The 72,089-nt window shown below is 38.3% G+C and overlaps 2 protein-coding genes across 2 annotated transcripts; one reads left to right on the forward strand and one right to left on the reverse strand.

Moving 5' to 3' along the window:
- Positions 1-18,548: 18,548 nt before the first annotated feature.
- Positions 18,549-20,246, reverse strand: kcna10a (potassium voltage-gated channel, shaker-related subfamily, member 10a). The gene has a single exon (XM_053482605.1). The coding sequence runs from the start codon at positions 20,244-20,246 to the stop codon at positions 18,549-18,551; it is 1,698 nt and encodes a 565-aa protein (XP_053338580.1).
- An 18,227-nt stretch (positions 20,247-38,473) lies between these two features.
- On the forward strand, positions 38,474-46,456 carry kcna2b (potassium voltage-gated channel, shaker-related subfamily, member 2b). The gene is made up of 2 exons (XM_053483367.1): positions 38,474-38,673; positions 44,431-46,456. The coding sequence occupies exon 2, from the start codon at positions 44,511-44,513 to the stop codon at positions 45,996-45,998; it is 1,488 nt and encodes a 495-aa protein (XP_053339342.1). The 5' UTR covers positions 38,474-38,673; positions 44,431-44,510; the 3' UTR covers positions 45,999-46,456.
- The last annotated feature ends 25,633 nt before the right edge of the window (positions 46,457-72,089 follow it).

Genomic DNA, 72,089 nt, shown 5'->3' on the forward strand with positions numbered 1-72,089 from the left:
TGATAATATCTCAGTGTTGGTTTAATAAAGATTACACTAACCATGACGGAGTGTGCTGATCCTCTGTGCTGGGATTTAAGCTCCTGGTGAGACTCCACAGCACAGGTGGGAGGAAGCTCACTGCAGAGGTCACAAACTGAGTGTCAATCACTCGCTCTAGAACCTCGGGGAAGGTCTGAGACAGGAGCCAATCACTGCCCTTGCAGGGTGTCACCTGATCCAGGTGAGTGAGCACACAGAGACATTGGGCTTGAGTGGTGTGTGTTCATAAGAGAAGTCAGTCAGTAGAGTGGTGCTGCTGATGGATATCACATCACTGGCTTGGAAATGTTCATGGCTGGCAACAGAGTTCAATGTGTGAGCTGGAGCTGCGTTCCAGAACCCAATTCAGACTACTCTCCTCCCACTTTTAGATTTTTATTTTCCCACAGAATATATTGAGCTTTTTATGTAACAATTCTATCTACATGGTTTTCTATCCAAAAGGGTTTTTTGTTGTTTAGACCATGTGTGTCGTTACAACGTAGGTTTAAAACCATGTGACGTTTACAGAAGATTTACAGAAGACACAGGACACTGTTGAGACTCTTAGAAAACATTTGAACCGTGTGAACATTTTAAAGATGACCACGTGTGTGGTTTATGATAATAAGTTTGGTGCGTGGGTATTTTCCCCCTGTCTCTGACTGGAGAGCAAAATAATGGGAAAATGTAAAGACAAGAATGTTATTGATTTGTTTTAAAGCAGGAAGGAACAAGTATAGTTAGTTAGGTAAATGTTTTAGTGTTTGTTGATACTTCCTTATACTGTTTGTTTGTTTGGCTTTAAGGCTTCCCCTCTTCCTCCTCATTCCTTATATGGCAATAGATATGAATAAATAATAGATATGACCAGATAGATATTAATGCAACTTCCTCTTCCTTTGTTGAACATTTGTTTAATTTTGATCTTTGATGTAACAGATGGACAAGACACAAGGAACTTAAAATTAAAATAATCCGTCTTTGCTGGTAATAAACATAGAAAATTCATGACAATGCTGTCCCCTGCTGGCAGTGGTGTCTTACAGCAGGATAATGTGCTCTGACACTCTGCATACACTCTTCCGGCGTGACTTGAGGAACATTATAAAGACTTCAAAGTGTTGAATTAGCCTTTAAATTCTTCAAATCTCTATTCAAGTGAACTTCTGTAGGAACCATGTGTGCAGTTATGATCTGCATGTTGTCCATGGCCTAGAACCTAGTACCTTGGGGTTTTTGCCCACCATATGACAAAACAAAAATGCAGATATTGGAGCATCCAACCCAATCGATAGTGTGTAAAAACAGCATGAAATCTGGCGCAGATTGGACTTAATAGCACGCAGGCTTTTTTTTCTGGTGCGTCAACGCTTGGGCTTTTGTGACATCGCGTGACAGTGACATCATCCTGTTTCTCAACCTATAAATAAGGATTATTAAGCATTAAGCGTACTCATACTTCAACTCTAGCTGGAAGCAACGAGTGATTTATATTTTGGTAATAAGACATAGTGATATACACTGTGACCATGTTGGATTATTCGGCATTGTTTACATTGTGTGCAGCCCTGATTGTAGCCCTGGCTGTTAGTGTTTACTTTAGCTGTCGCCGTGGACATGAGGATCGCAGTACCGAGGCCATCAAGGACAGATCGTTCCAAGACGTTGATTTTTTTCTATGAGGACTTCTTGTTTCTGGGGTAATTATGAATTGTTAAATGTACAGGATCTCACAAAAGCGAGTACACCCCTCACATTTCAGCAAGCCCTTTGTTATACAGTATGTTTTCAAAGGACACTACTATAGAAATGAAAATTGGATATATGTTAAAGTAGTCAGTGTGCAGCTTGTATAACAGTACAGATTTCCTATCCTCTAACAATAACTCAACATGCAGAGTTTATTGTCTAAATAACTGGCAATGAAAATGAGTACATCCTAAGTGAACATGTCAAAACTGTGTCCAAAGTGTCAGTAATTTGTATGAACATCATCGTTATCTAGCACGGCATTTTAATCCTCCTGGGCCTGGAAGTCACCAGAGTTGCACATGTTGTTGCTGGGATCCTCTTCCACTTCTCCATAATGATATCACGGCGCTGCTGGATGATGGACAGGTCATCAAACACATAGGAATATATGGACTAGACATGGCTGTATGTCGAGTTATTGTGAGAGGACAGTAAATCTGTACTGGTATACCAGCTGCACATTGACTACACTAAAATATATCTAAGTCTCATTTCTATAGTATTGTCTTTTGAGAAGATATAATAAAATATTTGCTAAAATTAGAGGGGTGTACTCACTTGTGTGAGTGTCTGGATGTATTTCTATTCTTTTTTAAGACAAAGATTTTGCAGTCAGTGTAAAGCCTTTGGACTAGTGTTTCCCCAATTTTTTTTTTTTTTAGGGACCTACTTTTTTTAAATTACAAACTATCGTGACTCAATTTACTCACTTACTCATCATCTGTACTACTTTATCCTGTATACTGTACAAGGTTGCGTGTGGTCTGGAGCCTTATCCCAGGAGATGAGGTGCCAATCCATCGCAGGAAACACACACACACACCCTCAGTCATACATACTCACACACTACGTGCATTTTTTGGGAACTCCAGTTAGCTTAATCTGCATGTGTTTGGACTGTGGGATGAAATGGAGTACCTGGGGGAAGAACGGGGAGACATGCAAACTCCACACAGAGACATTGGGCTTGGGAATCAAACCCAGACCCTAGAGGTGCAATTCAAACGTGCCACTGATTCAATTAAGATCTAACTTAAGCAAAAAGTTTGGAAATAAATGTTAATGATAAACTTACACATCACTTTATTATATGCGATGGTCAACCAACTTCATATGCAGGTATTATTGAAACCATGTTTGCGAAGATTCCCAGTGAGTTTATCTGAAAGTTGAATCATGTCAACTTGATCTCTTGTTAGGTAGATACGTTTCACTATGATACAAAGACATCATGATCTTGACGATGTGTGAAGGGGTTCTGATCTTCCTCAGAATGGACTTTTCAAGCTGCTCTTTCATCCATCCCGAGGAAGATCAGGACATCTTCACAGGTCCACCAAGTAATCCTCACTTAAGGACTTCCCTCTAACGACTCTCTCTGGTCGTCACACCTCAGTGACTCTCCCTAATCTCTCTTTATTGTCTTCTTAACAGCTTTCTCCCCCACCACTCTATAACGACCCTCCCTCCGACCCTCCTTAACCTTCTCCATTGTTCACGTAACAAGCCATTTAAGACTGAAGAGACACCAGGGTCAACAATAAAACTAGACTTTACAAATGATCCCAAATAAATGCATTTTAGATGGACAAACTATATAGGTTTTTTTTATATATATTTTACTCCCAATCTAAGTGCAGGCTGAATTATGAGAGAATCTGTGACGGTGATTGAAAATACACCTTGTGACTGAAAGGAGTGCTGCAGTCACAAATCACGACACCGGCAACACAGATAAAATCTCCTGCAACCCAACTGTGGGTCGTAAAATAAGGTTTGGAACCCAGTGTTTTAGGTGGCAATCTAAAAGGCAAAAAAAAAATATCATTATCTAAGGTTATAGAAAATCACATCATGTCTTTTTAGCCCTGTCTGATTACCCCCATGCTAAATCATGATTCGCTCAGAATATGAATTTCAAATGAAAGCCAAAGGAAATCTTTTAAAAGTGATGGACACTGACCCATACAGACTTTAACCAATGCATACTTACATGATGTCTTTGCTTTTGCATGTAGGTTGTTTCTCGCCTGCCATGCGGAAGGCCCGGGTTCAATTTCCACCTAATGCCTCCCAAACCCCAGCCACTGGATGCAGTGCTGGTCCCAAGTCTGGATAAAATGAAAGGGTTCCATCAGGAAGAGCGAAAGTGAGTTGGCCCACTGCAGATGTGAATGTTAAATCCTCAAGTTTAGACACTTGTTTCCTAAATTGTAGAAGCAGGTACAAGAACAATATGGTTACAATTCAATTATGTCCCAATATGAAGACATTAACCTGAACTTTTCTCTTCCTTAAGCTACAACTGAGGAGAGAGCTCAAGGGGGTGAGAAGAAAGTTTGAGGAGCCAATGAAAGAGCTCATGGAGCTGATGAGAGAGGGTTGGGAGATGATGAGATAGTGTAGGGAGATGATGATAGAGTACAGGAAGTCAATGAGAAGGCTCGGGGAGGTGATGAGAGAGTTCAGGGAGCTGAGGACAGAGCTTGAGGTGCTGAGGAGGCCAAAGTAGAGCAGGAGATTTCAAACCAAGTCAATAAACTGCACGCTTTGTTGCTGAAGATGCAGAGAGAACACATGTGAAGGAGATGGATGTTTTAACCTATAGTCACGATCTTGCTCCATCAGACTTTCTGTTTGGTCCCCTGAAAGCAGTCCTACAATGATGAAGATATACTTTTGAAGAAGAAGAAGAAGTGAAGACAGCGAAGCACTTGTGGAATGTGGAAAGTGTATTGAAAAGAAAAGAGATTATGTCACAAAATGATGTATTGTTTTTTTTATAAACATTATTTAAAATAAATTCTACAGACAGAATGCAGATCATTTTTTGACTCCGCTCACATTCACATATCCTGAACACTTATTGTCTATCACATCAGCATACTGTAACCGGCACCAATGACTCTATCGATTACATCATGGTCTACAGTACAGTGTAAAGTAAAACATATTCTTAATGTTCTAAGGAATTTATTTGCTGAGAGTAATGAATTGATCTAACTTGTTTAGTGCAATTCAAAGCATTCCTGTGCATGGTTAGGTCATTTCTCCTCAGGTTTACTAGCTACATGAATATTTCAAAAAGAAACTGGAGACAGGTTTGGTGTTTCCAGGCCATCTATGAGCCATATTGCTGAAGCTGCAACGCATAAGGAATTCTCACTCCATCACAGCTTAGTTAAATATAGTTGGACCAATAGATTGGAGACACTTAGCCTTAAAGCCAGGATTTTAAACAGTGTAAGTGTTGTGGTTGTGTGTATACCGTATGTATGCATATATTTGGAAGTACTCCTGACCACGGGTTTGCAATAAAAGTGCAGTTGCAGGTAGTTGTCCATAAACACAGAAAAGCAAATCAGTGACACTGACCCAAATGGCCAATGAGTCCTATTAGTCCTAAACTCGGTTCACGTAACTGGCTGTGTTGCATTTAGTTGATGTAAAGTGCGCCACATAATAATAATAATAATAATAATAATAATAATGATGATGATAATGATGAATAACAACAAATTAAAATTAAAATTAAAATTTTATTTGTCACGTACACAGTCATACACAGTACGATATGCAGTGAAAGGCTTTTTCGACTACCAGTGACCTTAAAATAAAAACTTAAACATAAGAATAAATATAAATAAAAGGTAATATGGTAGAAAATAAAGTTAACTGGTAAAATATACTGTACAAGTAAAAATAAAGACATATTGCAGTAAAAGAAATATTGCAGAAAAATGAAATTAACTAGTAAAAGTAAAAATATACTGTGCTACCTAAAATAAAATAAGAATAAAAATATACTGTACAAATAAGAACAAATTATATATAATATAGAAATATGAAAGAAAAAAATAGAAAAAATAGAAAATAGAAATTAGAAAATACAACTCTTGTAATTGTTTGGGAATCAGTGAACATATGCACAAAAGATATAAACAGATGAACTCTTGTCCACAGTTAAAAAAACAACAACTAATAATCGAGATAATAGAGTATGTTAAATTTTAAATTTGTGTCTATTATCATAATTAGAATGTTATGGCACTAACTTTCTTTAATTCCCCTTTTTTTCTCTGTAGTACAATAAAAGTATTTTTTATTCCAGTTTTGAAGTATCCCTCAGCACATTATGATAATGAGTTGGGTGCATGGGTATTTTGTCCTTGATGGCCTCGGTACTGCGATCCTCATGTCCACGGCAACAGCTAAAGTAAACACTGACAGCCAGGGCTACAATCAGGGCTGCACACAATGTAAACAATGCCGAATAATCCAACATGGTCACAGTGTACATCACTATGTCTTATTACCAAAATATAAATCACTCGTTGCTTCCAGCTACAGTTGAAGTATGAGTACGCTTAATGCTTAATAATCCTTATTTATAGGTGGAGAAACAGGATGATGTCACTGTCACGCGATGTCACAAAAGCCCAAGCGTTGACGCACCAGAAAAAAAACCCTGCGTGCTATTAAGTCCAATCTGCGCCAGATTTCATGCTGTTTTTACACACTATCGATTGGGTTGGATGCTCCAATATCTGCATTTTTGTTTTGTCATATGGTGGGCAAGAACCCCAAGGTACTAGGTTCTAGGCCATGGACAACATGCAGATCATAACTGCACACATGGTTCCTACAGAAGTTCACTTGAATAGAGATTTGAAGAATTCAACACTTTGAAGTCTTTATAATGTTCCTCAAGTCACTCCGGAAGAGTGTATGCAGAGTGTCAGAGCACTTTATCCTGCTGTAAGACACCACTGCCAGCAGGGGACAGCATTGTCATGAATTTTCTATGTTTATTACCAGCAAAGACGGATTATTTTAATTTTAAGTTCCTTGTGTCTTGTCCATCTGTTACATCAAAGATCAAAATTAAACAAATGTTCAACAAAGGAAAAGGAAATTGCATTAATATCTATCTGGTCATATCTATTATTTATTCATATCTATTGCCATATAAGGAATGAAGAGGAAGAGGGGAAGCCTTAAAGCCAAACAAACAAACAGTATCAGGAAGTATCAGCAAACACTGAAATATTTACCTAACTAACTATACTTGTTCCTTCCTGCTTCAAAACAAATTGTCTTTACATTTTCCTATTATTTTGCTCTCCAGTCAGAGACAGGGGGAAAATACCCACGCACCAAACTTATTATCATAAACCACACACATGGTCATCTTTAAAATGTTTACACGGTTCAAATGTTTTCTAAGAGTCTCAACAGTGTTCTGTGTCTTCTGTAAATCTTCTGTAAACGTCACATGGTTTTAAACCTACAATCCTGAGGGATTTCATCTCAAGTCCCAGTTTGACTTGAACGCCATTTGTAGTTAATTTGTTGTCTAGAATAATTATGTACATGTAAACAGAAGTTTATTCGGGGCAATACGACTAATATGTCACTGACATCATGCAGATAGTGACGACACACATGGTCTTAACAACTGACTATGGATAGAAAACCATGTAGATAGAATGGTTCCATCCAAAGTCCCAACAACTCAATATATTCTGTGGGAAAATCAACATCTAAAAGTGGGAGGAGAGTAGTCTGAATTGGGTTCTGGAACACAGCTCCAGCTCACACATTGAACTCTGTTGCCAGCCATGAACATTTCCAAGCCAGTGATGTGATATCCATCAGCAGCACCACTCTACTGACTGACTTCTCTTATGAACACACACCACTCAAGCCCAATGTCTCTGTGTGCTCACTCACCTGGATCAGGTGACACCCTGCAAGGGCAGTGATTGGCTCCTGTCTCAGACCTTCCCCGAGGTTCTAGAGCGAGTGATTGACACTCAGTTTGTGACCTCTGCAGTGAGCTTCCTCCCACCTGTGCTGTGGAGTCTCACCAGGAGCTTAAATCCCAGCACAGAGGATCAGCACACTCCGTCATGGTTAGTGTAATCTTTATTAAACCAACACTGAGATATTATTAACAACAAATGTGAGAAGTTCACAACTTTCAAAGCTAAATGAAGCCAATGGGGGTTACATAAGTGTTATTAGTTATTAGACAAATCCAGTGAAATCCTTGTAAATCTGTTCTAGTGGGTGTGGTTTATGATAATGAGTTGGGTGCATGGGTATTTTGTTCTTGTATCTAACAAGAGAGAGAAACAGAAATACAGGGTGTAAATGCGAGTAACTTCAGGTTGTAAATAAATTGTTTGATTTTAACTATTGCCATACAGTTTGTATAGTTATTTAAACAAACAAACAAAAAGTACTTGTGTGAGAGGGGCGTTCGGGTCAAACCGAGACATGTGATGAGATCTCTGGTGAATGAAGGTGTAAAAATGATGGACATTTACAGAAGACTTCAACACAGTACAGTAAGGAGCTGTGCAGCTGTTTTGATCCCTTGGAAAGTGTGAAAAGCAGTAATTCAACTTCATATACACATATTTGTCTGTAATATTAATTCTATTCAAATATAGAATGTACAGCACAGGTGAGTGTATATATGTGCACCTATTGTTTATTCTGTGTTGTGCAGAATAGAGACTAAAAGTGGAAGCAGAGTAGTCTGAATTTCTTCCTGTCTCAGACCTTCCCCAACATGCAGATTATAACTGCACACATGGTTCCTACAGATGTTTACTTGAATAGAGATTTGAAGAATTTAAAGACTAATTCAACACTTTGAAGTCTTCATAATGTTCCTCAAGCCACGCGGGAAGAATGTATGCAGAGTGTCAGAGTGCATTATCCTGCTGTAAGACACCACTGCCAGCAGGGGACAGCATTGTCATTAAGGGCAATGTCCAGGTACAGTAGGTGCTACATGTCAAAGTTACATCCACATGAAAGCCAGAAGCCAAGATTATATAAGTTCAAAAGCATGTTGTTGACAGTCTACCACTCAGTCCAGGTTCAAGTCTTGTTTTAGGTCGGCATGAGGCTGATCCTAATTTAATGCCCCCCCCCCCCCCCCCCCCCACACACACACACACACACATTTAATGCCCCACACACACACACACACACACACACACACACACACGCAGCCATGATGTGTTGAATGTTTTGTTTATTAACAGCAAGGACAGATTATTTAAGTTTTTAGCAGAATACTTTGTGTCATGTCCATCTGTTACATCACAGACTAAATGTAATTTACATGTTCAACAAACGAAGAGGAAGTTAATATCTATCTGGTCATATCTATTATCTATTACTATCTATTGCCATATAAGGAATGAGGAGGAAGAGGGGAAGCTGTAGGATCAAAGAGAGACACAGACAGAGAAAAGAGGAGCGTTGGAGATTTAATATATTTTTAATTTTAAAAAGTATTAGGAAGCATCAGAAAACAGTAAAATATATACCTAGCTAAGTATATTTGCTTCTTCCTGCTTCAAAACAAATCAATAACATTCTTGTATTTACATTTTCTTACTGAATGCAACCAGGATGTTCTTCAACTACAGGAGATTCAATGCTTATTATTTTGCTCTCCAGTCAGAGACAGGGGGAAAATACCCACGCACCGAACTTATTATCATAAACCACACACATGGTCATCTTTAAAACGTTTACACAGTTCGAATGTTTTCTAAGAGTCTCAACAGTGTTCTGTGTCTTCTGTAAATCTTCTGTAAACGTCACATGGTTTTAAACCTACGTTCCTGAGGGATTTCATCTCAAGTCCCAGTTTGAATTGAACGCCACTTTTAGTTAATTTGTTGTCTAGAATAATTATGTACATGTAGATGTACACTCACAAACAGAAGTTTATTTGGGGCAATACGACTAATATGTCATGGACATCATGCAGATAGTGACGACACACATGGTCTAAACAACTGACTATGGATAGAAAACCATGTAGATAGAATTGTTCCATCCAAAGTCTCAAAAGCTCAATATATTCTGGGGTGCATGGGTATTTTGTTCTTGTAGTTAACAAGAGAGAGAAAAACAAAAATCGAAGGAAACACACCAATATGATTGGATTTGTAGAACAGCCATATTAAGCAATTTGAACTATATTTGTGGTGGGAATTTCATAAAGCATTTTCCTTTTTTTTTTTTTTTTTTTACCCCCCCGGCCTGTCAGTAACACAGATAACACATGACAATGTGTATGTGTAGTTATGCTATCATCATTCACAGCCTTTTTTAAAAATTAATTACAAATTAATATATTAATCATATTATATTTTATATAACCATTTATTTAACCATACTATGACAGACAAGACCAGGGGGAAACAGGAGAGAGAGAGAGAGAGAGAGAGAGAAAGAAAAGAGAGAAGAAAAAAAGTAATATGTATATATATAATAAATTAAATAAAATTAAAAAAAAGGGAAGAAGAAGACAAAAAAAGGGTTGTGGAGAAAGTCAACAGAGAAGGGGAGAGAGGGTGAAAAAAAAAAGAGGACACAACATCAGAGAAACTGCAGCAACAACTAACATCTGTATGAATCACGGTAAATACTAAATGGTAAATGTTATTGAGCAGCACACATAACTAATATTACAAAATAAGTTTTGAAGCAACAGCAGATCAAGTGTGTCTGTGAACTCCTGTTTTTACACCAATGTGAATGCTTGTGTGTACACCTGTGTGTATGAGCACGCTTGTGTTCATAAGGTTCCTCCATGTGTCATAGAGCATTTTCCAAACACAGCTTGAGTTGCACTATGTGTATGTTGTGTTATTGTCTTTTAATGCAGTTCAGACAGTGGAGTCTGCTCACCCGATCTACTGACAAACCAGTGAGAGAATCTCTGTGAAATTCTACCCTGACAGTAATCATGTTTGGGTGGATGATTAACAGATCATGGTGGCCTTAGCATTCAAATCAAAATACAGGATTGTGCCATATTCAGGTCATGAATCCATATCCATTTTATATATAATCTGGTTCAACATTGATTATTGAGGTTGAGATCTCCACCCATATAGGGGTATATGAGGTCAATGAGTCTGCCCCCCCCCCCCGCCCCCATTGCAAAATGTTTGACATCAATCTTGAACATAAATCATATAAACATCCCAAAACAAAATTGCTGTACGTATTACAACTATTGCAGTAAAATAGCATAAAATTACTAACTTTCATAAAAGAAAAGAAAAAACTGTATTATTATTTGTTCCAGTGATAGCATACCTCCACATGGGAAAAGATTTTTTTTTTTTTTCTCAAAATTAATAAAATCCAGTAAATGCTATTCTTTGATTGGCATTTTCATTAGATCTGGAAGGCCGGTGACTTTATCATGTTTTATAACAGATAGTCATTTTAATTCATCAATATAATATTATATTTTCGGCTGAATTATATATACTGGCTGGTTTTGGACGTTTTATTGGACGTTACAAATCCACGTCTTGCCATAAAGTCCGCCTATGTCTTGAACATTTTTTGAGTGGAACCTGATCCTGATCCGCCTGATCCTTGAAAATCAACAGATAACTTGTCAGCAACTTGCAGAAGAGACGCATCTTTCAGTGGGAACAATACAAACATTCACTAACACCACTTGCTCATTACAGGAACTCGCCACGATTCCTGACCTCACTCCAAGCCATTTCCACATATTTGGGGCATTAAAGGAGTTCCTGGGAGGCCAGCGTTTCAGATGTATACCAGGCAATTCGATCATCGCTCCAGTGTACTAAAAAAACTTGATGAGATCAAGAGAATAAAGAGTCAGTAGATATGTCTGATTCTGAAATTAAACAAATTTATCCAAAACATGATTAACTTAAAAAAAAAAAAATCATCACACCATTCTATCCTAATCTAAATACAATGTGATGCTTTAAGGGCAGACAACAGTGCTTTTAAACATTGATGCCTGCATGTCAGGAGCTACTTGACTGCTTGTGACTTACCCTTGCCGTAGACAACTCAAAGACCAAAAGGCCGTACAACCAGGTCTACAGTTTCAGCATCGCGTTACTTTAGCACAGCGTCCTCTGGAACACTCGAGTTAGTGGCTGCTGTGTGTGAGTGTGAACGAGAGACGATGGTGTTTATTTTGTGTGTGTGTGCGTGTGTGTGTGCACATACACCAATGAAATACACCTGTAGCAGGGCTTGCATTTCCTATACAGACTTTCACTTCACCATTCAGATCACTGAGACATGGATTACATTACACACAGTGACAGCAGTGGCTCTTAATGCAAAGTAGGAAATCATAGATGGTACAACCATTTGAAACCTGCTTACGGTCAGAATGTATATCCTCTCGAGACACAAATGTCCTCATATGAGGACATGACATTTTCTCCCAACTTCATCGTCTCTCTCTCTGTGTATATATGTACTGTATATCCTTGTACCATCCTTAGAAGTTGGGTGGTATTGCTGAAATCCTTTCTGGTTTGAAGACGTTAATAAAATTTATAGTCAGTTGTGAATAAATAAAAACAGTCAATAGAAATTTCAATGTACACACCAGTAGAGTCGGGGTCCCCGAAGGATATCTGAGAAATACATAAGGGTGACAAACTCGGTTTACGTAACTGGCCTTGTTGCATTTAGTTGATGTAAAGTGCGCCACATAATAATAATAATAATGATGATGATGATGATAAATAACAACAACTCTTGTAATCGTTTGGGGATCAGTGAACATATGCACAAAAGATATGAACAGATGAACTCTTGTCCACAGTTTAAAAAAATAAATAATAATCGAGATAATAGAGTATGTTAAATTTTAAATTTGTGTCTATTAACATCATTAGAATGTTATGGCACTAACTTTTTTTAATTTCCGTTTATTTTCACATTGCTTTGCATTAAAGTTGCATTTTTTTTTCTTTCCCCTTACTTCTGTAGTTACTTTTTCTATAGTTGCGGTTTGCCATAAATGTATAATGTGTAGCTTCATGTTAGTTGGGCTGGTTAATTGAATTTCTTTGCCTGTGCAACAATAACAACAACAACAACAACAACAAAAACCTTCTCATTTTTCAGATCAAGTAGAGCTAACAAATGACTAATTACTACTTTTTATTTAATTCATTAAGGTGTATGTTTCACACCTCTGCCCTGAAACATTTAAGTGCATTAATGATGATGTGCAATTTTAAATAGAACAATCGAAGCATTTTCTGTTACGCTGACCACAGGGAGGCAGGCCATGCCGAGAAATATTTATTCTGTATATTGTGAGTGTGGTTATAAATTTAAAAGAAATCATGTGCAGATACAATTTCTAGGCATCGCCTTCTCATGTCCTAGATGCATTCTGTAAGATAAGATGGTAATAATAATAATAATAATAATAATAATAATAATAATAGATCACACTGAAAAATATATTTGACATGACATAAAATATCTGAAAATGGACATCTAGAGTAGAGTTTCTCTTTTTACAGCTTGGGACCCCATTTACTTTAAAATCCATTCTGTAAAATTACAGAATTGTTTAATTTAAATAATCAGACTATTTAAATATCAAACTCATTCAAATGTGTATTAATATCTTGGCACTTTATTGATTGTTTTATTTCTGACTTTATAATAAGAAAATGATTACATTTAAGTTTATATTATTTCTTTTTTTTTTTTTATGTTTGGATAAACTTTTTTTTTTTCATTCATGTGATTGTGGGCTAATAACTACAAGAGGTCCATGATAATAACTTTTATAATGGTCACTGTAATTTTTGGGAAGTGGAAAAAGCAACCAAACAAATCACAGACTTTCTGGCTAAGCTTCACTCTGAAACGTTGAGAATCTAAACTTTGAATCTCACACTTAGGTTGAACTTTAGTGTCACCTAGTGTTCAAACAAAGAACAAATGTTTTTTAAAAAGTAGTACTGGTTCCCTTTTATTTCTCACTCACTCACTCACCCACCTTCTATACCGCTTTATCCTGTATTCAGGGTTGCGGAGACCTGGAGACTATCCCAGGAGACTTAGGGCACGAGGCGGGGTACACCCTGGACAGGGTGCCAATCCATCACAGGGCACACAGACATACACACACTCACATTCACACTCTGTGGGCAATTAGAGAATACCAATTAACCTAACCTACATATCTTTGGACTGTGGGAGGAAACCGGAGTACCCGGAGGAAACCCACCAGGCACAGGGAGAACATGCAAACTCCATGCACACATGGAGATGGGAATTGAACCCAGACCCTGGAGGTGCAAGGCGACAGTGCTAACCACTACACCTCCGTGCCGCCCCCCTTCCATTTCATTTCATATAGTTTCATATTTTAATGCTTGAGTGACTAAAATGTCTGAAAATGAGAGCCAAAAATAAGAAAAGAAACTGTTCTTTATTAATATTTTTATTTATTAAACAAATATTATAAATTGATTAATCATTATACCATGGTTATCTATTCTGTGTGAGCAAAATAAAAAAATAAAAAAATAAAAAACTAACCCTAAATAAATGTGACTTTATTCCTGGACATCCATCACTTTTATTTATTTAGTCATTTACTTACTTACAGTAAGTTTGTCAAGTGCAGGGATATAACATCTAATTAGACATCAATCAACTGGAGTTCAAAAAATCTTGATGAAGAACATGACTTGTTATCTCATGTATTTTGTATCCAAAGAGCTTGCAAGGCTCCTGAGTGTTGTAACATTATCTCTCTCCTTCATTTTCTTTCAAAATATAACTGTCATGAATATTGAAGGGCATCATGGCTCCCAAATGCGCTGAGGCTCAGAATGTCAGGTTTTTGTTACGACAGTTTCTAGAAACAAATCACGTCAGAGATGTTCATGGCAGCCTAAAAACAATTCTGTATCTTTACCAGGGTAAAAGTAGTTTTAAATTCTTGCCATGAACAGTCCTATATGCTTTATGTTGTTGTTTCTTAATGACATCACATTAGGACAAAACTAGCCTTGCTTCCAACCTTTATTGAAGAAAAAAAAAAATCCTAAAATTAAAATGAATTTCTAGAACCAAATCAAACCAACAGTTTTTCCAGTTCTGACCAACTGTGATAACATCGAACCGCTTTGACAATTTGATAACAGGAGCTGTCAGTCACAGAGGAACTCAATCTGCCTGGTGAAACTTAATCTTAACTTACACAATCCACCACTAAGGACAGATTCGTCCTAAACTACCTTAAGTGACCGTGAGACAGGAAAAAAAGTGGGCCTTATCGAAAAGATCCTGTGTCTTTCAGCTTCTTCCAGAAGGGGATATAGCTTAGGAAGCACCATGTCACCTTCAGGTCACCCAGGTGAATAATTCAGAGTTGAACCCAACTCCGGTGGGTTAATTATTAAGAAAGAAGGTGAAGACTAACTTTAAGATTTCAACAATTCTGTGAAGGGAAGAATTGGGACCCATTGGGACAATATAGGACCAACAGTGTGTAGTCACATTTCAGTCCAGTATTTACAGGGAGGAGGAGGATTCCCTTTATTTATTTATTTATTTATTTATTCATTCATTTATTTATATAACAGTTTAAAAGATTGGGCACCGGGCACGGTGGTGTAGTGGTTAGCACTGTCATCTTGCTTCTCCAGAGTTTGCGTGTTCCTCCGGGTGTTCTGGTTTCCTCCCACAGTCCGAAGACATGCCGATCAGGCTAATTGATGTTCCTAAATTGCCCGTAATGTGTCAATGTCAATGTGTGTGTGCCCTGCGATGGATTGGCACCCTAAGTCTCCTGCTGTTGTCTTTCAAATCCAAAAATATAATTGTTGACAAAGTAATGTCATATACAGTGAATATAACTACTGGGTGTGCTTTTCTAGAAGAATAATAAATGATCAACAATCGGTCTATATTCAAACATACAGTAAAATATGCATGTACAGTAAAATGTCTTGCTCAGCATATCCTTCGAAATTCTTATCAGCATTCTATACAGTTCAGGGTTTGTTTGTTTCTAATTAAAGTTACATGAATCGCAGTCTATTATTAAAAAGGACACTTTAAATGGAAACTTCTGTATCTGTGTGAATCTTTCTGTTATTTTTGGTGCTTGATTGGCACAGGAGAGGCTGGACGGCTCTCAGCAGCATCAATAATGCATAGGGGTTTCACGGCGCACATGTTGTAGCCGGTGCAACAGCAGGACGCGCTTGATTTTAATCAAGGTCTAACACTTGCAAGAGTACAAGAAATACTGTAGTATTTAATAACGTTTAATAATATAATGTTCAATATTACTTTATTGGTAAGTGAGTCAAAATAATTTCCACTTTTACATATATCTCAGTCCTAACCCTGAATATTTTGCACTCCCAGTTGTTTTGACCTTTTTTGGAGTTTTTTCGGAGTTTTGTAGTTAAATGCAAATGAGCTGTGCACTTCATGTATCTACAAAAGAGGATGTTGAAAATCTGGTAGTCTGGTTTGGCTTAGGCAATCATTTACATGCAATTTTATTAAAAGATCAATAAATTATTCTTTTTCTAACAAAATCTCCAACCCTTTTAAATCAAGAACAAAATGCACTGGCATTGAGAAGTTACATTTTTTAAATAGTTACAATAGTTAAAGTTTAGCTCAATACTTAAATCAAATACACAATATAAAGACTGTACAAGGCAAATATTGCAGCAGTGAATACACCATTAGACTTAATGTGTCTAAGAGTGTATCAGCGTGTCTCTCAGGGTGAGCCAGATCGTTTTGGGTGGACAGACAAAAAGAATGGAGTGATGGAGTAGGAAAAAGCCTGGATGTTCATGTTACAAAGAAATCTGAGACAGTTCTTATTGGTAATGTGTTTTATATAACAGACACACACACACACACACACATTTGGAGAAAGAGAGAGGGAGTTTCCTAAGGGGAGTTCTCCAAAGCTGTAATGGATCACTCTTACACTGACATCAGACCTGCCTGGATCACAATTACTGAATGACACCAGCATTGATGACAAGAAAGGAAATGAAAGCCTGCAGGTCGACTAGTTAAGTGCCACGTCTTTGATTTTCGTGTCACTCACAGGTTCAATAACATCCTAGAGGTCAATTTGACACTTCGCTGATGTAGGTTCAAATCCAAGGAATGACAGAGAGCTATCGTAAAACAAAGTGCACCGCTTTGCCTCTTGAGAGAAAGTGTGAGCCCGGAGTGTGCATCTGTTTTGTTTAGTTTTTTATTCAAAGTGAAAATTAAAAGCTTTCTTTCATCTGCTTATATCAAGGGGTCAGCACCATCACACGACATCGCACCTGTTTTAGACTGGATGCACATCCTGGCACAACCCTCCCATTGCACGCATGCAGTAGCTGGGTGGTATGGGGTGTGGCAACCCACAGACGGCGGGGCTTGATCCCAGATCCTCAGATTCCCAAATCAGTTGATGTCATTTCATCAGTTGCCATGTACAAATAGAGAAGTTGGATATATAAAACGCTTAGACAATCAAACATTAGATTTGAAGAACAACATATTTTATTGCACTTTTAATACAACTTAATATTTCTGTCATACTGTAGAAAGGTATTGTGGGTGAGTTGTTTTCCTGAAGTATACAGTTCACGTGCATAAAATCATGGACCAGCCCTTAAGATGGAATTCAGCTACATCTAAATGTTGATGGAAGTTAAGAAAGACATTTTTTACAGATGAAATCTATCAGGTTTGTTTCACATTGCTTAGATTGTGGTAAGTATACAGTCATATACAGTACATTGCAAAAGTCTTAGGCATCATATTATCATTAGTAAAAATATTGTTATTTTGTGTTTGCATGTCTGTATTCTTATGTACAAACCCATTTACAACTTCCAAACATAATGTAAAAATAAATAGCCTTACAGAAAAATATTTGCATGTATGTAGAGAGGACTGTGCAAATATCTTGGGCACATACAGTACAAAAGCTTTGAAAACATTTCTACATGAAAGAAACATTTAAAAAAGTCACCAAAGAGTAATAAAATGAAGGTGTCCAATATTTAGTGTGTTAATTCTTTACTTAAAAATAACCAGTAGTGTTAAAAATAGATTTGTGAACAGCTGTTAGGTTTTACTGAGTGTGCTGGAGAATATGCCAGAGTTCTTCCAGTAAATTTGTCATATTTAATTTGTCAACCCAGGAGCCTGCATTATAATTAATTTTTCTGCAAACTGATCTGTCATGTAATAAGTTGCTTTATTTTACATGCATGCAAATGTTCTTCTGTAATGTTCTTTATTTATTAAATTCTTGAGTTATGTTTAGAAATAATGAACAGTTTTATGCGTAATAGTACAGACATGGGAAGCATGTCAGGGGTAGCTCAGTGGTTAAGGCATTGGACTATGGTTCGGAAGATCCCAGGTTCAAACCCCACAACCACCAAGTTGCCACTGTTGGGCCCTTGAGCAAGGACCTTAACCCTCAACTGCTCAGATGTGTAATGAGATAAAAATGTAAGTCGCTCTGGATAAGAGCGTCTGCCAAATGACTAAATGTAAATGTATAACATAATTTGTACTAAAGATGCCTAAGACTTTTGCACAGAATAGTACATCAATCTTATGTTGCAATCTGACGAATTATATCTAATATGGTATGTTGTAAGGAATTGCAGAGATAGGCTTCATGAGGTAGCATCTTAATGGAATTATGATATGTTTGGTGTGTGAGCCTAACATCTGCCCCTACTGAAAAGCATATTTATGAAAAGCATAGTCATTAAGTCCCACTACAGATTATTCGAAATATTGCTACAGATTATTCAAAACTTCTCAGAGGCCAGTCAAAAATAATGCCAACAATTGTAACATTCTAGCACAAAATATAATACTAATACTAACACAAATTTTAGCATTATGTTTCAGTATCATGCTTTTCCACCTTCAGATTTCTCATTTATCTTATTCAGAGATGAGTTACTGCCATGATTTGTGGCATTCCCTAGTTTTTGAGAATCATCAGATATCTGCTTTTTGTCATCCTGCTCCGTCTCCCGGTGATAGAAGTAGTTGAAGTTGGACACAATGACAGGCACGGGCAAAGCAATGGTCAAAACCCCAGCAATGGCACACAGTGTGCCGACTATTTTTCCTCCGAGTGTAATGGGACACATGTCTCCATATCCCACTGTGGTCATGGTGACAACAGCCCACCAGAATCCATCAGGGATGCTACTGAATTGTGTGTTGGGGTCATCCACCTCAACGAAGTAGATGGCACTGGAGAAGAGTATAACTCCGATGAAGAGAAAAAAGATGAGCAAGCCCAGTTCCCTCATGCTGGCCTTGAGTGTCTGACCCAAAATCTGAAGACCTTTGGAATGACGCGATAGCTTGAAGATCCTGAACACTCTCACTAATCTGATTATTCGAAGAATGGCCAAAGACATGTTCTGTCCTCCAGTATTAGTATGGGTCACGGCTGCCAGTTCAGTTACAAAAGTGACAAAATATGGGATGATCGAGATAAGGTCAATCACATTCATAATGTTGTTGAAGAACTTGCGTTTGCTTGGACAAACCAGGAAGCGGACAACAATCTCAAAGACAAACCAGATGATGCAGGCTGTTTCAATAATAAAGAAAGGGTCAGTAAAAGTGGTGCTAATGGTTTTGGAAGTGGCACGTGGTGAAGGAAATCCAGCACTCGTTGTACGATTGATTGGGAGTCCAATAGCTTGAAAGACCTCAAAGTCATCACGGAACTCTGGAAGAGTTTCCATGCAAAAGATGATGATGGATACAATAATCACAATAAGTGAGACCAGAGCAACTCCACGAGCTGCATTTGAGCTCTCAGGGTACTCAAAGAGCAACCAGAACTGTCGATAGATCTCATTTGATGGTAGAGGAACCTCTGGTTCCTTAATAAAGCCTTCTTCTTCACGGAACTGCTCCATGGCTTCATTTCCCAGCTGATAGAAATGTATCTCATCTGCAAAAATATCTAAGGGAACGTTCGCAGGTCTGCGGATCTTTCCGCCTGACTGGTAATAGTACAAAATTCCATCAAAGCTTGGACGATTACGATCAAAGAAATATTCGTTTCTCATTGGATCAAAGTATTCCATTCTTTTTAAGGGATCGCCCAGCAAAGTATCAGGGAATTGGTCTAAGGTCTTGAGTCTTGTTTCAAAATGAAGACCAGCAATATTGATAATGACTTTCTGCTCACCATCCTCAATGTCTTTCTTGTACATAAATATATCCTCATAGGATTCTTTAGCCAGTTTGTTGAATGTACTATCACCCTGAGAGCCTTCCATGTTTAATAAGAGTTTCCAGTTGGATACCAGGCTAGCACAGCTAGGACGCCCTCTTGTGGTTGGGGGTGGTATGGAGGGGGACAGTGGCTCCCTCATAATCTGACTTTTCTCTTGGTTTGAAGACATATTTGGGGTACACATGACATGGTTGACATTGGAGCCCAGACCCATTTCTGGCATATCCCCAGTCAAAACTGCTTTGTCGTTGGAGTAATTTGGGCCATCCACATTACTTTTCATGTTTTCCAACTTCTCAAAGTCAACTAATGCCACTTCCATTCTCTCAGCTTGGACAGTCATCTGTGAACTTGATGTCGGATATCAGACCTCCAATGAAGCTAGATTATGGCTTAAGTTCTCAACTGGAACTTCACCACTGAGCTTCAAAGCAACATTTATCACATTGCAGGAAATTTGAAGGTTTGATTCCTGCAAATAAAGACAAAGAAGGAAAATAAATATATCTGTCTTGCCATATAGGACAATCAAAACATGATTTGGGCATGTTAGCATTCTAGGCAGACTGATAAGTGTGCTAAGAAAATTGTCCTTCCTCAAGTCTTGCCATGTGAAATTAAGAGATATCCATCAAACAAAAATAGCACAGTCAAAGAATCATGACCCATCTCCTATAGATTAGATTGCTGAAGGAGGTGAAGTGGAAAAGAATAGAGAGTTAGCTAAAGAGGAAACAGTAGAGAAAGTGATGTTTGCAGAGACCTTCCAACAATGTAGTCCTATAGTGTTTTGATGCAACGAATTTTGCAGCCATATTTCCCTAAAATCCCCAGGCTTTCTAACAAGATTCTGAATGACAAGAACTTCTGGTAGTTATCCAGGGATGATACAGGCCTCTTATGTTACTAGCATTCTGTTTCACCCGTCCGTACTGCCCGAGTCACCTTGACAATCACATCTTTGGATGAACACATGAAAGGAGACAAATGCCACACTCATACCACTTTACAGACGTCTTGAGGAGGGTCTAATTAATGTCTTGGAGAATGACCGACTCCTTATACAGTAGAGTGGAATCTCAGGGAACAAGCTGGGATTCTAGCCTATTCTACAGTATTGCACTTGGTGAGGATGCCCACCAGTGACCCAGCCTCCATATAGACAACAGACCACATGGTACCTTCATTTTTCTTTGGCAGATAGTTGGTCTAATACCTGAAGTTTAAATTCTCTTATAGGGCTCCTATTAAGCATAGCAAGAAACATAGAAACCTATAAACCTGCCTACACTGAACACTTACATTGGCTAATGGAGCTCTGCATGCGGGATGGGTGTTGCAAATCTCTTTTTGACCAATGCAGTTTGCACAGACTCATCTTTAGGTTTTAGGAAATTGTGTTAGATGCAGGTCCTTATATTCTCGTGGAAATAGTATTAATGTGCGCCCCCAGATGAATGCCATCCACAATACTGTGGTGCATATAACTTTATGCACATAGATGGGGGCATGTCACTGTCTAGCAGTCAAAGTATTTTGGAACCAGCCAGTGCACCAGATTCAGCTGATGGGGCTCAGCTTTTACTTAACCTCAGATCTCCTTTTGCAAATCGTTCAGAGACACTAAAACCACAGGCCTGGGTGATGAAGCTGCTGGTGTCAAATCTGTCCACTGCTTTTGGGACACCTGCCCCAGGAAGGAGTGTTTTAAATATCTATATTTTTAGGTGCACTCACTAGGAAATAATACATGAGGGGACAGGAGAACCAGCCATCCCAACATGCACTATACATGTAGCCACAAGTTATGAAGCAAGAAAAGGCAAAAATAAAAATGGCTGTATAGTAAAATTAATTGCAAAAACTGTATTATACAGTATGTCACCATGTGACTGTTGGAAGGTCTTGGTATGCCTGCTCATGTGCCGAATTGGGCAGTTACAACATGGAGCGAAAGAGTACTAAATATTGACTTTTACTAATCAACATAAACATTTACAAAACAACATTAAATTAACGCTACATCATAGAAGTAAATATTAACTTATACAAATTAATATTAGCATCACCTTATTATTACACCCAAGGAATAAGAGTATTGATAATCTGAAATACGGATAAACAGTCAAATTAAAGAGAAAAAAACAAATGGTTTTGATAAAGAAAGTAAACTTGTAACCGCAACTTTATCTCTCAATAAACCTGTAGCCCCAGTATCATTTCCCAAACTCAATTTTTCACCAGCCGACCCACAGGTTATCCACAGTACAGGCCAAAAGTTTGGACACACCTTCTCATCTATCTGTCAATGTGTTTTCTTTATTTTCATGACCATATACATTGGTAGATTCTCACTGAAGGCATCAAAACTATGAAGAAACACATGTGGAGTTATGTACTTAACAAAAAAAAGGTCTCCACAGTCACCGGACCTGAACCCAATCGAGATGGTTTGGGGTGAGCTGAACCGCAAAGTGAAGGCAAAGGGCCCAACAAGTGCTAAACACCTCTGTGAACTCCTTCAAGACTGTTGGAAACCATTTCAGGTGACTACCTCTTGAAGCTCATCGAGAGAATGCCAAGAGTGTGCAAAGCAGTAATCAGAGCAAAGGGTGGCTGTTTTGAAGAAACTAGAATATAAAACATGTTTTCATTTATTTCACCTTTTTTTTTGTTAAGTATATAACTCCACATGTGTTCATTATAGCTTTGATGCCTTCAGTGAACATCTACCAATGTAAATGGTCATAAAAATAAAAAAAACACATTAAATGAGTGAAGGTGTGTCCAAACTTTTGGTCTGTAGTGTATATCCACCCTTCAAATTGTCTTGTGAATTCAACTTTACCTTCCAACAGTCCTGCGGTCCCAGCCTTACTTCCCAGTTGCTAGTACTGTATCTACTCTGTTGTCTTTACTCCTACGCCCCAAGATTGCCCACCCAAAGTTCTTGATGTCCCAGTCAACGATCTTTTCTCCGAAGCCTTGCCATCCAATGACCCGCTGTTCCCAGCATTTATTCCCTGTGAGCTCCATTCTAGCATTACCCTCCAAGTGTCTCTAAAATCCCAATCGAAGTTCCTATGGCGTCAGTCTTTGCTACTAAAGTCTCAGTTCTCCAAGGCTCCTGCTAAATGTGTTGAAAAGCCAGTGTTGCAGCAACATTGCAAGCCTTCAACAATACATGTCTATCGCTGTACAGTACTTCTACCTGTTTTTGTTCCATCTCACTACTGCCCCAGTCGCTGCTCCTGCCCTGCAGTCTGCATCTCTGCCCCTGACCCTATCTGATTCAGATCATCAGACTTACCCACACCCGTGTCACTCCTAATCCAATCCCTGTCAGTCTCTTGTTGTGCGTGTTCTAGATCCTGTCACTTTCCGTTTGTCATAGACTAACTACATTACCGTGATCCTTGTCCTAGCTCCTTGTCATGTTCATGCTTCTTGTTTTAGTTTCTGGTTTACAGTTTCAATGGGTCTGGTTTTCTAGTGTATTTTTTTGCCTGATTTTAGCCAGCACTTTGAATTTAGCTCCAGTATTTGCACAGCTGTAAGCAGCTGTAAATGTTTATATAAGCTATTTATATAAGCTATGAACTAATTAATTCAGTGATGAGGTTCTTACAATATGTCACTAATTAAGAGAGATGTTCTTATACAGAAAAAAATATGATATGTCTCAGTTCTTATTCTTATATATAATATTAAATAGTTAAATTCATAGCTACAAATGAAAAAACAAAATGCAATGCTACATCCATATGTAAATTTACCTATTAAAGTCAGTAAACATTCTCACTGTTTCTTTTTTAAATAAAAGCAGCAGAAAAAAAAAAAACTAAAATACAGTTTTCTTCATTGTGACTGGCCAAAATGTCTCCACAAGGTCAACAAAGATATTTCTATTCTTGTAGGGGACATCTGCTCTCTCTCTCTCTCTCTCTCACACACACACACACACACATGCACACACACACCTTATTCAGATTAAATAACATCAAGCTAGAATTGCTCACAGTTCGCTTACATCCAAATACACACACACCCATTTGCACTCTTTCATACATCCTCCTAGCTCACCTGAATGAAGGTCTACAAGTGTGTGCCAGTGTTTAGTGTGTGACGAGTCGATGTTTCTGACCTCGTCTCCATTTGGGCTCAGACTGGCTTTAATCTATTAAAGCCACTATTGAGTAACCTTACGCTAGGGAGAAACTAGAGATGACGTATAGGGTAGAGAATGCGCGTGCGCGCGCACACACACACACACACACACACACACACATCACAAACCCAATCTGTAGCCTGTAGACTTAACTTTAACCACTCATCACAAAGTGATGATCATTCAGTGCCAATCCTCACCTGTTGGTTTAAAAAGAATCGGCATCATGAGGTCAGAGCTCTGTGTCTGGGATAGTCTGTGCCTAGTTTTTCCACTCATCAAACCATCATGTCTTTGTAGTCCTTGCTTTGTGCACTGGGGTACAGTCATGTTACAGTAGAGAAGGATCTTTCCCAAAAAGTTGGAAGTTTAGCATTGTCCAAGATGCCTTGGTATGCTGAAGCATTAAGGTTGTCCTTCACTGGGGATAAGGGGCCTGATTGAAACACCTGAACTCAATAATTGGGCAAATAGTGTATTTATAACTGTCTTTAATAGTTATAAATACTGTCTTTATAACTGACTAAATTTATAACATTTAAGTACCCTGGCAGAAATATGTAGCTTTTCAAAAAACGTTTTTTCGGCACATCCGACAATGGATACTCTCCACCCTGGAGATATATCTGTTGTTTCTGTGGCAGTTACTTAAGGGGTCGGGTTGCCAGCTCGACACCTGATTGTCATCCAGTCACTACGAGCAATTTGATAAAACCAATGAGCCTAAACTGTATGTTCTTTGACTGTCGGAGGAAACTGGAGTACCCAGAGGAAGCCCACCAACCATGGGGAGAACATGCAAACTCCACACACATAGACCCTGAGGCAGGAATCGATCCCTGACCCTTAAGGTGCAAGGTGAATCATTTTGACTTCAAGGGTTAATTGGTGGACGGACGTTTAGGGAAGAAGAGCTGAAATATTAGAAATCAACGTTAAGGCAAAGCGAGGCATCATGGTCCATCACCCAACACCAGCACTGATCAGATCAGTTACACTCCACTAAAGAAACCTCTGAGTGGAAACATTTACTTACATGCCTGAGAAACGCTGAGACAGGACACACGTTAGCTAAAGAGGACAATACAGAGTGGAAGACGGAAATGTGTTCCTGAACATTCTGAAGTCTCACACACAATTAGTTTTTTTTTTTATTTATCCTAATTAAAAATCATCTATTCATCATTCTTATACCTTCCGTCTTATTTGGAGTCATTTTTTATTCATTTAAGTTAATTTATTAACTACTATATATATTTTTAATGTATGATAGAGACAAATCATTTAATTCAATTTTATTTGAATAGCGCTTTTAACAATGGTCATTGTCGCAAGGCAGCTTTACAGAACCAAAAGAAAAAAGATTATCGAAATGGGAATGAAATGTGATAAAATATGTATGAATCAAAATGATCAGATTGTCCCTCATGAGCAACTCGAGGGTTCTGGTGACATGGAAAAAGTCACTGAGATGGTAATTTAAAGAAACCTTGAGAGGAACCAGACTCAACAGGAAACCCATGCTCATTTTTTTATTTATATATGACTAGCAATGATTTTATTATTTATTTACATTTTATTTATTTTCTTTTAAGTGAAAGTGTTAGATCTCAGGCCTCACTTTCAGTGAAGGAGACGTGGCCTCTTAAATCTGTCAGGCTCTGGAAAGGGGTGATGTTTATACCTTTCAGTTTCAGTTGAGGAGGTGTGGCCTCTGCAGCTGTCAGTTCAAATGAAGGAGGTGTGGCTTCTGTGTGTTTTAGTTCAAATGAAGGAGGTGTGGCCTCTGCACCTGTCAGTTCAAATGAAGGAGGTGTGGCCTCTGCACCTGTCAGTTCAAATGAAGGAGGTGTGGCTTCTGTGTGTTTTAGTTCAAATGAAGGAGGTGTGGCCTCTGCACCTGTCAGTTCAAATGAAGGAGGTGTGGCCTCTGCACCTGTCAGTTCAAATGAAGGAGGTGTGGCTTCTGCACCTGTCAGTTCAAATGAAGGAGGTGTGGCCTCTGCACCTGTCAGTTCAAATGAAGGAGGTGTGGCTTCTGTGCCTTTAAGTTCAAATGAAGGAGGTGTGGCCTCTGCACCTGTCAGTTCAAATGGAGGGAGGTGTGGCCTCTGCAGCTGTCAGTTCAAATGAAGGAGGTGTGGCCTCTGCACCTGTCAGTTCAAATAAAGGAGGTGTGGCCTCTGCACCTGTCTGTTTAAATGAAGGAGGTGTGGCCTCTGCACCTGTCAGTTTAAATGAAGGAGGTGTGGCCTCTGCACCTGTCAGTTCAAATGAAGGAGGTGTTGCTTCTGTTCCTTTCAGTTCAAATAAAGGAGGTGTGGCCTCTGCACCTGTCAGTTCAAATGAAGGAGGTGTGGCTTCTGTGCCTTTAAGTTTAAATAAAGGAGGTGTGGCTTCTGTGCCTTTTAGTTCAAATAAAGGAGGTGTGGCCTCTGCACCTGTCAGTTCAAATTAAGGAGGTGTGGCCTCTGCACCTGTCAGTTCAAAAAAAGGAGGTGTGGCCTCTGCAGCTGTCAGTTCAAATGAAGGAGGTGTGGCCTCTGCAGCTGTCAGTTCAAATGAAGGAGGTGTGGCCTCTGCACCTGTCAGTTCAAATGAGGGAGGTGTGGCCTCTGCACCTGTCAGTTCAAATGAAGGAGGTGTTGCTTCTGTTCCTTTCAGTTCAAATAAAGGAGGTGTGGCCTCTGCACCTGTCAGTTCAAATGAAGGAGGTGTGGCTTCTGTGCCTTTAAGTTTAAATAAAGGAGGTGTGGCTTCTGTGCCTTTTAGTTCAAATAAAGGAGGTGTGGCCTCTGCACCTGTCAGTTCAAATTAAGGAGGTGTGGCCTCTGCACCTGTCAGTTCAAAAAAAGGAGGTGTGGCCTCTGCAGCTGTCAGTTCAAATGAAGGAGGTGTGGCCTCTGCAGCTGTCAGTTCAAATGAAGGAGGTGTGGCCTCTGCACCTGTCAGTTCAAATGAAGGAGGTGTGGCCTCTGCACCTGTCAGTTCAAATGAAGGAGGTGTGGCCTCTGCACCTGTCAGTTCAAATGAAGGAGGTGTGGCTTCTGTGTGTTTTAGTTCAAATGAAGGAGGTGTGGCCTCTGCACCTGTCAGTTCAAATGAAGGAGGTGTGGCCTCTGCACCTTTGATTGTGTAAATCTGCTTTGCGACAATGACAATTGTTAAAAGCGTTATGCAAATAAAATTGAATTGAATAAATCTTTTGTGTGTCCATGTGTGTGTTTATGTCTCAGAGCATTTCTAGCTCCTTCCAGTTCTACTGTGCTTTTCACGGGTGAACGGCAGGCGAGGCTATTAAGAATAGATCAGTGACATAACTTATCACATATCACTTTCTCTCTCTATACACACACATACACAATTAAAGGCGCTGGAACTGTTAATGATGCGAACGGCACAGCACGGCAGGTGAAATTCAGGTGAACGACCTTCACTGCTGTCCCTGTCAGACACACCGTTAAGCACACAGTGGATGTATTCTGGCTCCCTGCAAACAAAGTGTGATTCCAAACATCACACTAATCAGAAAACAGCAGGCGACAAGTAATACAATCTGTTACTGTGTCTTACACGTGGGGACTGGTGACTGCTGCTGCTGACCACAAAAAATGGCACTAATCAGACATTAGTTTACGATATTATTAAGTCTGTGTATTATTATTATTATTATTATTATTATTATTATTCATTTCAGTGTGCATGTAACAGTGTGGCATGTTAATAAAATAATTATATAATTAATTAATCTTTGGCATAAATTACAGGTACTGTAGAATCATGTCTTTTGTTTTAGTCAACAGTTTTTAAACACCCTTTTTTTAAGCTTTATTTTAGCATTTACATATTTGAAAATCGAATCAAAGGAAAGATCAAACAAATAGACCTTAGCAAATTCATATATCTTGAATCTAGTTTAATGTATCAACTATTTTCTTTCTATAAGATTACAATAAACCAAATATAAATGTATTAAATCTATTTTTGGACGAATACTCATTTTACCCATTTTAAGCTTTAAATCTGCTTGTTCTATTGACAGATTGTTTTGTTGTTGTTAATTTTTATCCAGGAATAATAAATGGTGGATAAATTTAACTGGACTCAAGATATGTACACGTCTTATGATGTCATTTTTGCAGTGTTTAAGAGACAGCAAAATGCTTGAAAGTATTTTAATTTCATGGAATAATCTAGGTTTTCTATTCGCATTAGAGAATGATAAAACCACTAAGAATCTGATTAGGCACTTTAGAAACCCCAGCTTGATTTTTTTTTTCTAATTAGTACTGTCTATAATTTTTTTTATTTCAAATTCAAAGGACATACACAACAATTGTATATACTTTTATTAAAGCACTTCTTTAGAGTAAGATCAGGATCTGAGCATGATCAGTTGATAAATCCTTATTTTACTTTTAGATATACTTATATACAGTACATATATACTATATATACTGTATATTAGGACACACAATTAAAGTTCAAGTTTGAGTTATATACAGGTGAAACTCAAAAAAGAATATCGTGCAAAAGTTTATTCATTTCAGTAATGCAACTTAAAAGGCGAACTAATACATGAGATAGACTCATTTCATGCAAAGCAAGATAGTTCAAGATGTGATTTGTCATAATTGAGATGATTATGGCTTACAGCTCATGACAAATCCACAATCTCAGAAAATTTGAATATTGTGAAAAGGTTCAATATACTAGGCTCAAAGTATCCCACTCTAATCAGCGAATTAAGCCATAACACCTTAAAAGGGTTCCTGAGCCTTTAAATGATCTCTCAGTCTGGTTTAGTAGGAAGCACAATCATGGGAAAGACTGCTGACCTGACAGTTGTGCAGAAAACCATCATTGAAGTTGGCTGTTCCCAAAGTGCTGTATCAAAGCACATTAATAGAAGGTTATGTGGAAGGGAAAAGTGTGGAAGAAAAAGGTGCACAAGCAGCAGGGACGACTGCAGCCTGGAGAGGATCGTCAGAAAAAGGCCATTCAAAAGTGTAGGGGACTTTCACAAGGAGTGGACTGAGGCTGGAGTCAGTGCATCAAGAGCCACCACATAAGGATGGATCCTTGACATGAGCTACAAATGTCCTATTCCTCTTGTCAATCTGCTCCTGAACAACAAACAACGTCAAAAGCGTCTTACTAAAGAAAAACAAATCTTGTCTGTTGCTCAGTGGTCCAATGTCCTCTTTTTTGATGAGAGCAACTTTTGCATCTCATTTGGAAACAAAGGACCCAGAGTCTGGAGGAAGAATGGAGAGGCACACCCTGCAAGATGCTTGATGTCATCTGCTGGTGTTGGTCCACTGTGCTTCATTTAGTCCAGGGTCAACGCAGCCGTCTACCAGGAGATTTTGGAGCACTCCATGCTCTGACTTCATTTACCACCTGGATTTGGCACCTGCCCACACTGCCAAAAGCACCAAAACCTGGTTCAATGACTGTAGGATTACTGTGCTTGATTGGCTGACCTGATCGCATTGCCAAGAGAAAGATGAGAGACATGAGACCGAACAATGCAGAAGAGCTGAAGGCCGCTATTGAAGCATCATGGTCTTCCATAACAGTGGCAGTGCCACAGGCTGATAGCCTTCATGCCACACATGGTGATTTCTGAGGTTGGTGACTCTAAATAACCTTCTCCTCTGCAGCAGAGGTATGTTTTGGCCTTGCTTTTCTGGTAAGGTCTTCATGAGAGCCAGTTTCATCATGGTGCCTTCATGTCTTGAAAATAACAACTGACTGTGGTTGTTATTTAATTACCTAATATCATATATGTTAATTATAATTATATTATATGATCTAATAGCTTTGAAATCTCTCAGTGTTATACAATGTGGAATATACATCACTAAACAGAAGCATTGAATTAGAAGGTGTGTCGAAACTTTCGTATGTATTGTAAGTGACAAACACAACATTTTCAGAGAAACAGGATGCCTGAGTGAGAAAAGTTTTTTTTTTTTTTTTGAAGATTTAGGAACAGAAACTATTACCGGCAGCACTGTGGCCCCAGACCTGCACGGTCAAGGGTTCGAGTCCTGCTTTGGGTCGGTGTGTATGGAGTTTCCATGTTCTCCCCATGCTTGGTGAGTTTCCTCCGGGTTCTCCGGTTTAATACCCCAGTCCAAAGACATGCAAATTATGTTAACTGGCATTGCCAAATAAGACTCTTTTTCTCTAGAAACTCCAAAGAACTTCAGTTAAACATTCATAATAAACATTGTAATCTAAAAATATGTGATTTCAGTGACTTTGCCAGTGTTTGTCCGGAAACTGCTGATCCCTGGGGGTTTTCACACACACAATGCACAGAATGGTGGGAGAAGTTAAATAAAAATAAATAAATAAAATAATTTTTTTTTTTTTTCTAGTAGTTCTGTTTGTTGATGCCCATGCTGATCAGAGAGGTCAGAGGAGATTGGCCAGACCACATAGCACTGACAGGACGGACGTAGAAACCCAGATAACAACCCCTTACAGCCACGGTGAGTAGAAAAGCGTCTCTGAACATCTTGGGGTAGACGGGACACGACAGCAGAAGCCTATAGTGTAGAGTGATACACACCTTTACACCAAGTAGTCAATATTTCTTTATTTTTGGTTTTTATTTTTTGTTGTAAAAAAATTGCACGTGTTTAAGTGCATTTGGAAAAGAGAGAAAGAGAGAGAGAGAGAGATGGATTTGTAAGGCCGCAGATGTCACAGGATGTGTGTGTGTATGTGTGTGTGTGTGGTGCATATGCCCATCATGCTGTTTACATATACTTGCCAAGCTGGTATCCCCTATGTTGAGGGAGACCTGGCCCGTTTTACATGCCAGAGTGAACACACACACACACACACACACACACACACAGTATTACAGATTGCCAAACAAGCTACTAATGTTCCTTCTGATATAAAACAATCATCTTGCCTCAATATGCAAGGCCATTTTTAATGATGAACCTTCATTTTAGTAAGAATGTTCTTTTTAAAAACATGAATATAGTTTTAACTGTTACTAATTGCATTATCAGTCCATTAGAGGACATTAGGCAAAGACTGCATTGTGGCTAAACTCGGATATCTTGTCAGCATACTGATTTCAAAGCGTAATATGAGTATGTCTGTGTAGATGCTTTGTACAGTATGATGTCACAGATCTGAAATAACATGTTAAAGCAAATTTATTTATTTATTTATTTATTTATTTATTTATTTATTTCTGCTTTCACAAGTTTATCAGAAAGTGGTTTTGTGTGGGTGTAGTATTCATTAGGTAACATCGTCACCTCGCACCTCCAGGATCACACCTAGAGTCTGTCTGCATGGAGTTACATGCTCTCCCTGTGCTTGGCAGGTTTCCTCCTGGTGCTCCGATTTCCTTCCACAGTCCCAAGATACACATTATAAGCTGGTTAGTGTTGTAAATTGCCAGTTGTAAATTGTAAACTCTGGCTTTCTGCCCTGAGCTCACTCACTGGGAACGGCTCCAGGCTCACTGAAACCCTATACAGGATAAGCCGGATGAAAAATGAGTTAGTAACAACAACTTTTACAAACATGTCATAACATTAGACTATTATACGTATACAGTAACATCAACATAATACACAACCATTGCGGGAAAACCGGTAATTTACGTGTATAGCTGTGTAAGTGCTTTCAAATGGTTAGGAGTAAATTTTAAATCTCTATATTAATCAAAAGGATTTACACTGTATGTGCACACAATAAAAGTAAAACTTGACTGCTGTGTATTTTTAGATGTCTTTTTTGGCTTTAAAATTGTTATTATTTGTTTTGTTGGCGACACCTACAGGTCACTTTAATTAGTGCATCACTACATTAATGCAGTACTATTAAACAAAACAACAAAACATACAAGAAAAACAGGTACAACTTTTACCATAAAGTGTAAAAACCTACTTATTCTGAAAACCTTAAAGAGAATTAAAAGTAAAAAAAAAAAAAAACAGCCTTACCTTTGAATGTTGCAAAGCACTGACACTGGAGACTCCTTCCTTAAATCTATATTTGAAAAATAAATAAAAAATTAAAATCACCATATCAGCAAAAACATCATACATTTATTTATATGTACATTTTGTTATATGTAACATAAAGGGCGACCAAGTGGTGTAGTGGTTAGCACTGCCTGCCCCATTGTACCTCCAGGTTCTGGGTTCAAATCTCTACTCAGGGTCTGGGGCATGGGGTTTACATGTTCTCCTCATGCTTGGTGGGTTTTCTCCTACAATCCAAATAAATGCAGATTAGGATTTATTAGTTTCCAAATGGCCTGTAGTGTGTGAATCTTAACCAGAGGTCCTACCACGGTCATAAAAGAGGAAAGAAATACAATGGTCCCCACTGGCCTCCACAGTACCATGTCTCAATACTAGAGATGTTCCTAGATGGATGAATGGAATAACATAAAGACAAGCACATTTATTACAACCAGAAACTCTTGCTACTGTTAAAAAGCAATAAATTAAATTAATTATAATAAATTAAATAAACTTATAATAAAAAAAAATCCACACCATCTGTTCAATGAGAATAGAGTTTGTTATGATCTTGTTATTAATTGGATACACAATTATGTTGTCTAAAGAGCACCAGCCATAGACGCACATGGTGTGTGACCTCCAGAGTATTTTCAGAGCCTTACTGCATTCCAGGATTTCAGTATTCAGGATAAAGGAGGCTTAATATATCTCTCTGCATGAATATTTCACAACGCACCGCTCCATCATCAGAGCTCCATTTTTCCCATTTTGTGTTCACACCGATTGGCAGGCCAGAGCAAAACCCCTCACTGTTACTCTAAAAGCAGTCTTTAAAATTTCTGAAATCGTAATCGTACATTTGAATCAATTTATATGATTATTTATTGATTATTTTATAAGATGTATTTTCAGCCATATTCCACATGAGATGCACAAGTGTACAGTACATAAAGAGGTGTCCAGTATTTCCCTTTTTTTTTTCCAGTGCAAAACTACAGAAGCTTTCCCTGATGGCCTTGGTGTTCTCCAACTCGGTCTTTTCCCTTCTCGTTTCTCTGTAACCTGATCTACATTTCTCCACTGATTTCCTTCTGATGGGTTGAAATCAGTCATTACTAATTTAATATGCGTTACTCCGAGCACTCTGCGCCCGGCTCCTCGTCCCACGGCTCTTAAACAATCCAGCATTGTTTTAAAAGAGTATTAGCAGTCAAGGACACTTCACACTAGTGCACACATTGTGAGCAGGGAAAGCCTGATTCATTCAACCGAACACTCGCACTTCTTCAAGTGGCATTTAAAGGTTCGTTTGCTGAACACACATTCTGAGCTTTCAGTAAATGAGTTCTACTATTTTTTTGGGAAGTTTTCCTGTTGGAGAAATACAGCAGTAGGGTTTTAGATAGAATATTTAATGACTTCTGAATTTTAGATCATGTTACATAACCAATAATAGGCTTTCTATAAATATAAAAAATAGATTCGCCTTACATGTAGGAAATCTGGTGGTGTAAGGACAAAAGACAGAAAAAGAAAGAAAAAAAGGATGAAAGAAAGAAAGCAAATGGGGGTATGGAATCAAATGCTACTAGTTTTTTTTAGATAATTGCTTCTTTATTTGTTTGTTTATTTGTTTATTTGTTTGTTTATTTGTGTTTAAACAATTAAGGAGATTTGAAACTAATGAAATTCTATCCAATGTATTATCAAAACCTGGGAATATATTGCAGATCCATCAATTTCACAGAAAAAATGTGGTAAAAAAATTATAAATGGAGATAACCTAAACTCCTGGTAAAGTTGCATCATAATACAGTAGAAATCAGAGCTGTGTTTATTATTGAAATAAGACCAATTCTATACAAACACAATGTGTGAGTGCACCCACAGGACTGGGACTAAACAGTTGTGTTTCCATGAGAAAACCCCTTGTTAGTGTGATTCATCAGAAAATTAATCAGCATACAGATCAGACTTTAGAGCAATGGGAAAAGGTCATGTGGTCGGATGAGTCCAGATTGGCCATATTTCAGAGCGATGTGTGCGTCAGAGTCATCTCATGCATAGTGTCCACTGAACAAGCCTCTGGAGACAATGTTATGATCTGGGGTTGCTTCAGTTGCTCAGGTCGAGACTCATGTCATGAGGCAATGTGGCAATAAAATGAACTTTCCTGATGGCATGTGTGTATTTCAGAACCCAAATTGTGAAAAAGTGAGAATCGTTTTTCCACATGTTTATTTCTATTGTAAAGTTGGGCATTTTAACATGGGAGTCTATGGGGATTTACCTAATTTTGGAGCCTAGTGGTCATTTTAGGAACTGCAAATTTTGGCACATATGTGGTCTATTCATTTTTCAGAAAACCAGGTTGCCCCTTGGTTTGACCCTAAAAGAAAGACATGCATTAAGGTTCTTTTCGGTTCTGGTGCCTATGTGGTGGAATGAATGTCCCCTAGTGGTTTCAAGTGACAAGCTTTTTTTTTTTTTTTTTTGTTATTTAATAATTTATAATGAAGGAAAGAGTTTTGCCAGATTTTTTCCCCGGCTTTCGAAGCATTTTCGGCATATGAGTGACTGAACTGGGCTGAGCCGAATGCTGGCTAAGTTGCGTGTATGTCCAGGAGCCGTTTAAAACTTGTTTGTGTCAGTGGAACTAAAAGTAAAGCGAGTTTACATATTTATGTGTGTTCTCGTTTTTTTTTTTGTTTGTTTTGTTTTTGCAAGATTTAGTGAAGATATAGCACCATGTGTCGCAAGAATGTTATTAAGGATAAAAAGGGAGAAACTTTTAGTTTCTTTTTTAAAGCAGTTGGTGCCAAGAGAAAAAACATAAATTAAAGGTAAGTAAGGTTTAATGTCTTTTTATTTAATATTTTACTTAATTTACATGTCTTTTCTACATTTTTTGATTCCCTATGGGAAAAAGTGTTTCACAATTCCAAATCTCGCCTTAAAAACTCGCCTACAGAACGGATTAAACTTGTAATCCCGAGGTCCCGTTGAAGTTGTTATAAGCAAATGTCATAAGAAGACTAAAAAGTTCAAAGGATAATAATATACTGATAAAGTGAGGGAATGAATGATCAGTTAGTACGAAGCTCCCAGCATGCTGACTCTGCCTCCGGCTACGTCTCACTTCGCAGAATGTGTTTTCATCTGGCAGTGAGCCTCTATGTCCACACACATACACATTCTGTGCAACATGACCAAAGAGTAAAAGCACCTTCAGATTTAAATCAGCTGAACTTGAGCTGGTGTGTGCCCTACATCTGCCCCTTACTGAGAGAGGATCGCAGGAGTAATGGGGATATTTATGGATTTGTTCACTGGAAGGGAGAAAGGCGGAATGAAAATACCATTCTAAATCAATCAGCTGCTTATTTAGTAGAGTCAGAGAGTGGGGGAGAGAGAGAGAGGGAAGGACTGTGGTAGAATAATAACATCGTAATGAGGATGGGCAATAAGACTGCTTTTGCTGATAAAAAATGAGACACACACACACATACACATGCACAAAGCCATGATCTCAGCAGCAATAAATCAGCCAGGTTCACTAATGCAGAACTGTGCGTGTGTGTGTGTGTGTATGTGTGTGTGTGTGCACCCATCATAATGGACTTCTCGCTTCATGAATAATTAGCAGTGCACCATTGCCAGACCTGCTGTATGGTTGTGTGTGTATATTAGGGTGTGTAGTCCTGAGTGCTTCCGCCATTAACCCTTAGGAATGATATTGTGTGTGTGTGTGTGTGTGTGTGTGTGTGTGTGTGTGTGTAAATTTTTTTTAAAGCAATAAATAAAGCCACAACCACATGTTAAAACCCTTCATACCTCAACATCATTTTTTTGTTGTTGTTGTTATTTTTTGTTTGTTTGTTTATTTGTTTGTTTGTTTTCAAATCATAAAGCTGGTCAGCAGAGGGAAGCATGAAGGGCTCACCAATCCACCACTGACTATGCAAACTTTACACTGGACCTGAAGTAGCTTGGATTCTGTGCCTCTTCTTTCTTCCTCCAGACTTTCTAAATGAAATGCAAAATAATGGCGCACTGAGCAACAATCCAGGCCTTTTTGTCCTTAGCCCAGGTAAGATGCCCCTGATGTTGTTTGGTTTAAAAGTGGCTTGACACAAGGAATGCGACAGTTGTAGCCCATGTCCTGGATACATCTGTATGTGGTGGCTCCTGAAGCACCGACTCCAGCTGCAGTCCACTCCTTGTGAATAACACAATCCTCTTAAGTCTGAGGTTATACCTGTTGCTGAAGTGCCCTTTTCGACCACATTTTTACTTCCATTCAACCTTTTATGTCTTACCCTCCATGTCCTGGGTGTCTTCTGGACAATTGTCAAGTCAGCAGTCTTCCCCATGATTGTGATTGTGCCTACTGAAGCTGAGAGAACATTTAAAGGCTCAGAAAACCTTTGCAGGTGTTTTGAGTTGATTCATTAATTAATTAAAAGAAATTATCGAAATGTATCAGCTTGTTTGTAATGAATGAATATAATAAAAAAAATTAATTTTTGAAATAAATCATCGTTTTAATAACATTCATGACATTCTAATTCATTGAGTTGCACCTGTATATACATATATAAAGAGAGAGAGAGAGAAAGAAATAATTATTATTTAAAAAAATAAATATTAATTATTATTATTTATTTATTTTTTATTAAATAAATATAATTTTTTGAAAAAGAAAAACAATATGATGCATACATGGATATAATATCAATAATATTATCATATATCAATATATAACATATAGCAATAAATACAAGTTTTTCTTAAGTGTGTAAACATTTTTTTTTGGTCGACTTTGTAAAGAAAGAATAAATAAAAGAGACAACTGGGGGAACTTATTTAATTATTTTTGTACTGTAGTTTTAATTTAAATGTTATATTGTAAAAATGTATAATGTAATATTTTTTTATTTATGCTATTTATATTAGAAACATTAACATAAAACATAACTTTTTAATTACATATTATTTCATTTCATTCATTTATTTTATTGGATGTTAGAGGCTTATTTTTTTTTAAACACCCTATATTCTATTGCTACAGTACTGTTTAACTCGTGCTCACCCTGCTGTTAGCCTTTATGTGACATATTTGGGGCTAATTAATACAAAAATAATTAAATGCATCTTATTTAAATTGTAATCAAAGCTTAAAGCAAGGGTAAATAAAATGCTCATTAATTGAATTCAATTCACTGTTAATGAGTAAACGTGCTCATTTATATCACGTGGTTTGTGAGTCGCTGTGATTCTGCTGGCGTTTAGGAAGGGCGGCAGGAGCGCGCTCCCGGGCGCGTGCGTGTGCGCGCGCTGTGGGTGCGGATGCGCACAGAAGGAGCGCGCACTGCGCCTGGGTGAAATCCTTCCTTCTCTCCTTCCTTCCTTCCTGTGCGTGCGTGCGAGTGTGTGTGTGTGTGTGTGAGTGTATGAAGCTGGTTGCTTGTGCGCGTACAGTATGTATAAATTTAAGTGTGTGTGAGCGCGTGTGTGTGTGGCATCGCCCATCTGCAGCATGGAGCTGTAAAATGGCACGAGCGGGAACCAAACGATGGAATACACTGAGTCGAATAAAAACGTGATGCACGTCGTGATTACACTGAGCACAGGGGATGCAAGTAAGAGCAAGAGGGAGAGAGGGGAGATTTTTTTTTTTTTTTATTGCATGTGTTTTTCTGCAATGCCTGCTTGAATCATCATCATAATAATAATAATAATGATAATAATAAAGGTGCCTGCTCCAGCCTAATGCATGGTGTGGTGTGGTTCTGTTGGAGATGATGCGGCATGATGCACTGCAGCTCTCACTTTCAGCTTTCACCAGTGCACGAGCCCGGTATCTGAATGCAAACATTTCTGAGGAGACAAATAAAAAGAGAGAGAGAGAGAGCATTTTTACAGTTCAGTGGGAAATCCTACTGCAGTGCAAAGTCTTTAACAAACAGGGCAGACACAGTTCATGGAAACGTATGTATTCAGACAACAATTTTCATTTTGCTAGCAAACCTGCTCTATTTATTAATCGTATTCATTATCAATATTTTTTGTTCATAAATGAGGGATAAAACATCCTCTTGCATGCATTTTCATTTCATCTGTATATAAACGTAGGACCTGTATGATACCTGCTGATCCGATGATCGCTCTGTTCTTTGCAGATGTCTAATGCAGTCAGGACAGTTCAAGCTCTCCCAAACACAAACACAAACACATATACACACATACACACAAACAGGGAGGGTAGAGGTGTTGGGTTAGGGAGGGAGGAGGGTGGTTGTGGGACAGTCCAGACTGCTCATTTCAGCATCTTTCAATGCACTTGTGCATTATGCAGTCAGAGACTCCACCTGGCTTTATCAGGGACGATGTTTGATCATCTGTAAATGATGGATACATAAAAAGGTTGATGACAGCGTCCCGTTTGCTCAGCGTCCTCGTCTGGGTGGAGGATCAGGATCACTGCAGCACTGGGAAGCGCCGAGCCACACTGACAGACGCATGTGGAAGCGCGACTCAGAAGAACCCGGGATACAAATGATCCCGCTGCGTGTTTTTCGGGGTCGGAGGTAAGTTTTTGTCTCATGGTTCTGTATAGTACCGTAGACGTCTTGTAGACATGCTTGAGATGTGTTCCGATGCATCATGAAAGTATTGCATATTTCGAGGTTTGGTTAGGTCTATCAAATCTAAATGGTTTGGAGGTGTACCACCTGCTTTAGAGGTTTAGAGGTACTATTCCTTGTTTTTAGGGATGGCATCCTTTAACATTTCCTTTTTTCCCCCCTTAGTATGGAAAGGTGCATAGTGTTCCTTTAACACATTATGTACCTTTAAAAAATGCATCAATTCCACATTTTCAGGTAAAACTTAAAAAACAAAACAAAAACAGAAATATACCACCTGTAAATGTACCTTTTTAATGCAAAGAGTGTTTTACCAGTGATTATTAAAGCTTATTAAAACTGATGTGCTGTTTTACTCTGTTATATGAGGCACTGCATTATTAAAATTCCAGGGTTTCACCCTAGTGAGCTTTACTTGTGTGTAGCCTGATTACCTCCTTTTTTTTCCTGAACGTGTTACTTAATTTTCTGCATTTTAAAATGAGCATGTTTAAGTTCTACTCTTGTTGCGTCAATTACAAATGTATTATTTCATTATAATTAACATCTTGTCCTGCGATGGGTTGGCAACCTGTCCAGGGTGCACTCGTCCTAAGAACAACTTCTGCCACCTGCGACCTTACAGGATAAGCGGTATACTGGAGATAATAGATGGATGGATGGATAATTGGTAGACATTTGATAATTAAAGATGAACTGAATTTCTTAAGAGAAAAAAGGGTTGTGTGTGATGTGAGTTTAACTCTTGATTAATACTGTTTATTGGTATTTGGGAAAGTCAGGGTCACCAAGGCAAATATTCGACATTTGACATTCGACTAGTCTAAGCTAAGGTTTTAAGATAGAAATCCTTGTTACTTGTGTGTTGCCATGCAAGATAGAGTGAGTTCAAGTAGTTTCACAATATTAAGTTTTATGCAGCAGTATTTTGACCTTACGGCCCGCTGGGGTACCCTTGAGGATACGTACATTCAAACCTTGTACCTGCAAAACACTTGTGTGTTCTGTATGTACTGTATATCCATCTCTAACAGCATTTTATTAGTAGACTTTATTCTTTTATCCAGGTAAATCGGATAACAAATCACATAATCAAGTACACACACACACACACACACACACACACACTTCACCGCATCTTCTTAGTTCCTCACCTTGACTCGGAATAGAACGCAGCCGTATATTCAAACCTCTGTTGCTAATGCAAGCCGGGAGCGGTTCGTATCCAGTTCGCCTGTAGGGCACTCTAAGAGCGATTAGGTTTACAGTGCATAATTGAACCCTGAAAGGAGTGATGCAGCTTTACCAAGAAGAATATTGATCTCGTGCAGGGATAAAAGCAAACACATGAGCGTCCCAGCAGAGCTGTTGGTCCGATAGCTCAGAGCGCGAGCTTTATAGGTGTAGTAAGCGTACTCATTTATGGATCCAAGTATATATCTAAAGTGCTCTTGGGGTCAAGCGAGTCAGTGCAACACAGCTCTAATACACACTCAAGACAGGGTAAACAAATGTAGCATACACACTTATTGCACAAAACATTTCAGTATATTAGAGTATACAAACGCACTAAAGTATCTACAGTGAGAGAATTTATGAAAACGTAGTTTTTTAAATCAGTTCCAGCCCCCTACTTTGTAGGCTGCATTAATGCACTCTCCAGATCAAGGCAGTTGCCATATTTGTGGTTACATTAAGCTAATGTACAAGGGGAGTTCAAGTCAAACCGAGATTTTTGATTGTGCAGAATAACAGAGCACAGTTATGAGAGTAAATCCCCTGCTACATTCATGCATTTATGTCAGCGTTTTACTACTGCTTGGATACCATCAAGGAGGAAACTTTTCTCCAGTATACCAGAGTCATGATTGTACTGCCTGCTTCATGTCTGATACACTAGCCTCCCAGGAACTCCTTTTATGGCCCAAACTGGTGGAAAAAGCTTGAAGATGAATGGGAAATGACAATAACTCCCAGCTAAGTTTCTGTAATGTGCAAGTGGTTTTAGTGTATGAAAATAATAATAATTACAAATTGTGACAGTAACCTTAAATTTGTTGGTAAAAAGTTCTATAATTGATAGTGTAATATTGGTCAAGTTGTTCTGCACTTTTAAACTTTATCAACTTACCCTCTAGGTTTGACCCATTTAGTAATGCATCTTTGGATTAGGTGACATTTTATATAATGGGATGTATATATATATATAATTCAACAATGACATCATTTTATTGATCCTTGATCTATAACCTTTAGAGTTTGTTTGTATAATGACATTATAGGCTTGATTACTGATTGGCCCCATGGTCACGCAGTAACACATACATGAAAAAAATGGTATATATACTGTACATATACAATTGAGCTAGATTGCCATAGGTAGATATACAGTACTGTGCAAAAGTCTTAGGCATCCTGTGTTTTTAGTACAAACTTTCCTATGGATGTTTTTTTAGGACTTTATTATTGAGTTGGTAATATATATATATATATATATATATCAGATTTCCAAAAAACACAAAATATTTCTTTGCTTGAAAATAAAGCAGTTGCAACAGTCAGAAGTCCTCATAAAAACAGTGAGTGGTTCTGCAGGATGTTCAGTAAAACTTAAAGTTAATTTCCTTTTAAAGCTGCACAAAATGTACCTAACACTAAAGGGTCCTCAAAGTGTCGTCACACCAAATGCTGACTTTGTTTCTTTAATTACTGTTAATTGTGCTTTATAATTTTTATTTTGTTCTTGTTGTTTTTTGTATACATCCTTGCTATTTGCATGTGCCTAAGAATTTTACACCGTACTTTACGTGACCTAATTCTACCAAAGCGGTTTAGGTTTGTTTTAAAGGTTTGTCTTTTCCTGTTATGGACGTCTAAACTTAGCACCTAGAAAGTGTCATTAATTTAAGTTCACTTTCACTTAAATTTCCTTTAGGTCAATATTTACTAGAAATCCCTCCACCCATTACTTCTTTTTTTTTTTTAAATGAGCAACACATTGAAACAGTTTTTTTTTTTTTTTCTTATACAAAGATAATCATGTCATGTGCATACATTTTGGCCCCTAGTATCTTTACGGCTTTTAGACAGACATTTTTATGTTTTAGGTTGCAAAGAACATTTTAGTTGTTTTATTTAATTTATAGGGGGTTTATGACACATTATTATAGGGGGTTTATGACACATTATTATAGGGGGTTTATGACACATTGTATCAAATGCCCTTTAAAATCCAATAATACTTCTTGCACAACTTTGCTTTTATCCGAACCCCTTGCTCTGGTTTGTTTAAACAGGCATATGGATATTTCTACCAAATATAATTCACTCATTGTTCAGCTATCAGCGCTACCATTCATAAGTATATTTAGGTAATTACTAATTTTATAGATTTTACCTCGATCAGTCTGTTTAATGAAAAATAATGAAGATAAATCTATTATATATCTCGTGCCAGGTAAACGAATTTGAGCTACGAGTTAAAAATCAATTATTTGCAATTTCCATGGCATCGCTGCTGACTTTTCCTGTAGATATTTTATTACGATGGCAAATGTTTAAATTTTATTATACCTTTACGCTACCTACGTTTTTTATATGTTTCCAAATCAACTATATTCATGTAAATCAGCAAACCTATTCCATGAACTAAGCAGACTGATTTGACTTGTTTTGACTTTGACTTGATTTGACTGTTTGCATCTTTGTTAATATGAACTCTTTCAGCCGTCTTTTTCATTAGCTTATTGTTTCATTAGCTCATCATGAGTATCTATTTGTATCCAAAACAAAAATGCTTTTTTCCTGTAACAAACCTCTTGACTTGATTTTTTACAAGTGTGACCATCTAAATATGCAAAACTTGATGAAAACATCACTTTGGAGTAAAATCTACCAATCTATATAATTGAATTCAGTTCAGACTGTTCAGTTCATTTACGATCAGAAAGGCTTCTTAATACATTGTATGTGTTCATGACTCAGGACATGAACACTCAAGACTAGTTACATTGATTCCAAAAAAAAAAGGCAAAATAAAAATTAAACAAGCATAATTATAAATATATTGTTTGTGTTTCAGGGTATTCAGCTAAAATCTATGAAGGTTTTGTGGAATAAACCTTTTTCTTAACATCAGCATCGAAGACTATCTTGATTGAATGGCGATAGCACTAACCTATTAATGCATAGCCATTAGTGAAGAGTTATAAATAAGAGACATTAACAGATCTATATACAGTACCAGTCAAAGGTAATTCAATGTTTTTGTTTAATGATTTATTTTCTACATTCTAGAACAATACTGTAGATTTCAGAACTATGAAATAAGACATATGGCATTAGGTAATTAAGTAACAATAACAGTCAGGTGTTATTTTTTTACGACATGAAGGTCAGCTGTTCTGGAACAGTTCTTGCAAGAACACTATTGTCAAGTGCATTTGCAAAACCCATCAGGCACCATGATGAAACTGGCTCTCATGAAGACCTTCCCAGGAAAGCAAGACCAAAACTTACCTGATTGGATCTGAGCGAAGAGTGAAGGACCTTGCTGCCCAACAGTGGCAGGCTGGTGGTGCTGGGACTCGAACGGAGACCTTCTGATCAGCAGTTCAGCACCTTAACCCCTAAGCTACCCCTGCCCATACAATATATAAATAAGAGAATTCCTGGAGGAACCGTAAAGTAGGGAATGAAAGTGATGAAAACGGTGCATTTGTGCCCCACATAGTCCCAAGATATACGCATTTATACTGGCTGTGAGTGTGTGTGAGTGGAGAGGGCGTAGCTTAGCCCGGTCACCATAACAACAGGCCTCTCTGCACTCTCATTCTAATATAGACACTGCAACATGAGCCCTTGCATTGACTTAAATAGGGACGATCAATTGATTCTGAGCCAGATATCTTGGGAACCCTTGGTGCTTTTTGGACTGTTTGAGAGGAGATCCAGCTGAATGGTTTAATAGAAGTCGGAGTGTCTGCTACACCTTACATAAAAATACAAATACTGATTCTGCCTTCAGTCTGTGATCCACCAGTTGATGACCCCTGCTGTACTGTATACGATTGCAAAGCTGTGTTCTTCCACTAAACATAAATCTATAGGCAGTGGTGGCCCAATGGGTAAAGGTTTTTATTATTAATTTTATTATTGAGTTGTTGATAAATAGATTGGATTTTCTAGACCCAGCAATGCTAATCGATCACTATTAAGCACTTCAGCAAGGCCCTTAACGACCTCTGCTCCAGGGGCACTGCATCCTGGCTGTGCTCTGACCTCCAGCTGCCTAACAAGCTGTGATATACTCTAAGAAGAAAGATTTCAAGGTGATAAATAAAGGCTTCTTTTAACCTGACTTTAGCGCTGTTGAGGTTTCTCAATCTGTACTGGTGATAACAATATCCTCCCTTCCTTCCGGTGCCTAGCACTATCAGTTCTTGATTTAACCTTACCAGCCAAGAAACAGGTTTTTAGTGGACAAGCTCGTAGCAGGTCAGGTTAGGCAGTAGAAGTGTCGCTGCCTTAACAGTACATACGAGTTGAACAGAGAAAAACTGGTTAAGGTATTGGAAGTCTTAAAAACAATTCAGACAAAGAACAAACCTGACACCAAAAATAAGACTATTATCTCTATTACTCTGGAAATAAACCTTTGACAAATCTCCTAATCATATTTTCTTCATCTTCTTGTTGCAGGTAATCCTGGATCCTCACCTGCCGTGTGAGAAGGTAGTGTCTACTCTTCCCTTAACCGTCCCTCACCCACTCTTCACACCATGACCGTGGCTACAAGTGACCATATAGATGAAGCTGCGGCTCATCCGGGTCAACCTCAGGACACGTATGATCCGGAACCAGACCATGAGTGCTGTGAGCGAGTGGTCATTAACATCTCAGGACTACGATTTGAGACACAGCTTAAGACGCTCTCTCAGTTCCCAGATACTTTACTCGGGGACCCTAAAAAGAGAATGCGCTACTTTGATCCTCTAAGAAACGAGTACTTCTTTGACCGGAACCGACCCAGTTTCGATGCCATTCTGTACTATTATCAATCCGGAGGACGCCTACGGCGGCCAGTCAACGTCACTTTGGATATTTTCTCCGAGGAGATCCGCTTTTACGAACTCGGTGAGGAAGCCATTGAGATTTTCAGGGAGGATGAGGGATTTATTAAAGAGGAAGAGAAACAACTGCCAGAAAACGAGTTTCAAAGGCAGGTGTGGTTGTTGTTTGAGTATCCAGAAAGTTCCGGTCCAGCCCGGATTATCGCCATCATTTCTGTCATGGTCATTTTAATTTCAATCGTCAGTTTCTGCCTAGAGACGCTACCTATTTTCCGCAATGAGGACATGCAGATGCACAAAACCTACAACAGCGACTCCAACTCCACAACAACCTATACATCCAACTACTTCACCGACCCCTTTTTTATCCTGGAGACACTCTGCATCATTTGGTTCTCCTTTGAATTCCTTGTCCGTTTCTTTGCCTGCCCAAGTAAGGCAGGCTTCTTTGTAAACATCATGAACATCATTGACATTGTCGCAATCATCCCGTATTTCATCACACTTGGGACTGAATTGGCTGAAAGTCCAGAAGAAGGTCAACAGGGTCAACAAGCGATGAGTTTAGCAATTCTCAGAGTGATCCGATTGGTGCGAGTCTTCAGGATCTTCAAGCTCTCACGCCACTCGAAAGGTCTTCAGATTCTGGGTCAGACTCTCAAGGCGAGCATGCGAGAACTGGGGCTTCTTATCTTCTTCCTCTTCATTGGAGTCATCCTCTTCTCCAGTGCAGTGTACTTTGCAGAAGCGGACGAAGCAGATTCGCAGTTTATCAGCATTCCAGATGCTTTTTGGTGGGCAGTAGTATCTATGACCACTGTAGGATATGGAGATATGGTTCCAATTACGATCGGTGGTAAAATAGTAGGTTCTTTGTGTGCTATCGCCGGTGTCTTGACCATCGCTCTTCCAGTACCTGTCATCGTGTCCAACTTTAACTACTTCTACCACAGAGAAACAGAGGGAGAGGAGCAGGCACAATACCTCAACGTGACCAGCGTCCCTAAGATTGACTCGGCGGAGGATCTGAAAAAGAGCCGAAGTGTCTCCAGCTTGAGCAAATCCGACTACATGGAGATCCAGGAGGCTGTGAACAACAGCAATGAGGATTTCCATGTGGAGAACCTCAAAACCGGCAACTGCACGCTTGCTAACACCAACTATGTCAACATCACCAAGATGCTCACCGATGTATAGCTGGATATTTCTTCCTATCGGGATGGATTGAAAAGCTTTTTGGGAATGGATAAGCTACGCGTATCCTTGTTTCTATGGCTTTAGGATGCTGAAGGTCAGAGAAGTTGCAGCTGAAGTGATGGATAATTAACAGATCTTTTGGAGGATGTTAAAAAATTCCAGTTGTTCTGGATTTAGGATGAATCTAAGCGCGCCCACCACACTCCTCACCATAACCTTAACTATTCACCAACTGCAGCAGGAATATCTATCACTTATTTATAGTCGGGAGACCATTCTATCATCTCTGCTTGTAGCCAAAATCGTAGCCACTAGAAACGCTAGTAATGGTAGCACAAGGGACCATTGTAAACTGCCAACTCAAAGAGGACTTTCCTCTTCACTGATAAACAAAGAGCTATAACAAAGAAAAAAAAAAGTGGATAACACACTAAAAGCATACTGCCAGCCACTGCAGCATTCCACATGTAATGTAACATTCCTCTCTGCAAGTAATCGTGGTGTACAGTCGATTAAAAAATCAAGGTTCACTACTAAGAGATGGTACTATTTCATTAGTTATCAAACACTACTATGTCATGCTGAAGGCATATATAACGGCCACGATTGCGGCAATATCAAGAAAGTCGAAAAGTACCGTTATTTGTGAAATAAATATCTAATCAAATGTTGATTAGTGTTTGATAACGATGGTGCAAATGAAATCACATAGTGCAATCTGATTTCTCTACTCGACTGTACCGTATGTTTTTTGTTGTTGTAATGGAGTAAATGCATCTCACTGCAAATTTATTCATGCTATTTCAACACCGTGACATGTTTTAGAGTTAGTTTTTACCATTTTATTCTTGTTTTAGTTTCTCTCTGGGTTTGTAGTTTGTAGGACGTGTACCATGGAATGAGAATCCCTAGGATTGTGGATGTTCAGTTTTAGGGATTTGAGCGATGATGTGGTCCAAAACATTTAAAGGATATTTACATGGTTGTGACATATAGACGCTTTTCCTAAAGAAGATGGAGGGGGCGTGTGGTTGAGGTCAAGGGCTGTATTCACAAAGAATCTTACAAATGTGCTTCTAACAAATATGATTTACTAAATTAACTAAAACTAATAACAATCTAAACTAGTCATTGACACACTATATACTCTGCTATATGGAGTCCTCAAAAGCATAGAATGAAATGCAGAGATGCCAGCTGGAACTCTAACATTGGATAACAGTTGTAATTTGGTTATAAGCTTGTTTTTGAACAAAGCATTTATGGCAATTCACTTTAATTCAATTAAATTTTTGAGTGCTTCTAACAACTGTCATTACATTACGGCAATTGTGTGCCTTGTGTAAAGGCATCGTGCAATACATTAGATAGATAGATAGATAGAAAGATAGAAAGATAGATTGTTTTTTAAATCAATTTATGTATTTATTTATCAGCCAATGCCTGAAACAACTACTGACTCAACATCGTTCCTCCCCTTAATTTCAAATCTCCTTTGAACTAAATGTATCTCGGCACTTTTGTTTAGAGGTTTTTAAAGATCAATGTTTAATTAGGAACTTTCGCTGCCGTTTTAGAGAATTCTCCATGGCACGATTATTTGTGAATACAACCCCAGTTGTACAATTTTACACCTTAAAATAACGCTGAGTGATATGCTAGTTATTTGCCCCACTGCTTCTTATATGCAGTTTATCACGTATTGCTTGTTAGCTAAATGCAGATTAGTAGCTACTAATAGTAGGGAAATATAATCGGTCATTCTGTGAGACTTGTGGATGCCAAATTTGTTAAAAATCCAAAGGTTCCCGGAGCAGGAAGTATGTTCTTGATTGGTTCTTGGAAATGGAGATGTGTCTTTTGTCAGAGCCAGAATATGATAAAGTTTGACTGCTATTTAAATTGTATCTCAGCATAAAGTACAAAGAATAAAATCTGGAGTTTTTAGGGAAAATCCTTCTCCTTGTGCTAAGTGTTGGTTAACCTATTCAGTCACTCAGTCCTAAAATTTGATCATATTACATCACTGCTATTCTTTCTAACAAATAAACATTATTGTTAGCAAGTTTAACATACTTGGCTAGCTACATTAAATCACCTAGCTCTTGCTCTATAATGTAATGCTAGTTAGCTAAGTCAGCTAGGCCAACTATGAATTTATGTAAATTAAGTGATGTTATATTTTCCTCTATCTAGAAGTAAAAAAAAAAAGACTAGCAGTGACGTTGTAGGTTTTAGATTGATGACTGACAAGGATACGAGGATGATCGTACCTAACGCAAGTGTAGCTCTGATAGTGAATGGGTGGGCGTATAATATGTTGTCCTTCTTTAATTCAGGTCACCAAAGAGATAACTCACTGCCACTACATATGACCTGTATTTTTTTTTAAGATTATCTTTTTTTTTTTTCGCATATTCAAGTGATTTTCATTCTTCATATGAAAAAGTCAGATGCTGGTGAAATCTGTATGAAAAAAAAAATACAGACATGCTTACTCAAGACATCTTTTATATAAGATAGGATATAATAGTGCATGCGTGGTTAAAAACATTCCCTGTAGCATGCATGAGGTACGAAGAACTAAGAGGGGCGTTCAAGGTCAAACCGGGACTTGTGATAAAATTTCTCGTAAAACCACAGAAGACATTAAGCATAGTCCAGTGATGAGGCTCTTAGCCGCAGTAAAACATTGGAATGGTGCAAACGTATTAAAGAAAGCCGTACGTTCATGAATTACGATCCTGGCCGAGGTGGCTCTGAGTTTAGTTGCAGTCGTTCCTGATAACATTCAGTAAGTTTAACGCCTAAAAATAGATGGAACACTTGTTGCGAACTTGCTATAGAGGCGCATCTGTCTGTCTGTTTGGGCCAAGGAGTTCCTGGGAGGCCGGAATTTCAGATAAGAAGCAGGCAGTCCTATCTTGGCTCCGCCGTACTGAGAAGACTTTCTACCACGATCATATCCAAGCAGTGGTGCGTTAACCACTGGGATACAAGCGTTAGTGTAGCACGGGATTATACAGACAAATAAAGGGGTTTTTACTCTTATAACATCTGTTCTGTTATTCTGCAGAAGCAAAAGTCCCGGTTTGACTTGACTTCCCCTCATACTTAACTCACGAAAAATGTAGTAATAAGTATTCCTCTCACTCAGTATCTATGAATATTTTCTCTGTGAGATTAACAGTATGTGCAATATAGAAATAATCTGTGCTGTGAAATTTCTATTTTATTTTATTTTTTAAGTTTGTATGACATCATGTTTGTATGGGAACGCTAGCATACACACTTTCAGGGTCTCACTGCAGGAAGGTTGTCTGTTTCTCTGTTAGACACAGCACATATGACGTTTTATAAAGTTTCTTCTTCTGTTTCCACAAAAGCCAGCCATGCAGTGAAAGTTATCCTGCATCACCAACGTAAAAAAAAAAGAAGAAAAAAACTAAAACGTTCCTGAATTTGAGCACAAAGTAGCGCAAAGTAGGTTATACGCAATATTCGCTAGGAAACTGCCCCAGTTCTTAAGCCAGCTGTGCAATTCTTTAATTTCTCAATATTTATCCTTAAAAAATTCATTTTCTACTAACAACAATCCAAACCGGTGTCTCAAATCGCACACTATGGCATAATGCTTATAAGGCAGAATCTAGAAAGTACATTATACTTTCTATGTCTTTTTTTTGTGAGAGATCAGTCACATCCATAAATTCAGCTTATTTATCATATGTAGTCGCCAAGCGCATTAATTCCTACCTGCCATTCCACAACATCCACTGTGCTACTGCTTTTCATTTTAATCCCTATTCCACTGAGCATTATTTAAACATATTGTTTATTAAAAGTTTTTTTTGTTTTTTTTTTAAAAGGACCAATCTTTCTACCACAGTTGGAGTTGTGAAGTTCATACTTGATACTTCTGACTTGTAATCACTCGAAGCGGAAAATGGCTGAACTAGTGTCATCTTAAAACCCACATCTTGCGCTTACCTGGATTAACCGCAAACGTAACCGAACATCAATTACACCGCGTTCGCTTTAAACAGCTACACCTTTCATTTTGTTGCTTGTCTTGTTGTTAACATTTTCGTACCTATGCAACACGTTCATTTTATCATCAAGTTTAACCCAGTACATTCTAAGATTTTTGCCTTAAATTGTCTGAAGATAAGCAGGTACGCAAATCCTGTACTTGAGTAAACTTGAGTAAGGTAAACTATTAGTGTAAAGTAAAACAGTTCTCACCTTTACATTTACCTAAGTATAAAATACTAAAGTACTGATCTTGTATTAGCTCACAGTAGCCATTAAGTAAGTAAAAAAAAAAAATCTTACCCCACTGTCCGGGATGCACGTTCTGTTTTCCTGGCTGTCAGCAACCATTTCTGTTTCTGATTACAAACCCCTGATTTTAACAAAGACACGGCACTTGACTCAATAAGGCATAAAAGTCATCAGGTGGCGTTATTGTGGTTAGGGGAAGATGCGGAACTCAGTGAATTAAAAGTACCAATGTTTGTTGTGGGATGGATGTTCTGGAGTAGAAGTAAAAAGTCACCACTAATAAGTGCAGAAACAGAAACAAAGTACAATTGTTTAGTAACTTTCCACCTCTGAAGATGAGGGCTTCCAATAACGGTGGGAACTTCCCTGTGTGTTTGTGTTACGTCACATTTCAAGTTTACTTGTAAATTTCATAAAATAACAAAAAAGAAAATCTGCCATTTTAAAGGTGCACAGTTTAGTAAAAAACAAACAAACAAACAAACATGTAGCTAAACCAACAACAGAATAAAATTTCTTTTGGGGGGGGAAAGTTAATCTAAGTTAATGATACTCATTTGCTAATTTTCATATAGTGGTTCATTTTAATCTGCGCCAACTTCTAGGAATCTCAGTCTTAGACCTGTAAAAAAGCTAAGCCTTTAGGAGGCTAATGCTATGATCGTTTGTTCTGTTAGCATAGAGCCGCCTCGTTCTCCGACATAAACTACCATTCTTTCATTTTGCCCGGAATGTTTGTTGTTAGCAATGTTACCCTGTTTGCAGTTTAAGTGCTAAACATTGTTCAGATAATAATATTTAATACAAGATTTTCAGTCGCGGTTGATCCAGGTGACAAACGCATGTCGTAATCATGTATCGTAGCATAGCGATGGTTCAAGGTTCGAGTGATTAACATTAATGTAGCACTAAACATTTTATCAAATGTTGTTATTTACGTACTTTTTTTTATTTGTGAAAGCAGCTGTTTTTACGGAAATTGGCGATTTGAGACATAACGGCCTACAGTTTCAAAATCCGATTAGCGCTGTATTTCAATAACGACTGACTGCCAGGACAGGAACGAAAGACTCGTGCTGTGACACAGTGGCAACCTTCTTGTAAAGCATGATCACTGAATGAATTAAGAAATGAAAGGAATTAGAAATGCTGTTATTTTTGTTAAGGATCCTGTGGTTTCCATAGAATATACAGCATAATTACTAACAATTAAAGTATATCTACATATTTGTTCCTACTTGTTTTTCCCCCTGTCTTCTTCTCACCCCAGTCTTTCCACTTCAACTGTTCCTCTGCTGTTCTTCTGCAGTGCATTTTCCCGAAAGTAGCTCCAGGGGCTAGCAGCTTTCACGTAACTGCATGTTGATGCAGTTGATTTGTCTGTCTGTTTGTTTTTCTGTTTTTTTTTTTTTTTCCGATTGTAACTCCGACAGGACAAAATGAGGCTAATTCTAGAGATCCAGTCTCTTATCTTGTTCTCTCAGTGCTGAACACACATATGATTAATGTGACGGTTAATATTAATTACAGCTGCTTAAATGATGAGTGTTTTCTTATGTGCTCTTCATAACTGCTTCACTATACCGAATATATATATATATACACTCCATATTCTATCTACAACTATAACGTTCATATAATATAGCTATAATACCCAAGAGATTTAGAGTGATGTGTTAAAAGGCTATATGCTTTTATTGCCATCCTCGATGTTAGCTTAAGTGTAATAAAATGCCTTTTGCTATTTTACAGCACTTCATTCTAGTCATAGCTCCTACGATACTTAAATCCAAAATATACATGTATCCAAGCACAATAAGCTGAGGATTAAAGCTGAAATTTATAAAAAGCTTTGCCTCTTCTTGCAATGTACAGTATGTGGATGAATGATCAAAACAAGCCTTTATTTCTCAGACAGTTAATAAATGTCATAGGTTAGGTAAAAATTAAATTGTACACAATGTAATTTTACCTAAATGTAATCGAACAAAGAAGTGGTGTTTATTTTTTATTTTTTTGTGTGTGTGTGTGTGTGTGTGTGCGTGTGTGTGTGTATGTACTGAAGCTACAAGGCGGACTATTAAGCTGCCAGTTTAGCATGCATGGCCTGGGTACATTTCATTTTTTGCTCAGTTTAATCAGTTATTTTAATCTTTAATTTCATGTACAAAGCTTTTTTTTTTTTTTGTAGGACTAAAACAAAAATGAGAAAAAGTGGAGGATCTTTCCATCCTTATACAGTACGTGCGCACTTTATAAAACCACTGGAACTATGTATAAAATAATAAGAATAAAAAAACAAAACATTCATCCGAGATGCATCTTATCCTTCAAAATAATAATACTGTAAGGATTATTAGTGATGATGATGACGATGATAATGATGATGGTGTCAATAATGATTATGATGATAATAACTATCATATAAATCATGATAAAACTGTTGACTGTTCTGCTTATTGTCGTTCTTTTTTTTGGGGGGGAAGTCACTTGGACCTTACATCATTCATTCATGTCACAATCCAGCAGCTCTAAAGGCTTTCCATTAGGTTTTTGGTGTGACTTTGAGGATTTGTGCACATCAAGTAAGATCAGGCATTGTTGTTACAATGTCAAGGAGAGTCCAGTTCAGGTTCATCGTATACCACAAAGGTGATTTCGGGGGTTGAGGTCAGTTTGAGCTCTGTGCAGGTTCTTCGAATCCAACCTTAACACGCCATGTCTTCATGGAGCTCAGTTTAAGCAGGTTTGGGTTTGTTAATTCTGTCTTTGTGCTTCTAACCTTAGTAACAAGCTTGTAACACAATGCTAAATCACAAATCCCTTTCCAACCCCCAGTTAAGGGCACTACTTGGTTTGTGGAACAAGGGATAGTATACTAAGCACACTGATATTCTAAAGTGGAAATATAAAATAAATTTTATGATTTTCTCAGGACTGTCCATTACCTCCATGGTTTATTCTCTTAACCTTTTGGCTACATAGTACCAGTAAGGACATAAAACCTTCTTTCACCCCTGTTAATTAAACTAACTCTGTCGCCAGCTCCACCAGTTGTGCTGAGTTAATTCCGCCAGGCGCAGAAGGACATGTGTTGACGCAGGAAAATAGCTGGTTAAATAAACAAACAAATCATAATCTGTTGATAATAAATGTTTGTATAACTATTGTATAAAAGCAACATCACGCTCGAGGTCATGCTGTTGTACTTGAATATCAGCATGGCCGTGATATCTTTAGTTCTCCTGCTGCGACCTCATGCTTATGACCGCATCCTGAAATTTACTATAACAGCACGACCTTGAGCGTGACATTGTTTAATTATACACTAGCTGAGTTGGCACATACACTACCAGTCAACACACCTTCTAACTCCATAGTCTTCCCTGATTATAATTTCTTTCTACATTATAAGGCAATGCTGAAGGCATCCAAAAGATTCTATAATCTCTGTATCTGTATCGATGTATCTGCTACTTCTGCTCTGTAATTTCTTTATATATAAAGCCATTTCTAATCTAAATCCATTTTTAAGCTGGTTGTTAATTGGTGATTTCTGAGGCTGGTGACTCTAAATGAACTTCTCCTCTGCAGCAGATGACAGTTTTGGTCTTGCTGTCCCGGCAAGGTCTTCGTGAGAGCCAGTTTCATAAGGGCGCTTGATGGGTCACTTGACAATACTGTTCTTACAAGAACTGTTCCAGAACAGCTGACCTTTGGGTCTTGTTGTTACTTAGTTAATTCCATATGTGTTATTTTTATAGTTTTGAAACCTCCATTATTGGTCTAGATTGTAGAACATTAATCACGAAGCAAAAAACAATGAATCAGAAGGTATGTCCAAACTTTTGACTGGTATGTTACACTGGAGAAGCTCAAGTAAAACTGCCATAGTAACACTTATGTATGTTTCTTTGGCAGCACTCAATTAGCAAGTAACACACAAATAAGATCATTTACGTATGATGGATTAAGCTGATATAATTGTAGACTTTCCTAGAAGGCAGTGCTTCAATCTGGTGCACTATTTATCTATCTGTACATCATTTTGTATATTAATTTATACGCAAGAGCAAAGTTTATTTTACACTGACTGTTAGTTACTTATTATGAAGCTACACACACACCTTGCATTCAGACTGTCTCCTGCCCGTCTCTTGATTGAATGCCCTTGGCAGCCATTTTATGGGCTGTTTATTTCATTACTTTATTAGCACAAGTAAAGTGTGATAGTGTTAAATAGGAATACAATTATAATTAAGTCTATAATACTGTAAATCACAAACTGAGGATTTCAGGTTTCAGGAGCATGGTCTGAGCAGAATGGCCGTTTCTAAATGCAAGCATCGACAGTAAAGCATGAAACACTAAAGCAGGGTGTGGGCTGGTTTTTAGTCCTCCGCCTCCTCCATGAAATACTGGCAGGAAGTGAACGAGGGCGTCGGAAACGGGACAAACCACAACGTGGCAAGCAAGAGAATCCTTCTCGAAAGACAGCATGATATTTCATGCACTGGGGGATCTGAGGCAAGTGAGTCAGACGTGTCAGTTTGAGGAAAAACCCTGTGCCATGCTTTCCTCTCCGAGATCAGGATAACAGGTTTTGTCTCAGTTGGATGCTGGATGTGGGTTCCATCCACCTGTTTTTTTTTTTTTTTTTGGTTTGTTTGTTTTTTGTGATAGTTATAGGGATGGGGGTTGGAATAAATTCAACATCAGTGGGCACATTTCATGGTTCTGTTGAATTTATCTTACTGCTGATAAATACACTGAAATGAATGTTACCATGTCCGATTTGATCAAGTGTAAGGATTAGACCAAATCTGATTAATTAAACTTCTCTCACACAAACAATTTCCTTTTTGAAATTTGAAGAGCTTCTTCAGGACTAAATAAAAATAATAAAATTTAGCATTATCAGACTCAAACGTCCCGCCCCCTCCCCTTACAAAAAGCATGAATGTAAGGAACAATTTACAATGCTGCTTCTGATACACTCCAAGTTTAAATATACATTTCATTAGGCTCCTGCTAGTGCACTCTGGACCCCTTGAAACTCGATGCATGTGTGTCTACAGAAAATCACGAGTGTGCATTAGCATCATGAGAACACCTGAATTTTTCCTGCATGCAAGACGAAATAGATACGAGTCACCACAATCCTGCACATGCTAATCTGCAACATTAGCAGTTCCTTAATGCACCTTCGCAAGCATTAAACATGTCAGCAGCATTAGTGCTGTAGTTTGCAGCAAATAATGCATTTGTATGAACTGCGAGATCATCACTGATGTCAAACCGGGGAATAAGAAACAAAAATATGGACAAGTCAAGGGTGACAAAAGGTTTAAGGTCTAATGAAAAAGGACAGAGAGAGACAGGGAGAGTAAACTAAAGCTAAAATACAAATACAAGAAAAAATACAAGGGACAAGAAAGTCTAAAGACTTGGCGAGCAGCTAAAACAAACAAAGGGTAGTGAGATTTTAATTAATAAAACTAAGGAAATTATATAAACCTAAAAAGTTAGAGGAAAATCTACAGCAAGAAAAAAAGCTAAGAGGAAATTGCCGAAAGAAAAACTAAAAGAGACTAGACCAAACTTAAAGCAAACGACTAGCAAAAATAAAATAAATAAAAAAAGGTTAAAGCCAGCAGCAAAGAAAAGAAGATGTACTACAAAAAAAAAGCTAAAGAAAAAAAAGCAAAAGTAAGATGAATAAGGCTAAAGGCTAGAGAAGGAATGCAATGGGATGAAAGCACAAAGATTAGCGCTAAGGGCAAAATAACCAAAGCTTAAAAAAACAGGTTGGAGGTAAAGCAAAGGCAAATTTTTCTTTTTGAAATCTAACATATGTAGAGAGGTAAAAGATTTGAAAAAAGAAATAAAAGTATGGACGGAGCCAAAGAAAGAAAGAAAGAATCAAAGATCTCTAAATCAAAGAGACTAACCCAAAACCTAAAGTGAAAAGATAATGCAAAATTGCTTATGTGAAAAAAAAAAAAGAATAAAAGATATTAATCTTTCTGGGGCCCAAGCACTATGACATCATAGGGCTGATGTCATAGTTCTGAGCCCCAAACAGCTTTAAAAAGGCTAATGAGGTGGTTTTTTTTTTTTCATTTTTATTTTAACTACTTCAATTTGTTGCAGCATGCGGAGCGCTGATACTGCTTATTCGTGTGTGTGTCTGCGTGTGTGTGAGAGAGAGACAGAGAGAAAGAGAAAGAGATGACCCACATCACTCTCATTGCACCTTGTTCCTTTCTGCAGTCTCATAAAAGACAAAAAAAAACCTCTTACAGCTTCAAGGATACTGCAGCATCCAAGCTTGCGCGTGTGTGTGTGCGTGTGTGTGTGTGTGGCTGCAACATGCTCAGCTTTGTATTTTAAACACTGCAGTCCACCTGAAGGTGAAGAAAATTGGGTCACTGCAGCTGAGCTCAACTGCCTGACATTTCACAAGGGCACAGGAAGATCCAGGATGTTTCGCTGTGTACATCAGTGTCGAATGTAACCTACATTCAAAAACGCTCCAGTTGTTCTTTCATATTATTGTGTATCTTTATGTACATCATGTTTATTTCACCAAGTACCAAACACTAATACACAATTTTCCTCAGCTTCGGTAATTCAAGTATTAGTAACACTGACACAGAGCCACAAAACTCCATGAAACTGACATCTAACATCTTAAGTTTGATGTTTCGAAAATTAAGGTCAATCTCATATTAAATATTAGGCCACCATAAAATTAGAGAAGTGAAGTGAAGAGATTCATATCCAGACAAACAGTCATTGTTTCCCGTCAGCTAATAACTGATTAATGAACAGCTAATAACCTAAATGGGATGGTTTGATCATATAAACTGAATAAAACTAATTTTACACAAGAAAATATAAAACATAAAGTAAAGAAAATTTTAATTGTATATTTAAAAAAATGAGGAAAGTGCGAGTGCAAACGGCTAGGTCAAACAGGTTTAGCGTAAAATAACTAAAGCTAAAAGGCTAGGGGGAAAAGGGAAAATGGAAAAGACTAAGGGTTGGAGGAATAGCTGCCGCAAACTAAATGTTTTTTAAAACAACAAAGCAAAGGAAGGAAAGAAGAATGTAGGGAAGGGCGAAGGAGAAAGCGTAATGCAGTTATTTCCAGTCAGCTAATAAATGATAAGCTAACAGCTGGTAAGATAAATGGGACTGTTTGCTAATAGAAACAGCATAAAAATTACAAATTAAGTAGATTCTGAATTAGCAAACTAGCATCTGTTGTTCATCAGTGGCGATTCTTAAGTTTTATTTGTTCAGCTAATCACAGATTTGATGCTAGCGGGTTGGTCTGATTCGATTCAGTTTGATATTTTTCAACATTGTAATGTGAAACTTTTCCACAGCTTTATTTCTTACAGGATTTGTAGCCTTAAAACCACTAAAAATACTTGAAATGCTGTGTAACTTGTGCCTCATACAAAAACATTATTTTTTCGAGAAGTCAATGGCTGCAGCTTGAAGTATCAGGGCGGGGCTACAGTTACTGAGCATTCTGAGCATGTCGGGGCGGGGCTGCATGTGTAGCTTCACCCAAACTGTGTTTCTTGCTGCCACCATGTGATATAATCGAGTAATTACTTACATAAGATCGTGGCTTTCGTTTAAAACTATAGAAAGAAAAAAAATAAAGCAATTTATTGCAAAATAATTAAATGTCAATATTCAGCATATAAAATATTATAAATAAAATATATACATTTTGGTGTTATTGTAACTAAATGTAAAATCAAATGCAACTTAAAATTTTTTCTGCCACATAGAGTATATGACCATACACGGTATGATATGCAGTGAAATGCTTATACAACTGTTCGGTAGAGTAAAAAGACAGAGACATAGAAGGATTTTACTGCAAGGAAAAATTGTACTGATGAAGAACATTTTTCATTATTTTTTTTACATAAAACATTAGCGCGATTTGCATAGTTCGAATAAAATATTTATATTATTCAATATGCTAAACATTTACAATTCATAAATTTGCTGCATAGTTACAATAAAAACTAATTTTTATATTCATGTCCCATGTTTTTTTCTTTAAAAAAAAAAAAACCCAAAAACTAGCATATTCTTAAACTATACTCGATTATACCACACATATAGGTGTCAGCAAAAAACACCGTTCGGGTGGAGCTTCAAAAGTGTGGCTTTCTTTTCTGCCAATCGGCTGCACCACACTCCAGTCCAGTAGGTGGCGGTATTGCACTAACCACTAAAACAGTGATAATCTCACAAAACACGAGTTTTTGTGTAAGATGGGCCCATTTTGTATTTTCTGCATGAGTTGTAGTATATTTTTTTTAGAACTAGACAATTTCAGACCTTTTAACGTTTGTCATGTTAACTACATTAATTAAAAAGTGTGAACTGATTCTTAATTAAGTCTTTATTTTTGACCAACGATGGATTCTTTACTGACACACAACCAGTGCTAGCCTTTAATAGTGCTAGCCTTTAAATATCCATAAATGTCACTGCTAGCATCAGAGCGCCATTAGATATTCATTAGGTATGACTTTTCGCATTATCGTCCTTACTGTTTTCCTACAATACTGTACTGGAGTTCTCCTCTCAAACTTGTTCAACGAATGCCTCAGTTAGTGTCAGTGTTTCAAAAACGATGTAATGCACGTCACATGTATGCAGCATTTCTTGGTCCAACCATGCAGACTGAAACACACACAGAAACCAGCTGTGTTTACATCTATCCATTTTATACGGCCACATCGATGATGACATCACATCCTGACAGCACATAAGAAGGGATGGAATTAGCATAACTAGCTTTCGCCCTCCTCCTGCAGCACACAAAGAGGAAGGAGGGCAAGAAGGGGCACTTTAGTGAGGCTTTACATTTATAGCAGCAGAGACAATGGACACACACTCAGACACACCTAAATAACAGTCTGGAATTCAGAGAACGAAAAAAGAAGCGGAATTCAAGGATGAAGAAAGGCAAATGGTGTAGTAAGGGTAAAGATCTGAGGGGAGAAGTCTAAAGCAAAAACGCTTAAGCAAGCATCCAGGGATTTAAAGTCTGGGATCAGCATCTAGGGCAAAAGTCTCAAGCAAACATCCAAGGGCAAAGGGCCTGGACAAATGCCTAGAGGAAGAAGGTTGTAGGACAGACAACAGCTATGGCAGAAAAAAACATTGTTTAGAGTTAGTGCAAAGAAAATAAAAAAAAATATATATGTCTAGGATAAATATCTAGGCAAAGGCCTAATGCAGTCCAGAATTAGGCTTGGCCAAAAGCATAGTGTAAAAACCGACGACAAATACAGAAAAAAAAGAAAAGAAAAAGGACTATGGCACAAGTTTAGAGAAGCATTTCAGCACTAAGCAACCAAGGTCGAAAGACTTGCTAAAACTCTTGGCTAAAATCCTGAACCAAAAGTCAAGGGCAAAAGTTGAAAAAAAATAATAATAATAATAAATCCAGAGCTTAGGCGAGATTTGAAGGCACCTCCTCCAGCGGGGCTAAAAGATCAAGGGAACAGTCCACGAATCCCTCCATTTGGCAAAGAAAGGTGAGCTGAAGTCTTCTTCCCTTTCTGGTTGTTCCTTAGCACTGTAAATAAATACAAATAGGTTTCACTGATGATAATAATAATAATAATAATAATAATAATAATAATGCATTTAAACTTATATAACCCAGAGTAATACAGGCCTTATCAATCAATACAAGTGCACACACACACACACTCACACATAATGACAAAGCCCTTTATAATGCATAAAATTGTCAAACCACTTTAACAACAGATGGTATGTCATGCTTAATTAGCCTTAATTAGTACGAGATTATGTAATATGATTGATTAGCTGATCATTTGTCATCATTTTCCCTTTACCCAGAGAAACATATGCACATCTTAGAGATGATTACACACAAAAAAACTGAGGCAAGCTGCTGCAAAGCTTAAGCGTTTGCCAGTAAGATTGTGAAAAAAGAGTGCCAGAGTAACATGTGTCACAAACATGAATATAACAGTGCCAATTGTCTTAGGATTTTGCCAAACACAGTGCTCATATTTGCAAAGCATATTAAAAAAAGGCACGAGCGCCAAAATGTTCTGAAATAATTGCTGACAATAGTGGCAATAACAAGGACAACAATAACCCTGAACAATAACTGCATCAGCATTTATCTAATGTGCTAAACATGGAAACTCACAGCTCAACAGTGGTAGTGGTTAAAGTGGGTTAACTAGCAAGCTGGGATATAATGAGAAAAGCATTTCGCTGTACTGTATGTAATGTATACATTGCCTATGGATGTTGGTGAATAGTAGCCGTCAATATTACTAACGATGTTACAAAAATGTCAAAACTCTGGCAACATTTACAAAAACAATGGCATTTACCAACAACATCTATTAACATTCATCAACATTTACTAACACTATCACCATTTACCAAACAACAATAATACCATTCATCAACATTTACCAACACAACCAACCTCCATCAGCAAAAGTCCAAACATTTACCAACAACAGAGCCAAGATTTACCAAGAACACGATCAACATTACCTACAGTGCCAAAATTTATCAACAAGAATACCATTATTTACCAAGACCACTCCCAAAATTTACCAACAGTGGAATCGGTAACTATCACTACTAACAGTTGCCTACATGACTACTAATATTTACCAACAATAAACAATAAAACACCACCGACATTAACCAAGTTCAGTGTCAAAATTAACCAACATCACCACCAACATTTACCAACAAAAATGTAAACATCAATACCAGGGGTCCGTTCTTTGTACGTCTCTAACTCAGTTAGCCGGATTTGATTGTTGTGGATTTGTCCTGATCTTGTATTGTTTCATTCTTCGATGCGCTTCTCGCATTTGTTGTCATAGCAACATATCCGTAAGCTTGAACCTGCTCGGTAGCAGGTTTATTTCATGTAAACAGGATTTAGGCTGCGCTCCTGGCGGGTTATGATTGGTTGAAATGGCGAGGTCACATCTGATTGGTTAAAGAGCACGACTGACACGGACATATACTTTTCTGTGGGAACAGAAAAGTATATGCCCCCTGCCATGGACTGCCCCCCCCCACACACACATATAATCGCTATCAAATATTATATATGAACATAAATTCATAGGTTTATTATCATCAAATATGATATTACTATTATAATAAACCCCAGGCACGAAACAGCCTTGTATAAATGTTTATTTTGTAACACATTTATTTTTCAGGGGTTTGTCATAAAAATATGCAAATAAATATTTATATATATATTAAAAATAAATATTTTATAATGATAAATTGGACGAAACTAATTTTATTATAAAATAAACAATATAAAAGTATACATCTTGTATTTAAAAAAAAAAAAATTATATTTATATTTTTTCATATACAACATATTTATTTTCATATTTCTTATTTTATTTTATTGTCTTATGTAATTTGTAAACCATTAACATATGAATTTATGTTCTAATATAATATTTGATAGCGATTATGTTGGGGGGGCAATCCATGGCAGGGGGGCATTTCAGCGTATAACACGTGTTACAAAAAAAAGTTGAGCCGCTCTTTTTCCATTTCGTCAACCAATCAAAGGGCTTGTGATCAGTGTTTCTACTGTCGATGCATATCGCCTTTTAAACCAACGCACGAACTCGCAATAATCCTAGACAACTCAATCCAGCTATACTAATCATCAACAACAGGTGAGCTCAAAGAACCGACTTAGCCGGATCGTAATTAGCACGATGATCTCATCTTAGATGTGTCAATTCATCTCAGATGTGTCAAGCGACGTACGAAGAACGAACCCCAGCAGACAAACAACACTGTTATTTATCAACAACAAAAATGACATCTATCCACAAAGCTGCTAATGTTTACCAACACTTCTCAACTTTTCTCAACAACAGTGCCAACATTTAACATCACTACCCACATTAGGGTACCCATACCATGGTAACCCTTACCATAAACACTGCCAACATTGACCAACTGTTCCAACATTTACCAACAACAGTGTCAAGATTTACCAACGACACAACCAACAATGACAACAAATTCACATTACAACAAAACCACCAACATTTAACAATAACACTGCAACTATTTCTCCAACAGCACTGCCACCATTTACAAGAAACGACCAAAACCATTTACTAGCAACGCTGCCAAAATAACCAATAATTGTCAACTTTTACCAACAAGAGTTCCACCATTTTCCAACAAAAGTTCTAACATTTTGTAACAATCAGCTTTGTTATGAAAACTTGATTACACTAAAACAGGGTCTAGAATCTAACTTCCGGTGTGGTGTAGGCCCAGCATAACATGAAAAGACAAACAACAACAATTTATTAAAAACTCACAACGGTGCACCAAAAAAAAACAAAATACATACAAAATCTAACGAAATGGATGTGTGTGTGTGGATGGAAGAAAATGTCCAAAGTTGTTAAAGTTTGTCTTTTCTTGTTATGCCAGGCCTACACCACATCGGAAGTTAGATCCTAGACCCTGTGCATTGGGAACCCTGTTAGAAAGATGTCCTGTAAGTCTTACTGGATTGATCTGGCTGAATAAACAGACCAGAGGTTTTAATGTATTAGTGTAGGATCAGTGGATCAAATAGTGAGTAACTGACGCAGCACAGTGTAAGGGTTAACCCCTAGAGGGCGCCAAAGCGCCCAAAGACTCTGTTTGTTTGTTGTGTTTTGTAGTTTGTGTGAAAAGGACTTCATTTCCCATAGGGCACCTGGGTCAGGTGATGGAAGCATGCACCTGATCCAGGTCAGTCATTAGTTAAGTTATAAATAGCCTGACTAAAGCTTAGTCAGGCGTGTAACATTTGTTATGGTTGTTTTGTGTTGGTTGTTTGTCCGTAAGACGTTCTATTAAAGATTTCTAAGTGCTCTTGGAGAAGAGCTTTTGTTTTGTTTGAATATATAAATAAAAGAGTTTATCTGGAAGGTCTCGTCTCAGCCTCTGCAACTATGCCTCAACACCGACACAGACACCCCAATCATGACAGAATGTTACACCCTAAAAGTGGCATAGCAGAGGTGTCTCCCCTAAATGTTTTTTGGGGGGGAGCAATAACGATGGAGCCGGAGCGAGCGGACTGGCTGGGCGATATCGTGGAGCACAGAAAGGGCCGAGAGCAAAGTGAGCAAAGGGCGCTGCAGAGCTGGGAAGGCTGCAGGCTTGCCATCCGGCGAACACCGTTTAACAGCGACGCAGCTCGAGGTGACAGACTTCCCCGCACCGACCAGGAGGTACGAACCAAGAAGGTCAGGTACGGCGGTGGCGAGAGGGAAGAAGAACCTCAAACGGTGCGGCAATGGAGAGAGAGAGGAACAAGAAATCTCTGCATGTTTTGGGCGGAGCAGAATCAGGAGCGGATACAGAACCTGCGGGAGCAGGTAGTACAGCTCCAAAACCTGCTCGTCCAGATTCACGAGAGCCGCGGAACGGGCTCTGATTTTTACGGGAGCCACGCAGAGGGCTCCGATCTTCTTCCTCCTCCTTCGTCCGACAGTGAGGACGTCGCGCAGCCTCTGCTGGACAGCGAGGACTTCGCGCTTCTTCCTCCTCCGCCGCCGCTCCTCGACAGTGAGGACGTCGCGCAGCCTCCGCTGGACAGCGAGGACTTCGCGCTTCTTCCTCCTCCGCCGCCGCTCCTCGACAGTGAGGACGTCGCACAGCCTCCGCTGGACAGCGAGGACTTCGCGCTTCTTCCTCCTCCGCCGCCGCTCCTCGACAGTGAGGACGTCGCACAGCCTCCGCTGGACAGCGAGGACTTCGCGCTTCTTCCTCCTCCGCCGCCGCTCCTCGACAGTGAGGACGTCGCGCAGCCTCCGCTGGACAGCGAGGACTTCGCGCTTCTTCCTCCTCCGCCGCCGCTCCTCGACAGTGAGGACGTCGCGCATCCTCTGCTGGACAGCGAGGACTTCACACTTCTTCTTCCTCCGCCGCCAGGCTTTGAGGACGTCATGCCCAAGCCTCAGTCCAGCGCAGTGGACGTCGCTCCAGCTCCTCAGCCGGCGAGTGCACCAAGCGTCGCTCCAGCTCCTCAGCCGCCGGACGCAGCAAGCGTCGCTCCAGCTTCTCAGCCGCCGGACGCAGCGAGCGTCGCTCCAGCTCCTCAGCCGCCGGACGCAGCGAGCGTCGCTCCAGCTCCTCAGCCGCCGGACGCAGCGAGCGTCGCTCCAGCTCCTCAGCCGCCGGACGCAGCGAGCGTCGCTCCAGCTCCTCAGCCGCCGGACGCAGCGAGCGTCGCTCCAGCTCCTCAGCCGCCGGACGCAGCGAGCGTCGCTTCAGCTCTGGAGCCGCCGAGTCTCACGTACGTCGCTTCAGCTCCGGAGCCACCAAGCTCCAAGAACATCGTGCCCGAGCCTCAGTCCAGTATCGCGGATGTCGCTTCAGCTCCACTGCCTCCAAGTGCCTCCAAGATTGGCATGCCCGCTTTGCAGCCCGGCTCTGGGAAACCTGTCCTGCTGGCCATGCAGCCCGGCCCAGGGGACAAGGGCTACAGCCTCCGGGTCGGAAGGTCAGACTTTGAACATTGGGGAGGGAGTCCCGGGCCTCCGTTAGCGCTCCGGAGGAGCGTTTTTGAGGGGGGGGTACTGTAAGGGTTAACCCCTAGAGGGCGCCAAAGCGCCCAAAGACTCTGTTTGTTTGTTGTGTTTTGTAGTTTGTGTGAAAAGGACTTCATTTCCCATAGGGCACCTGGGTCAGGTGATGGAAGCATGCACCTGATCCAGGTCAGTCATTAGTTAAGTTATAAATAGCCTGACTAAAGCTTAGTCAGGCGTGTAACATTTGTTATGGTTGTTTTGTGTTGGTTGTTTGTCCGTAAGACGTTCTATTAAAGATTTCTAAGTGCTCTTGGAGAAGAGCTTTTGTTTTGTTTGAATATATAAATAAAAGAGTTTATCTGGAAGGTCTCGTCTCAGCCTCTGCAACTATGCCACAACACCGACGCAGACAGCCTACTCGTGACACACAGAGAATAACAGACTCCTGAAAGTGTCCCTGTTTGTCCTGTGAGGAGTATTTTAGGGAGTGGATGAGTGTGTATGGTGGGGATATCGGGGAAAGGAATATGAGTATTTTAGCCAACACACCCTTACAGTGAATGCTCAGTACAACAAGGCTTCAGTTTTACAAAAACACGTCAAGGATTTTTCACATGCACAAATGTTTATAACATTGCATTTGTTCTATGAAGGACTTTGGACTGTGGGAAGAAACCAGAGCATATGAAAATTCCTTGCACACAGACCCCAAGAAGGGAATCAAACCCGGACCCTGGAGGTGCCAGGCCACAGTGCTAACCACTACACAACTGTTGAGCCTTGTGCTGTAACATGATTTGTAATTTTAAAATAACAATAAAGGGAACTTGGGAATCTGTTTTGCTCAGGTGCAAAACACACGATGGCGCCAAACATCTAGTTGTGACAATCAGATCAGAGTAAGCAGAGGTTACTGTAGAACTGTCACAGCCAGAAATGTGTCAACCAAAGGTCATTTGGCACGTATTAATGTTTAATAATCACCTGGTAATCATATCACACTTTTATTTTACGTTTCTATTAATAGTTTAGTTAGTAAGATGTTTTAATCAGAAAGATATAAAATGATCTAGGAAATTAAGTTTTTAATTAAAAATTTAATTCGCCCCTGCACCATCTTTTAAAGTAGTCCCAGCTGCAATATGACCTAAAGTATGTGAACACCTTAACCCTATGGAAGCCATAGGTGGCTCATTTACAACCTGTTGTCACAACTACAGACGATGTCTTTGCATGCTGAAGCTTTACAATTTCACTTTACTAAGGGAACAATGTCTCTGTGCACAATATTGTGAGCTCCACAAATATAAAATACAAAATATAGTGTGAAACTTTCACAGAACCCTGACTTTAACACTTTTGGGATGAACTAAAACACTGAATGCACCTCAGACCTTCTCAACATCTCATCATCAGCACCTGATCTTACTAATGCTCTTGCTATAAAAAAAATAAATAAACAAATCACACACATATTACATAGCACATATCATTGGTATGTTAATCATTTGGCCATACAGAATAAATTATTTCTATAGCTTGCTCAGTAAAGACCATTGTTTCCAAAAACATGGGCTGCTGCCCCCTAGTGAGTTCTAAGATTATTGCAGGTGGGTCATGAGATGCCTTTTATCACTCACTCACTCATCGTCTATACCAGTTAATCCTGTATACAGGGCCGCATACACTGTACATACACATTCAAATACCAAGGGCAATTTGGGAAAGCTATAAAGATCAAAGGTGGGAACTGAACCCAGACCCTGAAGGTGCAAAAATGAAAGTGACAACCACTAAGCCACTGTGCTGTCGTCATTTAAAACAAATTACAAAAAGAAATTTTGTAATTAAAAAGAATTTTGTAATTAGGTTTAAAAGTCCCAAAACATTTCTGATTAAGTATTTACATTTCAAATCGAACGCGCCTCATACTAACATTTTACATGTAACTAGAACTACAGTAACAAAACAAATGGGATTTAAACAATGTGCTATTTTTAATATGACCTAGTCATGTGATAGTTGTGATTAAAGGTTTGGGTGGAACTCAGAAGATTTTCACCTTTAAAATTGGGTTCCGCCCTTAAGTTAGGCAGTGGTGGCTCAAATGGTTAGAGCTGTGGGTAACTGATCGGAAGGTCAGGGGTTCAAGCCGTAGCTTCACAAGTTGCCACTGTCAGATGTACTGTATCCTGGATCTCACCCTGAGATTTCCAACTAGGATATGTGGAACTGTGGAAAAATATTTTCACTGTGCTGTAAGGTACATGTAACAAATAATTGAATCTAAAGTTTAAGAATGGCAGGTATAGAAGAACCAGCAATGTGGTATTCATTCATTGTCTCATTTACAATAAAAAAGTTGACAAAACATCTGGGTAAATGTCATACTTTGAAATGTCTAATTAAATTCATTTTCAAAAAGCAGCTTTACAGGAAATACAAATTTAAAACTATAGATTTATAAATTAATCAGCTCGTCCCATCCTTATTTGGGTGATACTGGATAGATCAATTAATGTTAAGTGTCTATTTATTTCATATTTTACTTAATTTACATGTCTTTTTTAAATGTTTTGATTGTTTTTATATGCACAAATATGATTATAGTGTTGGAAATTGGTCAAATTGGTAAGATTTTCGGGTGTCTGGAACGTATTATTTGCATTTACATTATTTTATATGTGAAAATGCGTTTCACAATACAAAATTTAGACTTAAAAACGTGTTTTCGGAACAAAATTAATTTGTATGCCGCGCTATCGCTCTATACATGATTCATTTCACCTTTTAACCTCCAGTTTGGGTTTAAACAATGTTCAGCTTTTATGATTTTGTTAATTAATAATCAATAAATAAATGTAGCTTAGTTTTTTTTTACCCTGTTTGACGGTCAGACATGTTGCTGTTGGTGGTCAGTTTAACATTTAAACACAGCGGGGGCTAATTTAGCACTTTTAGCACTATGCTAATTAACCTAGCATAACACTTATGCCTGATTTCAAACACACCTCAACACATGACAATGTAAATGATACAGACAATCAGATCTCACATTAAGCACATTAAAACACAAGCACAAATACACACTAACACATCTGCCTTAATTTACCAATTAACAAACCTACACTTGCACTAACGCCCAATAACATGCATTAAAAGAGTGCCATTAACACACTCACACAAGAACACTCTAATAATCCTGCACTTATACACACTAACATAAACACACACTAATGTACCTGCACTAACACACACTACCACGTCTGCACTAACACACACTACCACGCCTACACTAACACACACTACAAAGTCTACACTAACACACACTACCATGTCTGCACTAACACACACTACCACGCCTACACTAACACACACTACCATGTCTGCACTAACACATTATTACACATGTAAAAATAAACACACCTATGGCGGCCGTTAAGTGCAAAACAATATAACAAATTTAAAAATCTGAAACCAAAATAACAAATTCAAACACAAAATAACAAAACAAAAAACAAAATGAAAAATCTGAAAACAAAGTAACAAAACAAAAAACAAAACAACAAAGCCAAAAACAAAATAAAAAATTTATAATCATAATAATGACAAAAAAAATAATAAAACCAAAAACATAATGAAAAATCTGACAAATTAACGAAACTGAAAACAAAATAGCAAATAAAAAAAAAAAATAACAAAACCATCCAGAAACAAAACGCCAAATGAGAAAAAAACAACAACAAATAAGTCAAAAAAGGTAGGTATAGAAAACATATCACCTTCCTAACAGTGTTTGACTGATGGCACTTATTTAGTAACCTGGTAACCCAATGATGGAAACTTCGAAGCACTTTTTGTAAGTCGCTCTGGATAAGAGCGCCTGACAAATGCGGAAATGTAAATGTATATTTTGCAAATGTAATTTTTATCACTTATTTCAAGAGACATCTGTCACTCAAGATATAAATGACGTACTGCAGTTCTGCATAAGCAAACTATACCCACCTTTTTCAGTTTGACTGAATTGTCATTGTGTTTTCTCATTTGGTATTTTGTTTCTGATATTTTGTATTTGGTTGTTTGTTACAACACATGCACTAACCCACACTACCAAGTCTGCACTAACACATTAATACACCCGCAAGCTGCACACAAAAATCATATGCATTTACATTTAAACACACAATAACATGCAGTCCACTCTAATGATCATGCACTTATACACACTAACACCACTACACCAATACACAGTAAGAGAATGGCACAAACTCACTACCACACCTGACCTATCCCAGTTGCTCCTGCACTACACACACTAACACAATTCACTAACACACACCAACATGCACTAACCTAGTGGTGCTGAAACACTTGTACGAATACACACTAACAATCCTACATGAATGCACACTAGGACTGCCTTTACATCCACTAACGTACCTGCACTGACACACAGTAACAGAAGGGCACTTACCGTACTTTCCGGACTATAAGCCGCGACTTTTGTTACATAATTTCAACCCTGCGGCTTATGCAGAGATGCGGCTAATGTATGCATTTTTTCTAACGGCCGCCAGGGGCGCTCGAGCAGAAAAGGTAAGAGTGAGACATGTGTTGTCGAGGAAGACGCAAGTCACAACCGCTAATAAACACCATAGAAGAAGAAATTTAACGTACGGTAACTTCGCGCGCTTTGTACATGAATAAAATTAGCATAAGCCTACCCTCATCATGGAAAATGCAAAAAGAAAAGCATATGACGCAGCTTTCAAGTTAAAAGTAATCGATCTGGCCGATAAAGAAGGAAACAGAGCTGCAGCACGTAAATTTCGCATAGATGAGTCGATGGTGAGACGCTGGAAACGGCAGCGGGAAGAACTGGAGCAATGTAAAAAGTCGAAAAAAGACTGGTTAAGTTAAGTTATAAGTTATGTTATTAAAACATTGAAAACTCTTTTTGTGTACCGTCTTTCTTTGTAAATATCTCATGTTTCAATGTGGGCACATGCGGCTTATAGTCAGGTGCGGTTTATGTATGTACAAAATGGTTTTTCCTTTAAAATATGTACTAGGTGCGGCTTATAGCCAGGTGCGGGTTATAGTCCGGAAATTACGGTACACATTTGTACAAATATACACCAATGATCTTAAGTTAATATACACTAACAGACCTGCAGTAATAAACTAACACTGAGTCAACAAATTCAAAAATAAAACTTATGAAAGTTTTTAAATAATCAACACTTTTACCCATAAGTGCACACTTTACACACTTAAACTTAACACACACTTCTGTGCTCACAGACACTAATGCAGGGCTTGTCAATCTTTTCAGCCCAAAGTTGACTGGACTGACAGTCTGGGAACACGATGATAGAAAATGTCTGTTTTGTAAAACTGTCCTGATGGTGAATAATCCTAATTTTGGAAAATCCTCAACAAAACAGAGGAAAGGTCCAAAACAGCTGTGGAAAACAGCTCTGAGACAAAATGGCGTAGAGAGAATACTGTTAAATTTCACATAGGAGATTAATTTTCTTAGGTGCTGTTATGGTTTTTGGCCAACAGAGATTTACTCAAGCAGATTGGTATGCTTTACATTGTATATTCATGTCAAAGGTGTATAAAACTCACTTTGTCGGACTAAAGAACAAATCTGACGTACAAACATGCTCCCGGAATGGAACTCGTTCGTAAGTCGGGGACTACCTGTATTTATAAGCTGGCTTAGTTTTCTTAGTTATTTATATTAAACACGTTCCTTTAAAATATACCAAATTTAAAAATGACCAACATATACGATATTACGATACCTAGATAACGATTATACACACACACACACACACACTACCGTTCAAAAGTTTGGGGTCACTGTTGGGGTGTTATTCTTTTGTAACAATACTGGGGATTTCAAAAGCAATATGTGTAAAATAACACATGGAATTCGGTAATTAAGTAACAACAACAAAAACAACAATTAGTTGTTATTTTAAGACACAGAGGTCAGCCTCTTTGTAATAGGTTTTGCAAGAACAGTATTGTCAAGTCTATTTGCAAAATTCGTCAAGCACCATAATAAAACTGGCTCTCATGAAGGCCGTCCCAGGAGGGCGAGACCAAAACCTACCTCTGCCGCAGACGAGAAGTTCATTTAGAGTTATCAGCCTGAAAAATGACCAATTAACAGCATCTCAGTTTAGAGGCGTTATGAAGTCTTAACAGAGCAGAAGTAGCAGAAACATCTCACCATTAACTGTTCAAAGGAAATTAATGCATTTTTTGGACGCCTTCAGCATTCCTTTACAATGTAGAAAGAAATAAAAATCTATATAGATAGATAGATAGATAGATCTTGGTTTAGTATTACATTTTTCAGATTTTGTTACAATCTTAAACTTTAAGTGTGCCAATACATGAAATGATCCACAACGGAATCATGATCATCTCTGATCATCTACTCCCCTGGCTATGCATCACAGATGCCACTTTGAGAACGACTGAAGTGCCACTGCAATAACACACAATATGAACCACAGGTTAAATAAAAGCTTTAAAACAACACAGGACCTGTGAGTCATATAATATGTATAAAACATATAATGCATTATTTATAATAATTTATAATTAATAATTTTTGATTGCAATAGTGGGATGTATCTATCTTCTCTCGCCATCTAAGAAAACCGAACTTCGGATAAACACACCTTGAGTACATATATTCCATATATGTACATATTGGTTACATATATGGTCAAAAGGTCACCTGACCATCAAGCTCATATACCTTTTGTACATTTTATTCCGGATTTATTTCTGCTTTGCCCCTTTAATAATCTCCATTCTTCTAAAAAGCCTTTCCACAAAATTTGGCCGCATGTATGTGGGGAATTGTGCTGGAACAGATTTGCGACTCTTTTTTTTTTTTAATAAAGGAAAATAGCAACACAACAGCAATTAACGACATTCTGCTTATCTGTGTGCTCCTAACTTTGTTTGAAGAAAAACAGTTTGAATATGACCAAACGATCACGACACGATCAGGTGTCCACATCATTTGGGCTATAAATGTTATTGGCCTTAGATTGCAGCTTCAGTGCAAAATCAAATTTTTTGACAGCAGAAAGAAAAGCATTCCTGTCTCGAAAAAGGCAGAGCTTTAAGTAAAATTCAATCA

The sequence above is a fragment of the Clarias gariepinus genome, chromosome 22 (assembly GCF_024256425.1).
Source record: "Clarias gariepinus isolate MV-2021 ecotype Netherlands chromosome 22, CGAR_prim_01v2, whole genome shotgun sequence".
NCBI lineage: Eukaryota > Metazoa > Chordata > Actinopteri > Siluriformes > Clariidae > Clarias > Clarias gariepinus.

Bases quoted from the DNA above. Each gene is read 5' to 3' on its own strand.
- kcna10a (XM_053482605.1), bottom strand. From the start codon at position 20,246: ATGACTGTCCAAGCTGAGAGAATGGAAGTGGCATTAGTTGACTTTGAG.
- kcna2b (XM_053483367.1), top strand. From the start codon at position 44,511: ATGACCGTGGCTACAAGTGACCATATAGATGAAGCTGCGGCTCATCCG.